The 62,824-nt window shown below is 45.2% G+C and overlaps 2 protein-coding genes across 2 annotated transcripts; both read right to left on the bottom strand.

Moving 5' to 3' along the window:
- Positions 1 to 10,608: 10,608 nt before the first annotated feature.
- Positions 10,609 to 43,416, bottom strand: ENDOU (endonuclease, poly(U) specific). The gene is made up of 9 exons (XM_033136850.1): positions 43,161 to 43,416; positions 32,486 to 32,620; positions 31,579 to 31,617; positions 30,985 to 31,150; positions 17,211 to 17,413; positions 16,049 to 16,162; positions 14,733 to 14,839; positions 12,945 to 13,087; positions 10,609 to 11,790 (listed from the first exon to the last, which is right to left on the bottom strand). The coding sequence occupies exons 1-9, from the start codon at positions 43,216 to 43,218 to the stop codon at positions 11,676 to 11,678; spliced, it is 1,080 nt and encodes a 359-aa protein (XP_032992741.1). The 5' UTR covers positions 43,219 to 43,416; the 3' UTR covers positions 10,609 to 11,675.
- A 5,092-nt stretch (positions 43,417 to 48,508) lies between these two features.
- On the bottom strand, positions 48,509 to 61,629 carry LOC117039656 (E3 ubiquitin-protein ligase TRIM58-like). The gene is given in 7 exon segments (XM_033136839.1): positions 48,509 to 48,831; positions 48,833 to 49,353; positions 52,750 to 52,850; positions 53,414 to 53,436; positions 53,578 to 53,808; positions 57,306 to 57,401; positions 61,171 to 61,629. Coding segments are annotated over 7 exon segments (1,461 nt in total). The 5' UTR covers positions 61,603 to 61,629; the 3' UTR covers positions 48,509 to 48,774.
- Positions 61,630 to 62,824: the final 1,195 nt, after the last annotated feature.

Below are 62,824 nucleotides of genomic sequence, written 5' to 3'. Positions count from 1 at the left end.
AGGGGGGATCTTGGACCACCCTCCTTATCAAACTCATTGAAAACAAACTCTCCCTCCCCTCTGTTGGCTTGCTTATTTGGAACTTCCTGTCAATTGGTCAAGAGAATCAGACCACATAATATGGGACATGAAATAGGGTACCTTCAGACAGTTAGTATTTTGTGGGTGAGATTCACGTGCATACCATAACTTTATATTTTTGCATTTAAAGGATATTAAAGGGGTCTGTCACCTGAGTCCAACAAATCCACTTTTAAAATAGCCACACTGAGGCTTTTTGCAGTTTGAAAAGTGATGGGTAAATGCCCTGAAAAGTGTAGGAGGAGTGAATGACTAACATGAAATCGTATAAACATGCTACAGGCAAATAAGAAAAATGCAAGATGAATGCTCACTGCTATCTAACCTCTCTGTAAACAAGTTAGAACAAATGTTCAATAAAGACCAGATATAATCTAACTTCTGCATAAGCTTTTGTGCAAAAAGATCAGGATGAACGCACAGTAAATAGATTGTCTGCAGGGACCCATAGGAATATCCTTTGCACAAGCTTTCTCTTGAATGGAATTACAGCTTTGTGTGTGCTCTGCAAGGTCCTTTCCCAATATCTTTAGGTTAAGCATCTTCTCCTCCTGTGTTTGGTTCATGCCATGTCCTGGGGGAGATTTTCATCCATTCACCCAATGGGTGGTGAATCTGGTATTTTAATACTACACACACACCCCAGTCTCTTTCCTAGGAGAGAGCTTCCTGAGTCCATATGGGATAACTGCCCCACATTCTTCTGTTCAAAAAGAGCACAGTTTCCTCATTAACCTTTGCTCCAAGTTGCTTTGTTTAATGCCCAGCTTTCACCAAGCTGCCAGCCACGCTCCGGAGACCCGCTGCCTGCCCCCACCCCTTGCTCTCGGCACAAACAGCAGGAAAGGGAAATGCACATTGTGCGTGCACTGCACCAAATGGCCTGGACTGAACACTGGGAGAGCTCAGCTGCCTCCCCTTGTCCCTTGTGGTTGGCAAGCTCTGTGGATAGAGTTGCCATCTTGTAGCAGCGCTTTGCGCACGCACGCACGCACGCACACATTTATTTATATTTTTAAAATGAGGGTAAGGTAACCCTGGACTTAACCCTGAATGGTTAAGTCCAGTCAAAGGTGACTCTGGGGCTATGGAGCTCATCTTGCTTTCAGGCTAAGGGAGCCAGCATTTGTCCACAGACAGCTTTCCAGGTCATGTGGCCAGCATGATTAAACTGCTTCTGGTGCACAGAGGACCGTGACTCCACATTCTGTACTAGGAAACCCCAAAACTCTGGGACTTGAATTATTATTGTAAATGATTGTGGTGGTTTATCTGCAAAGTTCAAAGGAGCTATCTTAGATGCACTAGTTTACAGGGGCAAGGCAAGTAGACTTGGAAGTGTCATCTCCTGGCCTCCAGGATGACTAAGGGAGAGCTGGAACTATGGGATCAATGCTTTCTTCTGCATCCTTCCTCAACTTGCACTGGTGTAAATAAGCTCTTCATACCACTGAGTGGGGCTTTCCCCACCTCCCTCTTCCCTCTGAAAATCTGGAGACATGTAAGAAAGGTGGAGGACATGGTGGGAAGGCAGAAATTCCATCGGCCTCAGCCAGCATGGCCGACATTAACAGATGATGGGAAATGAAGTACAACTACTTCTGGGGGGCCATAAGTTCCCAAGCCTAGCTACAAGCAAAACAAGAGCTGCTTCACATCATACCAAGGATCCATCTAGTCCATCCCTCTTTCCAAAAACAGTCAACCAGATCATTCCGGGAAGCCCATAGCACAGAATGAAGGTGGCAGCTTCCCCCATGTTTTTCCCCAAGGCTGATTCACCAGCACCACGTTTCCCTTCTTTTCCAGTCTTCTTCTTAAGTCAGGGTGGACACCAACTCCCATCCATCCCGGACAGAACTGCCAATGGTTAGGAATGATGGGAGATGGAGTCCAGCAACATCTGGGAAGCCACAGCTTCCCTATCCCTGTCTTAGGCGTGTCAAAGGCTTTGGCCCTGGTCTCTGGCCCTGCCAAAAACTGATAGGTTGTGCCCATGAAACCACCAGAAACCACCAACCTCTGCACTCTGGATCCACACTCTCAGACCAGCCTTGGGCTCTGCCCCCTTTACCTAGGGGAGGGAATTCTGGTCTGCAAATTTCCTCTTCAGTGCATCTCTATACAAAATCACAGAAGCCTCCTTTCCCGTGGCCTCTGATCACCTTGTTTTCCAATCATTTCAACTGACCACCACCACTACTTTCACCTTCAGCCACATACTGCAATGTTATGACCAACACATGGTCTTCTCATCCTGTTGGGTAAAACAAATGTAACTGGGCTTTCTTCTCCATGTATTCTGCAACCAGATGTGGCCAGAGTCCCATCAGGGTAGTTAGAGCCATATCGCTTACTGGAAGGGATTAGCGAGCATCCCAAAGGCCTTGGAGATTAGTGTCTAATGCAGTCAGCTTTACTGAAATCAGGCTCAGAGGAGGCTCTAACCCTCTTCATCCTCACTTTGGGGAAGCTGTAATAGTTGGGATTCTCTTTGGACTCAGCATCTACACACCCAGAGCTCTGGTTCTCAAACAACAGGCTTGCTGTTCTGGCACCCTGACAGATCTGCGTGAGCATCATTCAGAGATGCAAGCAAACAGTGTGTAAACAATTCCAATGGAAATATGATGAGACCAGATTCCACACCCGATGGAATTTGGGTGCTGATTAGGGCAATGCCAGGGGCCAACCCAGCCCAAAATATTTTGCTGCCTGAGAAGAAGGACAAGGTGGTGTCTCTTCCCAACCCATGCTCCCCAAAATCTGTGCCTAATTTGGGCTGGGGGACTTCCAGCCTAGTGGCCAAAGGGCCTCTCCATGTGACCCTTAGGATTCTCCCCTTCCCCAGGAACTTCCTCTTACCAGCCTTGCTTCACACCCTCCCTGAGTGTTTTTGCCTGGCTGGAATGTGTCCTTGAACTCTGATCACGACTCTTGATTGCCTGGGGGAAGGATAGAGAGCAGTGTGTGAGTATGTGTGTAGAAACTAGCCTACTGTACAAAGGTAAAATTTTTATTCATTGCTCCATCCACTTTCATCTATGTCCTGCGCCCCCCCCCCGGGCATGTGACACCCCACCCTGGAAGTTGCCCAGAAGGAAGTGCTTCCTTTTCCTATATTCATTACGTAGCAGCCAGACACTGTCTTATCTTCCTGGCAGCTGCTGAAGATATTCCGTTTCCAGGAAGACTTTTACATGAAGAAATTCTTCCTAGTCTCTATCCTCATTGGACTAGAAGTTGTATTTACATGTTCTTAGTACTGATTATTCTATTGTTAATCACTTTGCTGGGTGCCCGCAAATTTCATGCACTTTGTCCAAAACAGGAGCAAGTTACAGCCATTTTCAGTTTCCCTATTACAATGAGTTGGGGAACAGAGAACTTTATACAAAGTGGCTTAGAACCTAAAATGCAGATTATTATTTTTATTTATAACAGATATTATTTTTTAATTCACAGATATACATGCAAGGTAACTCCTCACCCAGACAAGCACAATCTCATATGCTCTGTTTTAGTGCTTATGTTCTTTGCTTCTAATATTAGGAAATAAAAGGTTCTTGGCTCAAATCATCGAATGAGGCTGTTACTTAGGCTGGCTGCTATTAGCATCGTTGCTGGAACTCTTCACTAATCTGGGTTTTGCTTCAATGCACAGGGAAAAATCAAGTCCCTCACACTTATCTGTCAGGGGTCATTCATTCTGGGAAAGCTGCGGTTCCTGAGCTCAGAGTTCCTGTCGGGGTTTTCTGCTTCACATCCAGCTCTTTGGGTGACTCGAATCACATGCCAAGGCCAAACAGCTCTTTCTCCTTTTAAAGGCCTGCTCTTTGGAGATGCAGGGGCTCAGGCTTTGGCCCAGTGAGGGCTCTTGTTCTGGGATCCATTCTCAGCGCCTCAGGAGTGTAATTGGCTGTAACTAACAAAATCATTTTAAAGCACAACTTAATTAAGTTGCAGATGTTGGGCTTTCCCTGCAAAAGCTCTCAGGTTCAGCCCCCGACATTTCCAGGTAATGCTGGGAATGTCTGAAACCCTGGAGAGATGCTGCCAGTCAGTGCAGACAGTACTGAGCTAGATCTCCCAATGGTTTCACGCAGGTTAAAGCAACTTCCTGAAAAGAGCACTTATTTTGAAAGAGAAAATATTACAAACAAGAGATTTTCCTTAATTCAAATCCTCCCTTTAAAAAAATTAAAAAGAGAGAGAATCACACATATTTTTCTGGAACATTTCCATTTTCCTGGACCTTCACATTTGTAGCTCTGCTACTTTACCATCAGGCTACATCCTTGGGTCCTGCCCAGTTAAAGAGCAGGCTAGGGCTAGGCTACATTCTATGACCTGTCCACCAGTTCCCATGCTATGGCTCACGAGTCTCCATCTTTGGGATGCTGAATACCTGACAAACATAGCAGATGCATGAAGATACGGAGAAGCCAAAAGTCAGACTGGTCCCATACTGTTGTGGGAGTGCGAATCTCCTGATTTGCAGCAGCTCAGATCAAACAGTTATAAAAGAATGCACCGTGCCTCAGCGCAGCAACCCACAGAAGAGAGAGACTTTTGGGTCGCCCCAAGCTTTTCTGTGGCCAGAGGCAATCAAAATGGGGGCCTCTTGCAGTAGCCAAGCAGGTGCCGTGCAGATGCTATTGGACTCCATCTCCCATCAGCCCCAGAGGTGATGGGAATTGTAGGCTAACCATATCTAGAAGGCACTGTAATGACTACCCCTGTGCTACACTGTGAACATATAATAGCAGAAAACTGACAGTCCATCATCCTTTAATGGCATGCAGAATCCATAGCTTCAAGCAGCCGCTTTGTAGAAATGCCTCATGGGGATGCCCTAAGCTACACTTAAGGGATTTTAATGGTTTTTCTTTTTTTATAAAAAAATATATTGATTTAGAGAGGCTCCCTGGAACAAATTAGGAGACTGTCTGCCTTAAGGCACCTTTCAGCAATGACAACTCCCTCTCCTGGGGAAGGCACCAGCATCAGGAGGGCCACTTAAGGAAACGCAAAGGTGGTGAAGGTGCCTCTCAGATGAAATAACTTGAGGAGAATTGCTTCTCTTGCGCTGAGCCATTGTCTCATTAGCAGCCCCTTCTGCTGTTTTGGAGCTTGAGCGGGGAGGAGCCCACGGGGACCACTGGCCAACCGTCACCCAGATGCTCCCTTGCACAGTCATCAACCGAACAAAACGAAAAGGGGACCCCACGGGGCCCTCGTGGGAGGGGCTGGCATCACCATCTTAAATTCCCTGACTTTGCTGTGCTCAGGTGGGGCATGAGGCTCTGGCAGCCCCTCTGAGATATAATGCTCCCCCTGTCAGATGCAGGCCTGCGGGAGCCCCACGTCATCTCTCCATTTCTCCTTTGGCAACAGATGTCTGACAATCGGCTCGCCGGCCTCTGCACCCCCCTTTCTTCCCAGGCCGTTGCACAGGCCTTTGTTACACTGAAGTTTTGTTTTGTATTCCAACACCCACCGCTGAATTGGATTTCCCCAAGGCCTTCTCTCTCTCTGTCTCTCTCTCTCTCTCTGTCTGTCTTTCAGCTCAGAATATGTTAACACCTAGTAGATGAATGGAAAATCAGAGTGAATGATAAGACAGAGCTGAGATTTTTCTCTCCTGCTCTCAGGGAACACTGTAAAACAGAGCTTTCCAAACTGTGTTTTGTGACACATTACTGTGTCGGCTGCAGTGTGTAGGTGTGTCACGTGAACACTCCCCACACTGGAAAGGGGTTAGTTTAACCTCCAGTTTGCTAGTAAAACCGAATTATTGTGTCGTGAGATGATGCATGTCTAAAAAGTGTGTCACCAACATGAAAAGTTTGGAAAGCTCTGGTGTAAAGGATCTGTATAATACTATAATCTTCAGGCCCAGGCCCAAAGAAATTGGCAAAGGAAAAAACACCTGAAACAACCATAATATCTCCCAACATTTGTCAGGGGAAAATAAGGATGTTTGCCATAGAGATTGCTGGGTGATTTAGGGGGGGGGGCCTGACTGTTGAGCTTATCTGCTGGTGTGGAACATAGAAAACTCTCTTACCCTGAACCAGACCACTGCCCCACTGGCTCACTCTTGTCTAAACTGACCAGCAGCATCTCTCCAGGGTTTTGCACAGGGGTTATTTCTAGCCCTACCTGAAGATGCTGGTGATTTAACAGGGGGCCTTCTGCATGCAAAGCAGGTGCTCTGCCCCTGAGCTACACAGCCCTTCCCAATGGGCTTATGGACTGCAAGCCCAACTGGAGGCTGCAGCACGCCAGGCTCTCTTATTCAGCCCAGATGCTAGGATGATCCAATGAAGCTCTGCTCCAAGGCCGACAACAACTTGAGGGATGGCAGGTGACAACTCCAAGCAGGGCTTTGATGGCTGCGGGATTCCTTCCCGGCAGAAACTCCCTGCCAAAGGAAGGCTCACAGCAACTTTTCTTTGGTGGCTTTCAGATAGCCGGTAAATACAGATCTGTTCAGAAGAGCCTTTTCCCGCTGCCTATTCATCACTGGATCACATTCATTCAGTGTTCTACCAGCTACACTGGCTCCTGGTGGAGTACAGGGCCAGGTTTAAGGTGCTGGTTTTAACCTTTAAAACCCTATACGGTCTAGGAGCCTCGTACTTACGGGACCGCCTCTCCTGATATGCCCTGTGGAGGACCTTACGGTCCGCAAATAATAACACCTTGGAGGTCCCGGGCCTCAGGGAGGTTAGACTGGCCTCGACCAGGGCCAGGGCCTTTTCGGCACTGGCCCCAGCCTGGTGGAACACCCTGTCGCAAGAGACCAGGGCCCTGCGGGATTTGACATCTTTCCGCAGGGCCTGTAAGACGGAGCTGTTCCTTCCATGCCTTTGGTTGGGGCCCAGTCTGACCCCCCTCTCCTTTTATAAGATCCTTTCATAAAACCCTGCATGTAAGTGGCCTCCCAAACGCTTCCCACCAGCCCATACAGGGCCAGCACAAATAGTTGGGCCTGGTGAGCACTTAATGTTCCCAAACCTTATACAGTGGTACCTCTGGTTACGTACTTAATTCGTTCCGGAGGTCCGTTCTTAACCTGAAACTGTTCTTAACCTGAAGCACCACTTTAGCTAATGGGGCCTCCCGCTGCCGCTGCGCCGCCAGAGCACGATTTCTGTTCTTTTCCTGAAGCAAAGTTCTTAACCTGAAGCGTTATTTCTGGGTTAGCGGAGTATGTAACCTGAAGCATCTGTAACCTGAAGCGTATGTAACCCGAGGTACCACTGTAGTTATAATTTGTCGGTTGCCATCTGATTTTATTCTGACCTTAATTGGATTTTAAGCTGTATTTTAATTGATTGTTTGATCCCGTGTTTTTAATGTATTATATATTCTGATGTTAGCCGCCCTGAGCCCAGTCCTGGCCGGGGAGGGAGGGGTATAAATAAAATTTATTATTATTTATTATTATTCAATTAGTGGAAGTTCAGTTCAGTTTATATATAACTGTGATAAATCAGCACTGAATACCCAGGATGAAGGAGTTTACGTGAATTAATAAATCCTCAAGACCCAAAGAATAATTCTATTGAATCCAGCCATGTTCCCATCATTTGCTTATTTCTCAAATGTAGCATTACTGCAACTGCTTCCTATGAACTCAGTCCTTAGATATTGCCACTAAATGGCTCAAGTGTGCCTCTGAATTCCTGATGCTGGAAATTGTAAGCGTCGAGACCTCTGTTGCGCTCAGGTCATGCTTTCAGGATTCCCATTGCCATCTTGTTGGCCACTGTGAGATCAAGAACCTGAACTAGATGGGTAACTGGCCTGATCCTGCAGGCTCTTCTCATCTTATGTTCTACACATACATTTTGGCTCATGGGCACATTGCACCATAGATTATATGAACAACTTTTTTAGCCAGTGTCACACTTAATTGGGAATGGTAACCTTAAACTTGTGCAAATGCAAAGTCATTTCCAAGTACACCTATATGACCTTGGTGCAAAAAGGAGGTATTTCAGAAACTGATGAGATTATGGGATAGGGTTAAGCACATAAAGGATTATAACATCATAAGAAAGCAGCTGTTACATAGATAGAGATAGAGATAGAGATAGAGATAGAGATAGAGATAGAGATAGAGATAGAGATAGATTATATAGATGAAGATAGATATAGATATAGGGACATATATAGATATATATGAGATTGCTTGAGACAACACTGAAAATTCCCTAGTCTGCAACTAATGTTCAGTGGATTTACCGAAAGCATGGTAGGTTTCAATAAAATGGCCAGGTTTCTTTGATCATGTCTTTTTATTATCTGGAACTACATTAGATTTTGATTTTAAAATAAATAACATTTAAAAACAGTTCTTTAAAATGAATTTTGGCAGCAGGAGGTCCTTTCTGAAGCCACCCAGTCAGCTTCTAAGAGGTACAACGGAACAAACGAGCTGTCCTTGGTCCTTTCACTGCGCTGGGAAGCCCCCAACCTTGAATAAATTGAGGTTCCTATTAGATGGAGATGTTCAGCAGAGGCCAAATCCCACAGCGGTGGGGAGCATTCCAAATAAAAACTGGCCAACTGTGCTATGTGTGGTGTGCTGTGTCCCTTTTGGCTGTGTCCCTTTTCACCCCCCCCCCTTCATGGCAGCTCAAGTGCTGTTGGCCAGGGGTGTCCATGGCCCTCCCCTTCTCACTCCACTAGGGAAGCCTATGCAGGCCACAGCTGTAAACTGGCTGCAGAGTCACTTGGAATAAACAAACTCTCCTGCCGAAGCCCATAGGCTTCAATAAGCAAATGCATTTCTATAAATCAAGCCCTGGCATCTCTCTCGCTCTCTTTTTTTGTCTGCAACTTCTCTCCTCCATCCCCCCCCCCCGCCCACCACAATGTTTGGGTGTCACCTGTGACCCCCTGGCAGATGGTGGAGGGAGGCCCGCCCCTTTGCTCAGAAACTGTTGCAGCTGAGCCATCTGTCAGGCCACGGATGTCCCAGCTCCCAGCGGCTCCCGCGTGAATGAAGCTCAGCATTCACTAGGCCCCTGTTCAAGCTGTATCTCCACCCTGGGACCTGGGGTTGCTGCTGCTGCCGCCGCTCCTGAAGCTACTGCTCCTTCTCCCACTGGCGGAGGATGGGGCAACGGGCAAAAGAGCTGATGCTGAGCTGGCAACACTTTGGACTGGTCTCAAATGAGCAACAGGTCTCAAGAATCCTGTTGCAGATCCCTGGGTCTGCACCAATCCTCTGGCATGGTTAGCGTGTATTAACGTGGAGGAAAGAGTTTCATAACTTAACAGCACCTAGAGGTTCAGTGTGGTGGCTAGCCTCCAGCTACAATGGGTTCTGCCATTCAAGGGATCATACAGACTGTTGTGCATTTATTTGGAGGTAAGCTCCCATTGAATGCAATGATCAAGTTCAGTTGTAATGCTAAGCCATGCGGGGTGAGCTGCAATGAACCCTGGATTGGTGCACCCCCACTTTCTCCCCTCTGTATGTGATGGGAGGACACTGAAATCTTTGAACGAACTACCATTTCCTTTTACATCTGAACTCGGGGAATCTGTGGTTTAAAGTAACAGCTTAGTGCAGACAAGTTAGGTTCAAGCCAATTTCATGTGAAGACTGGTGGCCTTGAATGTGGAGTCCTTCAGCCAAGGTCCATAGCAGGAGACAGTGTGCCTCAAGCGCCCCCAAGTGGCTGCACGTCAGCCTGCTTTCATTAAGGCTATCTCCAGAGAACAGCTTGCTGACGGATTTGCAATGCTGTTGACGGACTGCGCTCACAAGTTTGGATATTTTCAACTTGAGGATGTGTAATGGGAGTATTTGATATTATATCTGACTTCTTCATTTAAGATGTGACAGCTTTTTGTTAGTTAACATGTTGTGACATTTAATACTGGACCATTGGGAGAGTTTGAGATCTCAGATTTGATGCCTACCAAAGTCAAATCAAAAAGGCAATGACTGCATCTCTAAAGTGCTCACATTTTGATTTGCCAGTGATGGCTTGAAAGGGATGCCTTTCTGATGGAATACTGCTGGGCAGGCAAGATGGAGCAGAAGGTACTTGACTCCTTAGGCCAGAGGTGACTAACCCCCAGTATGACCTTGCCAATTTATCAAAGGGGAAAGAGGTCCAAACCCGTCAATTTTGGTGGCAATGGAAAAATAAAAATAAAATAAATTAGATACAGTGTTTGGGGGCAGGGTGTGGCGCTGGTTGCCAGGGCTTGCTCAGTTCAAAGTGTGACACTTTGGAAGCAAAACCCCTTTGGCCCAGCTGCATCTTTAACTGCCTCACACCTGATGTCTAGGGCAGGAGGATGTGGCTTGGCCAAAATATCCTAATGGGCCTAAGGGGGAGGCCTGATGGGCCTAATTCAGCCTGTGTGTTTGGGGGTTCCCCACTCTCCTCTGGAGCACTGTGGAAAATTTAATACATGATTACACCCAGCAACCCTAAGGGGGTAATTTATGCATCACCAGGAAAGAAAGACCAAAGGGGACGCAGATTTCCACGATATTTGCAGGCACTTGTTTATATGTAAAGTTGCAATTTTGGAAAGAACTACTAACAAAAATACAATACATCACACCATAATAGGAAAGGCTGTGACCAGGAGACCTATGTATCTGCTGTTTGGTTCACTCTCCAGGTTGTAACTATTGATCGTCACCTACTCACCCTTTTTAGGGTTATTGGACCAGACAACCTCCTTCAAATAGTGGAATGTCTTCTGTCAGCCTTTCAAATATTGTCTTTAAAGGAGGACACTTAACCACCCTAAGCTGCTCAGTGTTGCTTGGAGTGTTGCCATGACAGCTAGGTCAGCCTTTGAGGACCGAGTGACAGATCAGGGGGCTCACTAGAGTACAATTTGCCTGGAGGACATCATCAACCCTGGACCCACCCTCGCTGAGAAATGTTGCTAGCATTCTTGACTCTAGTTTGGCTGCCTGTGAAATTTCTTGGAGGCAGGAACCTCCATTTTATACCAAATTTTGCCTTAGATATAAGGATACGACTAACAGTGGTTCCTAGAGATGGTGGTAGTGTACTGGCTTCAGTGTCGCAAGTGGCATGCCTATGAATACCAGTTGCTAGTTGCTAGGGATCAAAAACGTGGAGGGTGCACCAGTGCATGTCCTCCTTGTGGGCTTTCCATTGGCATCTGGTTGGCAACTGCGAGAACAGGAGGCTCGATGAGATGGACCTCCAGTAAGGCTGTTCTTACATTGGTGGGATAGAAAAGTTTGTTTTCCCCTAGTTGTTGTTTTTAATGGTTTCATTTTTCCATTGACATTCTCCAGGTGTTTTTTCATGAATCCACCTTGAACTGTGCTTTAGGCAAAATGTGGCGTCACCTCTGGCAGAGTATTACTGGAGCATGAATGGTGCTCACTGTCACAGATGAGTTCCAGTCACAAGACCTGTTGCACACTCCATATGACTTAGGCAAACAAACAGACAAAAATGTACAATCGAAAGATGAAAGGCTATGTAGAGCAGCTCCCATACAAACACGGTTGCATCATGCGGACTGCATCTGGCCATTCAGGATGTTTTCATGTTCAGGATCTTGTAGCATCATGGGGAGACCACATAAGCTGTGGCTATGTACTTTTTGCCATTTCCATAGGTGGATTTATCCCAGGTATAAGTCTGGATCCCCAGGTCGTGGCCCCCAATTTTCAGTTGACACCTGAAGAACAGAAGATTGACATTTAATAATCTTGCTACTTGAACCTTCATCTCTTTCCTCTGAACCAGACCACAGTTCCAATCAGAAGTTCCACACTGGGAGAAAACTAGTTCTTATTCAAGTCAGCTTTGCATTGCCACCAACACACTTTCCCTTTCCCTTTTTTATCTAAAAGAACTCTACTAGTGTGTTTTAGGTTTCACTAAGACAAGCTTATATTGTTTGTCTGTTGATGCTAGGTTTATATGCTAAGATCTGTGATAGTAGGTGCTGTATTGTTTTATAAGTGTGTGTGAATAAATCACTGAAGATATACTCTTTCTTGGGTGAACTATCATATTGGCCCCAATATAAGCCGCACCCGAATATAAACTGCATCTTTAAAATTGATGGGGGGGGGGGAGAGAAAAATATACCTGAATATAAGCTGCTCCCTTCCTCGCTGTTCTTGGCTGCATACTGGGGGGGGGGGGACCCTGTGCTATGTTGCCAGCGGCCTTTCCCCTTCCTTCCTCACTCTCTCCCTTCCAGTCTTGGGGGAGAACGGGGACTAACTTTTCATGGTTCGAATTTGGGGAAAAAAGTGAGGCTTATATTCAGGCCAATATGGTAAGAAGTCTTTATAGTCTCTTGGGCTGTCTAAAAGAACCACAGAAGTGGCATAAACTGTGCTCACTAACAATGTATAGAGGAGAGGTTCAGTGCTTTTTTCTGGTGGTACTTAATAGTATGCAGTACCGGCACTTTAAAAAAAAAAAAAAACTTGCGCTCTATCTACCTTTCTATATTGTTAAAACCAAAGAAACAGAGCTGAAATTGGAAAGCGACATCCACTGAGCCTTAAAACAAATCTCCCCTTCTCACTTTTCAAAAAATCATATATTGCTGATTTGGGAACTGGATCTTTAAGAACTTATTTTGCATTTATATTAATGAATTAGGAACTGCAGCTTTAAGAGCTTGAGTTTACTCTCCCCTCCTCCCCCCCTTTCCCTTTCCCTTGCATATCATGGCGGGTTGGGGGGCCACTTATTGTACTTCATGTTGAGTAGCAGCCCCCTTTTATCTAAAAAGCCCACAACACACTGAAGAGGTCTATAGGCACAATAGTCGTGAAGGTCCTGCAAATGCCCTGAAAATGTCATTATACTCACACTTTTCCAGGCCTAGCAATGAAACACAGGGAATAGAGTCCGAATTCTAATTCAGGGCTGCTTCCAATAAAGGCTGTTCCAACCTCCTTGTAAAATCCATCCCAGTTGAACTGCATCCCCAACACATCTGGGTATGACGTCCACTAAACCAGAAAACGAAAGCACCAGAAATTATTAGGGAGGATATTTAAAGACATTGGGGGAGGGAGAAGAATTTTGCAATGTTCAGCTGTGAAAACTCCCCAATTCTGAAGATGTGAGTATTAGTGTTGATGATGGTACACAGGTGGTCTAGCATGCCGCACCTCCAATGTTTGACAGAAGAATACAGGTATGCTTGTTTTGTGAGAGCTGAGGGGTTCATTTTATGGGTAAATGAGGCTAGATGGTTGCAATGTACTCTGCATGAGGTACATGTAAAGTGGGGGGGGGCAGGCTGCTTTTAAAGGTATTTTGGAAATCACTTGGATGCTTGTGGGGGCACGCGGTCCGAGCAGATAACATCTGTAATGTGCCAGCTGCATTGGTTACCTGTTTGTTTCCAGCCTAAAAAGCCCTAAACAATTTGAAACCAGGTTATTTGAAGGACCTGGCACTGCCAAATAGGGCTGGGATTTGTTGTGAAATCTCCATTCCACCTTAAGTTGCAGACGTGTGAGATTGTTACATGTCACATGTCTGTTTACATACCAGCACAGATTGCTGGGAACTTCCAGTTGTGTACAGCTTTTGCTTTTGAGACTCTCTCTCGGAGCAGACAGAGAGACATGTTTTCTTTGTCCTGATTTATGAGTAATAAATTCATAACTTTTTAGTATGCTTCCACAAGTCTCATGCCTATTCTGTTCTCGCCATTGACTCTGCAAATATAGTGTGCTCAGGCTTTGAAGTCTTGAGCCGCTGATTTACATCACACCAGCGATCGGGGGATCATCATGGCTGGAAGGGAATGATCCAGCTGGGGGCTAGCCAGCTGGCTTCCCGACCCCCGAAGGATGCCAACAACGAGGTTATGGGCCCAGATCAATGGCATTTACACCGGAGTAAAGCTGCTGTCGGCTGCTGCAGTGTTCCGGGACTGAGAGAGGTATGTGGGGCATACTTCGAACGCATTGGCAGGAAGGCTTTGAAGGCCGTGCCAGGTAAACGGCTGTCTACTGCCAGGCTATGCTGAGGAGGGCTGAAGTGTGGCACACTGTGACAGATGCTCCACCAGCTCTTGTAACAGCCACGTTGGTCTGCTGCTGATTCTAAGGCCATGGGCCTCCTGTCTGTGTCTCCAGAGGAACTGATAACACTGGCTGGCAAGACGACCGCATGTCAGATGTCATTATGTATCCTGACCCCAGGTGGCAGTGTAAGGCAGTATTTTGTGGAAAGGCACCTCCATATGTAGCACTTTGTTGTGTATTGCTATATATCAGGCACATAGCTGTTAGAACAGGGAGACTAGGAATAGGCAGCAGAGGCTGGTATATTAGGGCAAATGGGCACTGCCCCACCAATATTTGTTTCCGTGGCACTAAAATAAATTTTCTAAAATGCTTGAGCTATGCGTGGTTCTGCTATGTGTTTACATGGCTATGTGTTAATTTGTACATAACATGACAAAGTAATAAAAATGAGTAAAAAAAAATGTTTGTAGTCATTGAGGTAGGAGTGTGTGTCTCATTTTAGCTGTTATGCAAAATTTCTGGATTTTTTTAAAAAAACGGAACTTTCATTCTCCAAGATGCCTGGAAGATGCCTAAAGTCTGGAAGACTGTAGCCATTCCCAATGATACTCACCGGACCATCATAGTTGTAGCTGAAATAGTTAATTATACCCTGTTTCTCCAGCAGATAGAAACGAATCCAGTTGTGGAATCCAGATACTTTTCCTTTCTTAACTTCCCCTAAAAAGTAAAGAACATTTTCCATGAATGGCTAGTAAATCCTGCTACCACTAAATATGGGCATTGTAAGTTTACTTCCAAGTGATGAGAACAACAAAAGGAAAATATCTATCTATCTATCTATCTATCTGCAGCAATGGATGTTGTGGTTGGGCTGCACCGTTCAGCCAACCTGGTTGCCAGTGTGGTGTAGTGGTTAAAAGCGGTAGACTCGTTATCTGGGGAACCGGGTTCGCGTCTCCACTCTTCCACATGCAGCTGCTGGGTGACCTTGGGCTAGTCACACTTCTCTGAAGTCTCTCAGCCCCACTCACCTCACAGTGGGAAAGGAGAATGTTAGCCGCTTTGAGACTCCTTCGGGTAGTGAAAAGCGGGATATCAAATCCAAAATCATCTTCTTCTCTTCTTCAGAGGTGTGAAGTGGCAATGAAGTCACTGCAGTGCAAATGTGCACATTGACATTGCCACTGCCTTGCCCCTCTCCATCCCAGTAAGCAGCAGCAGTGCAGCTGGAGGGAACCCAGAGGAGTGGTGCAAGCTGCCCTGTGGTCTAGTACTGTATATATTAATGTCAGTTTGAGTCTTCCTGTGCAAATGTTCATGTAGCCAAAACCACAGAGAAGGCTGGTAGATTCAAGCTAATGGTGCCACCCTGTTTCTAGACCTGACTACTACATGTTGTTGTGACATCATCATGTGCTTCTTAATTGTTTAAAGGTAAAGGTACCCCTGACCATTAGGTCCAGTCACTCATCTTGCTCTATAGGCTGAGGGAGCCGGTGTTTGTCCACAGACAGCTTCCAGGTCATGTGGCCAGCATGACTAAGCCACTTCTGGCGAACCAGAGCAGCGCATGAAAATGCCATTTACCTTCCCGCTGGAGCGGTACCTATTTATCTACTTGCACTTGATGTGCTTTTGAACTGCTAGGTGGGCAGGAGATGGGACCAAACAACGGGAGCTCACCCCGTTGCGGGGATTTGAACCGCTGACCTTCTGACTGGCAAGCCCTAGGCTCTGTGGGTTAGACCACAGCACCACCTGTGTCCCTTTAATTCTTTAGAGTAATTCAAAATAGAAACTTTATCAAGTTTAAAAAATGGTGTCAAAACATCAGCAGATGGGGCAAACAACAGCTGCAAATAATTGGAGGTGAGGAATTGCATGAAACTGTGGAAGGTAGAGGTTTGTTGGTTTTTATGGGTGTACCTATAAACACATGTTCAAAACCACTGGAGTCATGCTCATCTTTGCCCCTGGAATAAAGGCCAAACCATATCTCCTTAAGGTCAGCAACAAACTCTGCCTCTGTGCCATAACGATCTAGGAAAGAGATGGGGAGTGAAAGACAAAAGGCATTAATTTCTCACTCAAATGAACCAAAATAAAATATCCCAAAGAAATCCTATATCTTCCCTTTAATGTTCTGCATAGCTTGGGGGAAGCAATGGCTACCAACTGTGTTTTCTAATGATGTGACACTCTGCAGAAAAAGTCGTGTTTGAATGAAAGCCAGACTTTGCACTAAAATGCTTAAACTGTCAGAACTTCTACCCCAAGAATCTTGTACAATATCAAGGAAAGAGAGGAATATACAATTGAGAGAATAGGTACAGGAGGGTTTTGTGCAATGATGTTGCACTTATCATCCAACAGGCACTGCCACTACCCACCCCAGCACACAAACATACGGTACCTTAGATAAAAACAACAGCCACATAAAATAGCAGGGAAAAGCTCTCCAAAATATATTAAGAATTATTTATTTATTCCTTTTTTATATCACCCTTTATCCATAGACCTTGGGGCAGTTCACAACATAGAAATACAAGATAGAAACACAAACTACGTAATAAAAGCAATTGCAACCAACAGATCTCCCTCCCCTCCCACCTCCTCCCACAAACGCATTTAAAAGGATGTCAATCAGCCAAAGGCCTGGTTGAAGAGGAACATTTGTGGCTGATGCCTAAAGGTGTATAACAAGGAGCCAGGTGAGCCTCCCTGGGGAGAACATTCCACAAATTGAAAAGGCCTTGGGGGGAATGTCTTTACCTGGAAAGGGTTTCTCCGGGGCAGCCCTGTTTAGGGAAGCTTTTAATGTTTAACGGATTATTGTATTTTAATATTTTGTTGGAAACTGCCCAGAGTGGCTGGGGAAACCCATAATTAATTAACCCCATAACGGGTGCTACTATCAAAAAGGCCCTTAAATTCAGTTGTATAGGTCAAGAGTAACCAACTCCAGAAGTTTGGACTATAATACCCATAAGCCCCAGGTAGTCTGGGCTGATGGGAGTGGTAGTCAACAACACCTGGAGGGACCACAGGGGCTATGCTGGCAGGGACCTTATTCTGAAGAAAGACTTACGTTTGTTGTGCAGGAATTTGTAAAGCAGTTTCATCACCTCTGTCTTCATGACCTCATTCAGGAAGTTATCCTGCTCCTTCAGTTGCTCAGCAGTGAATTCTTCCCCTGTCCCTACACTTTTATGATAATTATCCAGCAGCTTAATGAAACTGGCATAAGTAGGCTTGGAGAAGAGCTTTTCCTGGTTGACGTAGCTGAAGAGCCTGCAAACACACACAAAAATACCTGCTATGAAGACGACCTTTTTTGTTCTTACGGGGTCCCCAGCTAAACACTCTGCTGAGGTTAGGAGCCGAAGCACACAGAAATGGAATGTTTCCTATTAAAATGCCCTCTGCCTGGACTGTACCACTTCAGGGACCCCACAACTGAACACTGCCTTGTATTAAAAAGAAACACAGAAACAACTTTCTAGAAATACAAATCTAGCATGTGGGGACTAGTGTCATGGACTGGCTGGATGCAAAGGAACCAGCTGGGTAATCCCCAAGAGAAGAAGGCTCAGAGCCCAAGTGGTGGTGGGACAACGATGAGTGGGCAGCACTGGCGGAGGAAGAGGAGTGCGGGGGGAGCGCACCGCCCCCGGCAGCGCGGTCCCGGTGGGGTGCCATCGCAGCTGCCCCCTCTGCCCGCGCTGAACACCACGTCCCTGCAGGCAGCTTGCCCCACCCCCAGGATGCATGTCACGCCGCTGCGGGTGGCGCTCCCCGCCCTGGGACACGCGCCAGCCCTGCCCCCGCCTGCTCTCCACCCTCCGGTGCCAGAGCATGAAGTTCCGCCACTGTTGGGCAGATGGAGAAGAGAGAGAAGACTGGGAAGAGGACTAGCACCATGTACTGCTTCTATTCATTTGAAGGAATCATAGAACAGAAATGAAAATTTAGCATGGGTGTGCCTTTGAGGCATCTGTCTAATTTAAAACTGTACTTCCAGTACAGTTCAGCAAAAACATTGGAAGTAACTTAATGTCTCCAATCACTGAGGTCTGTCACTCAAATCATTAGGAAATGAAATGGAAGATGAAATTTCAGATAGATGTGAACTTTGGTGAAATATTAAAATCTAAATGCCTGGTGTGCTCTGGTCCATGGGGTCACGAAGAGTCGGACACGACTGAACGACTAAAGAACAACAACAATTTTTATTACAGGAAGTAAATCTTAAAGTCTTGTTGTTTTAACTGTGTATTTTGCACAGTACTTTTGTGCCCCTTAAGACTTTCTCCCAGGAAAGTGAGCATAGGATTGCAGCCTAAGGGTTCCATCCTCTGCTTGAGATCCACCATCTGATGCGATGCAGATTCAGTGGGAACTCCATTGATACAGGTGGAACTTTAGATATGCCACCAGAATGAAATTTCACTGGTAGAACAGCCTGTGAAACACTCCGCTGACTGAGCTGTTCTACTGTCAAAGATACCTTAGCAGAATGGCCACGATTGGGTGGAATTTTTGACGAGACCCATGTGGCACAGGGGAAGAGCTATTTCAGCAACATAGATGCAGTGTATTCCCCTTTCCAGGACAGCTGGTGTTTAGGATTGCTTTGTCATTCTGCAATCCTATGCATGCTGATCCGGGATAATGCCTCAACGAACACTGTGACACTTCCAAGTAAAAATGGACAGGATTAAGCTGCATGCTAGGAAAAATTGCTTGAGATTTCCCACCTTTGTTTCAGTAATCAGTATTACTCATGTGCATGTTGTAGCATTAAAGAAAATAGGAAGGCTGATACCCGGCATTCTAAAAAGTATCATTGTTTTTTGGCTGTAACTCAAGTCTTGCTTCCAAAGTAGTAATGTACAAAAGCCCAGTAAAAGGAAATTGTTGTTGTTTGGTCGTTTAGTCATGTCCGACTCTTCGTGACCCCATGGACCAGAGCATGCCAGGCACTCCTGTCTTCCACTGCCTCCTGCAGTTTGGTCAGACTTGTGTTGGTAGCTTCAAGAACACTTTGAGTAAAAGGTTCAGTTACAGGTGGGTAGCCGTGTTGGTCTGCCATAGTCAAAACAAAATCGAAAATTCTTTCTAGTAGCACCTTTGAGACCAACTGAGTTTGTTCCTGGTATGAGCTTTCGTGTGCATGCACACTTGTGCATGCACACGAAAGCTCATACCAGGAACAAACTCAGTTGGTCTCTAAGGTGCTACTAGAAAGAATTTTCGATTTTGTTTTGAGTAAAAGGAATAGTCTCCCCTTAAAAATTGTAAATTGAATATCCACTTGCAATTAATGACTGATTTTTTTAGATTTTGGATGTCCACATGCAATGAGAATTCTCATTGAGAATTCCCACCTTTGCTTTAAACACTAAAATGCTAAATAGATTCCACCCTCCTCCTCCTTTGAAACCTGTTTCCTGTAGCTGAGACGCAACCAGTTGAGCATCATCTACATTTACATTGTTGTGTTTCAGCTTGGCAGTGCAGGAGGCCATTCAGGGCACTCAGGTGAAAACCGAGAGCGAGCGAGCAATCAAGAGACAGAGAGAGCTGCAGCTGTGGGTTGCAACTGTTTAAAAGTGCAACTCAAGAGCTCGGTATCTTTCCACTTCCTGCTAACCCGGAGGCACGCCGTGCAGGTAGGAGACGTGGGTCCAATAGGATGGGATGGGAGTTGGGAATTTGCAGAGAGGGAGGTGGTTGAAATAAACATTTTAATGGGCTACTTTGATGCGGGGATTTTTGTTTTGTTTTGTTTTTTGCTGGTTTTAGCAAAAAGGCTTTATTTATTAAGTTACTTAAAAAGACAGAATTTAATAATCTTGCTAATTGTTAAACTGTAAGGCTCTTTAATATAAAGTACATTTCAAAGTAGGGTCGTTGGAATTGCAGACTGGGGGTTTCGGACGCGCAAAGGGATTCTTCCGCCGTGGTGTGTGGCGGGGAGGGGAAGGCTGCTCTGGTTATCCAAACTGAACGTAGTAGTAATTTGGTTGCATTTTACAAAGCACTTCAGGGCGGTTCAGACGCTTCCTTCGAGAAAGCTCCCCTGCCCGTTAAATCTTCCTAATAGCCTTGTGAGGTGGGCTCGTTCCTATGTTTGTAGCAAATGGTCTTGAAAGCAGGGTTTTGGAATAATCTTGCTAATTGTTAAACTGTAAGGCTCTTTAGAAAAAAAAGAGTACATTGTAAACTAGGGTTGTTGGAATTGCAGACTGGGGGTTTCGGACGTGCAAAGGGATTCTTCCGGCATGGTGTGTGGCAGGGATGGAAGGCTGCTCTGGTTATCCAAACTGAACGTAGTAGTAAGCTAGCCACCCGTCGGGAGAACACACCCACATGTTGGAGGGATTCTGAATAACCTTCCCCAACATTGTGAGGATGGACTTTCGCGTCTGATAGACATTTGCTATACCATCTTCATCATTATATTGAACATTTATGGCACTTTGTATTTATGCACTTTCTATTAGCACTTTGATGATTCAAAGCATATATAGGTTTGCCTTTGATGGAATATTTATAAACGCCCTTTGCATTATGATATTGTCAGATTAGCTTTCATATTTATGCAATTCCTCCAGTGATTTACACGGTTTTGTATATTTTTTGAGAGACATAGTAGTAATTTGGCTGCATTTTACAAAGCACTTCAGGGTGGTTCAGACACTTCCTTTGAGAAAGCTTCCCTGCCTGTGAAATCTTCATTAATAGCCTTGTGAGGTGGGCTCGTTCCTATGTTTGTAGCAAATGGTCTTGAAAGCAGGGTTTTGGAAGCAAGTGGCAGTTTACTAAGATGCTGAGATGTTGGATAATTTGCATTTTGCTGCCTATAAAACTTTATTGGTCTGCGTTAATTTTCTTGCCCTTACTGGCAATGGCGGCGGGGGAGGGGGAGGGGATTTATGTATTTCTATGGGGAAAAGATAAATGTCAAATTCATTTAGTGACGATGACAAAGCAGGCTTGAAAATAAATATTAGCTTGGCGGGTTCGAACTTTTTAGCTTTGTTTACCGGTACTTACTGAGTGAAAGAAAAAAGCAGGCTAACTTGGATAGCTCATTGCTCCAGGGATGGAGAATCTTTCGTCAGCCCTCGCAGGCGTGGCAATGGCTAGGAATGGCTGGAGTCCAGCAACATTCAGAGGTATTCCATCCCCACACCTGCTCTTGGTCATTAGAATGTTTGCCCCACTCAGAATTTTACCCCGTGGTTAGCATTAATTGCAGTTGTTGTTGGGGTTTTTTTACTGGAAGTGAAAAAAGAAGTAAAATGCCTTTTCTTGGTGAAACCCCATTTTTTATGTCGTTCCCTTTAAACATTTCCCACGGACTTCCTCTCAGCCATGGAGTTAACAAGCAACAGCTGCAGTGGTAATTTGGGGCGGCGGGGCCAAACCTTCTAAGAAAGGAAGCCTCGTGAAATAGTGCATTGTTCCCTACTTTTTGGAAAAGATTTGCATGAGTGCTCCTGTACCATTTCCAGGGAAGTGCTTTCCTTGACAGAAATGAAGACATCAGAACTTTGAAAATGATCACATTCGCATGAATGGACTAGAGTGAGGCCGTGGCCCTTCACTAGCAGCAGCACCTAGTGTGACTTTGCAAAGTGAAAAGGGTTCAACTCCAATGCAAGCAGTGTGGTGTAGTGGTTAGAGTCTGTAGGACCAGGACTGGGGAGGCCCAGGTTCAAATCCCCACTCAGCCATGATGTTCATTGGGTTTTACTGTCCTATACATGCCTAAACTTAAGTCCCACTTTGCTCTCTATACAACATGTTTTGCTGTGGCTGGTTACAACCTTCCAAATGCCACAAATTGCAAAAATAGCCAAAAAAATTCTCTACAAAAAAATTATAATAGAAAGTGCTGCTGCGTACGGGGTGAGGAGTGGGGAATAGCCATTCTGGTTTTGCGCCTGTAACCCCAGGTTCCAGGAGCCATGTGGAAAATAGCTTTTCTATCCTACAGTGGACCCACTGTCAGTCATGGGGCCCTTGCAACTTGCCTCGTGAAATGTGGTAGATTATTATTATTATTATAAATACCTTGGTGGTGTGGATCTGAAATGCCCCTGGAAAGAAAAGTCACAGGTGGCCTTCTTGATAAGGAGAGGGTCTCTTTAGCTTTTTGAATGCTGTGAGATCACATCTCTTGCTCTGGATTAATTTCATAGAATCATAGGTGCAGTTAACTGTTGCAGCTTGTCTCCACTGCCCTGCTCATAATTTTGAAGAATATTCTTATGTTATGAATGGCTCTGCAGCTCTAGGATTCTATATCAACAGGACAATAGCAGTTGCAATCAAGGGTTCTTTTCTAGGGCGGGAGAGGCAAGGAAACTCTGGGCTTAATGACTGTGCTACTCCATGTAAAGGTATGCATCTAAAGCAGGGGTCAGCAAACTTTTTCAGCAGGGGGCCGATCCACTGTCCCTCAGACCTTGTGGGGGGCCAGACTGTATTTTGGAAAAATAAATAAAAATGAATGGATTCCTATGCCCCACAAATAACCCAGAGATGCATTTTAAATAAAATGACACATTCTACTCATGTAAAAACACGCTGATTCCCAGACTGTTGCATGCCGGATTGGGAAGGCGATTGGGCTGGATTTTGGCCTTAGTTTGCCGACCCATGATCTAAACTAGTCCAGTGTTTTTCAACCTTTTTTGGGCAAAGGCACACTTGTTTCATGAAAAAAATCACGAGGCACACCACCATTAGAAAATGTTAAAAAATTTAACTCTGTGCCTATATTGACTATATATAAAGTAATTCTCTTGAATTTTTCAATTTTTCCCACGGCACACCAGGCAACATCTCGCGGCACACTAGTGTGCCGCGGAACAGTGGTTGAAAAACACTGATCTAAAGGATGGGGCTAGCCTTCCACTTGCCACTGTATCACTCCTTCCCAAGACAGGAATGTCATGTCATGAGCTGCTAGTCTCTTGACTTCTGAGTGGATTGGCCCCAGTTCCATCCTGCCCTAGCAAGCTGAGAGGAAAGCCTGTCTCCTTAACCTCTGACAGCCTTGCAAAAAGTTCCCTCTAATGACTAGCCCTGAAAGGCTTACAGCTGGCCCAGGGGCCACCACAAGTCATTGGCAGCTCATTTGCAACCTGGCAAGGGTAGTCATCCAGTCTTTATCTTAGGTGAGTAGTCAGAGTTGGTAATTACAAGGCTGGAGTTGTCTGAAATGGCAACAGCTTGGTCTAGGTCTCTTAACTCTGTGTGTGCCCAAACAGAAACACAACTGGTACAGCTTCCATTTCTCTTAACTGCACCTGGTGACTTTCTGTCTGGTGCACCCAGAGTTTCCCCTTCAAATACACTATACTCATGGCAATTTACTCCCAAAGGTTTAAAACTGGCTTAATCATGTCCTACCTCAGGCATGTCCAACAGGTAGATCGTGATCTACTGGTAAATCACTGGACGTCTATGGTAGATCACTGGTAGATCAGTGACTCCCCCCAAAAAGCTGAACAACTTTGGCTCCCCTAAAAAAAGCTCAACATTTTGGCCCTTCAACCCCCCCCAAACGGCCTTCCCTGCTTCCTAAAAGAAGCTCAAAAACATTGACCTGAACCCCCAAAAAAGGGGTAGATCACTGCCAGTCTTTAACTCTGTGAGTAGATCGCAGTCTCTTGGGAGTTGGCCACCCCTGTCCTACCTTTTTGACAGGTTAAAGAAGGCAAGTTCCCTTTACAGTCTGCGACCAAGGTCACAGCACCCCTTTCACACAGCTCTTTTAGGATGCTGCTTTTTCAAAAGCAGGAGTAGGGAATCTTATGCCTGGGACAGTGGGGGTACAGATCTGGCCCTTGAGGCCTCTCTGTGTGGCCCTTGGGACTTCCTCCAGACCACACCTTCCTTGAATGATTGTGCCTGGCTGCAATTTATCCTTGAAATGCGATAATACCTCTTGTTTCCTAGATGGGTGTGTGGGTGTAAGTTTAAAATAACAGTGCATATATAAAGCACCTTAAGGGCTGTGTGGATATAAACCAAAAGCTGTGATCCAGATACACACTGACCGCATACGCATATCCCTTATGCCTCACCCTCCATGCTCTGGATGGGCTAAAGCTACCATTGCTTCCCTCAGGCAGGGCTCCAGGAGGCTGGGCAAGTGTTCCATGAGACCCAGGTTACCTGAAGGACTGTATTCTTACATACGAACCTACCTTGGCTCAGACCTTCAGGGGAGGCCCTTCTCTTGGTCCTGCCACCCTCAGACAGGCTTGGTGGGGGTGAAAGAGGGGGCCTTCTCAGGGCCAGCCCCCAGACTTTGGAACTCCCTCCCTGGAGAAGCCAGACTGGCTCCCTCCTCACTTCCCGCCAGTGGGTGAAGACCTTCCAACAGGACTTTGGGAACTGATTGGGTTTTGTTTGTTTAGGAAAAGGCCTTTTAAATAGTGCTGTGCTGTTTTTTACTATATCTGTTTCTGTATTTCAATAGATAAATTCTCATATTGTTTAAGTTCTATTGCAGATTTAATTAAACTATTATTTTTAAATACGTTTTAGCTTTCTGTATTTGATCTGTGTTTTAATTTGTGTAGGTCACCTTTGGTCACAATATGGGGGAATGTCAGGATACTGTTGTTGTTGTTGTTGTTGTTGTTGTTGTTGTTGTTGTTGTTGTTGTTGTTGTTTTGTTACCAATAGCAGCAGCAGAAGCAAGAGAAGGGTTGAAACATTGTTATCCTACATAAATGGTTAACCTGTACTGTGGGGTTTGGGAGGGGTGTGTTAACAAGCCCTGTAGGATACACATGGTCGTGAATGACAGTGATGATGATGAAGAATTTTTTTTTTTTGGTAGGCCGAGAAAGAAGCTCAGACCATTTCCTGAATGAATTGATGCAGGGGGTTGAGCAGAATGTCTTTTCTCCATGGCTTCTGCTGGATCATCTTTGAGTACCAGCCGTTAGTTGATGAGATCCTGGAATGCATGGATCCTCTGGTGCAGGAAATGATGGAAAGGTAACTGGGAAGCTGCTTCCCTGTCAATGTAGACAATACAGAGCTGGGTTCTTCTTCAATTCAGCCCATTCTTCAGAACTATGAGGACTAGGATCTTTGAGGGTTTTCTACATCAAGCGGTGTATAAATACCATGAAATGCACAAACGGAATCCTACCTTTCATGGTTAAGGGTAGAGCACCTTATGTACATACAGAAGGCCCCAGGTATAATATCCCCTGCCTGAAACCCTGCAGAGCTGTTGCTGCTGTCAGTCAGTGCATACAGTACTGAGCTAGATGGACCCAGCGGTCTAATATTGTTGTTTTTTTAATCACATTAGTTCCCCCTGCCCACCACTGGCATGTGGCCCCCAGAATGTGTCCCAGAAGGACATGTCTTCTCATTGGCACACCGCTTTTCCCTCTGAGTTGCCTACTGATCGGCTCTTAATCATTACCAAACCAACACCACCGGCACCACTGCGGAACTTTGCTCTCCTCCTATGATCATGGTGTTTTATTTGTCTTGTTTTCTTGTGAAGCTCCAGCGCCGTGGTAGAAGATGACAGACGGATTGCGGTCCTTCATGAGCTGCTGGAGAGGAACGCCAACTCCGTGTACTACCGAGAGGATGCGAACTATGCATTGCTGATGGCGGAGTATGGGATGGTCCGAGCCGCAGAAGCCCTCCTGCGTGGTGGGACATTCGTCTACTGCAGGGCAAAAGGCCAGTCCATGTGTGTGGATGAGTGTGGTGCAGTAACACCCTGCGCAACAATCCCGCGAATGTCATCCCGTGTGTGACCAACATCCGTGTCCACAATTTACTGGTGCGTGTGGAGTGAAGGCCTCAGAGACTTGAAAACCCCCTTGGTAGATCAGCAGTCTTCTTGGTCCACCCTTGATGTCAGACGGCCGCCTCCACAGAGCTGCTCAGGTCTATGAGGAGGAGTTTTTTCAACATGTTGGGAAGCAGGAGGGCCTTGACTTTTCCATCGATCAGCCAGGCTGTGAGATGCTGCCACAGGAAAACCCGGCACATGTGCTGCAAGGTAGGAGGGGAGTGCTTCAGGCTGGTGAAGAAGTCCGAGATCCTCTTCCCATGGAACTGGCAGTTGCTGAGGTTGATATCAAAGTTGCTGGGGAGCTTGATGATCTGGGAGCTTGAGTCCATGAGCTCCAGCACCGTCTCGGCCTTCTGAAAGAGGTCGGCAGAGAAGGTGTCGTCCTCTGACCCGCTCAGATCCAGAAACCCAAGAAAACTTTTATTTATTTACCACATTTCACGAAGCAAGTTGCAAGGGTCTCATGGCTCATATGAATGATTTATTATTTCTGTAAGTTTAGCCAGTTTAAGATACTCATTTAGTTTTACTCATTTAGTTTTAAGAGCCATTCTTCTTTTGTTGGCAACACATTACTTTTCCAATATTTTGCATTCACAATCCTGGCGGCCGTGATTGCATATAGAAAGACTTTTTTGTCCTTTGGAATGTCTGGTTTTTTGTTTTTTTGTTTTGTTTTTGGAAATGTGAGTCTCATCATTCTTTTTTTAATTCTTCGTATATCATGTCCCAGAATATTTTTATTCTGGGGCACGTCCACCACATGTGGAATAGATTTCCCTCCTTATGGTTGCACCTCCAACATTTACTACTGATTTTTTTTATTTATTTTAGCCCATTTTGCTGGGGTCAGGTACCACCAATACATCATCTTTAGGAAATTTTCTTTGATTGTATAGCAAGCCGTAAATCTAATATCATTTTTCCAAAGATTTTCCCACTTGTCTAATTCTATATTATAGCTGAAATCTTGGGCCCATTTTATCATTATGTCCTTTACCTCTTCATCTTTCAGGTGCCAATTGTCATGGTCCGGTTCATGGGCGGTTGATGTCCCAGCTGAGGACGGGGGGACGGGGGGCAAGACGGCGGGGTGGGAGCAGGAACAGGAGTCAGGAAGCCAAGGGCCTGAGGATCAGGAACCAGGAGTCAAGGAGCCAAACGCAGCAAGGCAGGAAACGTGTTGCTGTGGCAAAAAGCCAAAGGGAAATGCTGACCTTATATCCCTTCCTGGCTCTTGCCACCAGGTGCTATGCGTTGCCAATCGGCCTCACCTGTGCGACCACGCCTTGCCTCTTCAGAACAAACTTAGGAAAGCCCCAGTCCTGCGAAGCCCAACTGGTCACAGGGCCTGGCTCCTGCACGGACTCCTGACACCAATTTAGTAGTAATTTAAACATTTTGGACAAATTCTTTTTATCGTTTGAAAGAAGTTCTTTATCTAGATCAGATTATCTTGTTGAATCCATTCAAAAACTCCATTAAGTTTGTGGTACTGCAACCAGCTTATACCAAATTGTTTTAATTTATCGTATTTCTTCAGTTTTAGTTGGTTGTTTTCTACTTCTAGTAAATCTTTATATGTCTGCCAATTGGTATCCATATTTTTTCGTTTTTACAGCCATTGCCTCTATTGGTGATAACCACCACGAGGTTTTTAGCTCCAACCATTTTTTATTTCATTCCCATACTTCAAATATTGCTTTTCTGATTATGTGGTTGTGAAATCCCTCGTGTATTTTCATAACCCAGATATCCATGCCATCCTACTATATTGCTCCATCCCTCTAAATCTACCGGTAATAAGTTGACATTCTTTAAGGTCATCCATTCCTTCAGCCAAACAAAACATGCTGCTTCATAATACAACCTGAAATCTGGCAATGCAAAGCCACCTCTTTCCTTTACGTCCGTTAACAATTTAAATTTTATCCTAGGTTTTTCACCTTGCCAAATATATCTGGCCAAATACCTGTGCCATTCTTTGAAGCAGTTATGTCCATTAATAACCAGGATGGTTTGAAAAAGGAACATCATTTTCGGAAGAATTACCATTTTAATTGTTGAGATTCTTCCCCATAATGACAGTTTTAGTCTATTGCAACTTTCTAACTCCTTTTTTATTATTTCATTCCAGGCCTTTATATAATTATCCTTATAGAGATTGATGTTTTTCATAGTGATCCAAATTCCCAGGTATCTGGCTTAGTTAAGTCACTTTTAATCCTGACTCTTTTTCAGCTCTGCTTTTTCTTGTGCATCCAAATTTTTCACCATAAGTTTTGTTTTTTCTTTGTTAATTTTAAACCCAGATAGTTGGCCGAATTTTCTCCATTGTTATTAAAATACTAATGGGTTTTCTGTTGTGCTTATCAAGGCGTCTGCAAAAGCCTTAACCTCCTAGGCTCTTTTCCCCAGTTTTATCCATTCTATTTTTGGATCATCCCTAATCACTTTTAGGTGTATTTCTAACACTGTTATGAAGAGAAGGGATGACAGTGGGCATCCCTGCCTTGTTCCCTTAGAGATGTCGAAGGAATCTGACAATTCATTATTTATAATCAGTCTTGCCCTTTGGGATTTATATATTGCTTGCATTCCACTACATATTTTCACTCCTAATCTCATTGTTTCAATGGTTTTTAGCATGTACTTCCAAGATACATTGTCAAAAGCTTTTTCAGCACCGACCAGCATCAGGGCTGCCTTTTAGTCCAGCCTCATTTATAAATATTCTATTATATCTATTAACATTCTAATATTGTCTTTAATTTGTCTCCCCAGTAAAAAAAAATCAACAGATTGGTCCTCATTAATTATTCTTCTCCAAAAAATTTTTATTCTATTAGCCAAAATTTTTGCAAATATTTTATAATCCGTATTTAATAGAGAGATTGGTCTATAATTCCTAGTTTCAGACAGATTTGAACCTTGTTTTGGTATTAATGTTAATAATGCCTCCTGCCATGGTTTTGGGACCTTCCCTTCTAATATTTTGTTCCTCATACCTTCCAGTACCGGTAGTAATATCTCTTCCATTTTTTTATAATACATTATAGAGATTCTGTCTGGCCCTGGAGATTTTCTGACTTTAGATTTTGTAATCGCGTCCTTTATTTCACTAATGTTTATGGGGGCATTTAAATATTTTTGTTCTTCTGTTATCAATGGTAATCTATTCTTGGTCAGGAATTCTTCTATTTTATTTTCATCCTTCTCTTCTGATCTATATAAATTTTTAAAGTAATTTCTGAAGCACTAATTTTTTCTGGATTGTTTAACGTTTCTAATATTTATTTTCAAGTGGCATCTGCTTTGTCAGTGTCACTAAATGAATTTATGACATTTAACTTTCCCCCATAGAAATATGTAAATCCCCTGCCCCCCTCCCCCGCCAGTATGGGCAAGAAAATTAACGCAGACCAAGAAAGTTTTATAGGCAGCAAAATACAAATTATGAAACAAAAGTGAGCCTCTTAGTAAACTGCCACTTGCTTCCGAAACCCTGCTTTCAAGACCATTTGCTACAAACATAAGAACGAGCCCACCTCACAAGGCTATTAGGAAGATTTCACGGGCAGGGGATCTTTCTCGAAGGAAGTGTCTGAACCACCCTGAAGTGCTTTGTAAAATGCAGCCAAATTACTACTATGTCTCTCAAAAAATATACAAAACCGTGTAAATCACTGGAGGAATTGCATAAATATGAAAGCTAATCTGACAATATCATAATGCAAAGGGCGTTTATAAATATTCCATCAAAGGCAAACCTATATATGCTTTGAATCATCAAAGTGCTAATACAAAGTGCATAAATACAAAGTGCCATAAATGTTCAATATAATGATGAAGATGGTATAGCAAATGTCTATCAGACGCGAAAGTCCATCCTCACAATGTTGGGGAAGGTTATTCAGAATCCCTCCAACATGTGGGTGTGTTCTCCCGACGGGTGGCTAGCTTACTACTACGTTCAGTTTGGATAACCAGAGCAGCCTTCCATCCCTGCCACACACCATGCCGGAAGAATCCCTTTGCACGTCCGAAACCCCCAGTCTGCAATTCCAACAACCCTAGTTTGCAATGTACTCTTTTTTTTCTAAAGAGCCTTACAGTTTAACAATTAGCAAGATTATTAAATTCTGTCTTTTTAAGTAACTTAATAAATAAAGCGTTTTTGCTAAAACCAGCAAAAAACAAAAACAAAACCCCCTTTATCAAAGTAGCCCATAAAAACTTTTATTTCAACCACCTTCCTCTCTGCAAATTCCCAACTCCCATCCCATCCTATTGGACCCACGTCTCCTACCTTTCCAGGAAGTGGAAAGATACCGAGCTCTTGAGTTGCACTTTTAAACAGCTGAAGCCCACACCTGCAGCTCTCTCTCTTGATTGCTCGCTCGCTCTCTCCCCACAGTTACACATATCTTTTCATCTAAGTGCCCAGCCCTCTGCAGGCTGGAGGTTTTGGTTTAAACCGCTGCAGGATCAAGTAGCCACCAGGGGGCAGACTTCCCTAGTGGAAGACAATATACATCTATCCAATCAGTTGAACTGGAATAATTATTTTTAATCTGCTCTTTACAAACATTAAATGCATGCAGGCTTCAGCTCCATCGTTGGAGTTGCAGCTGCTTAAGTCTTGCTTAATAGGGTTTTATCAGAGCTCCCGCCACAAGTTATTTCAGTGCCAGCCTTGCAAATGTGTAACACTAACGCTGAATGGTCTTGGGGCACCTGCAGAGTGCTTTTTGTGGTCTGGGGAAGGGTAATGCTTCAGCTGCATGAACATGGCAGACAAGAACAGTCTAGCTTTGAATACCAAATAATGAGCTGCAACTGGAGAATACAGTTGTGCTCAGGTCCTGCTTGGGGTTTTCACTTTGGGGGGCATCTGGTTGAACACTGTGAGAACAGTAGAGGCCGGCCACCGGCCTGATCCAGTAACCAGAGTCTTAATGCTCTTAAAAAAAGGCACCTTCATGCATCAAGTCTGTGTGGAACTCACGGTTCTGGGGATTGGTCCTTGTTCTCCTGGTTCTTTGAAGCTAAGTGTTGCTTGTTAAGGGTGATATCAGCCTCCCCGGCTCTGTTAATGTCGCTTTGGTAAAGCTGCTCAGATGTTTGTTGCAATTCTTCATTGGTGATTGCATCATCACTACTGGAAAATTCCCCTGTGGGAGAGAGACGTTTGAGTGTAAGGACAACCAATGACCCATCTGCTCCAGAACCCTGTTCTCACTGTGGCCCACCAGGTGCCTGTGGGAAGCCTGCATGCAGGACCTGAGCACAACAGCACTTTCCCCTCCTGTGGTTCCCAGCAACTGGTACTCAGAAGCATCTCCCACATCAGTTTCTCCACAGTAGCAACCAACAACTCTCACCAGTGAACCAACTGACCACCTGCTCCTAGTTTCAGTTATTCTACGTGTCACATACAACTTATCTAAAAAGCAATGCAAGTTGTTGTTGTTCAGTCGTTCAGTTGTGCCCGACTCTTTGTGACCCTGTGGACCAGAGCACGCCAGGCACGCCTATCTTTCACTGCCTCCCGCAGTTTGCCCAAACTCATGCCAGTCGCTTCAGCAATGCAAGTACTCACCATCAAATACTGTGCCTGTTTCTTTGCCATCTGCATTAGCTGATAAAAGAAAGGAGAATTGATTGTACAAAACTGTATCAAGGCCCCTTGGACAGTGCAAAATGAAAATCTGTTTTTGAGAAGTGTCTTAACAGCATCTTGGTGATAGTGGTATATTTTTAAAAGAAAGTATTGTGTTTTAATTGTTGCAACACACCACAGGACCTTAGAGTGAAGGGTGGATAATCAATTGTAAGGGTGGTGGTGGTGATGATAGGCTAGCATCAAGAACCAAAACCCATTAGTCAAGTGGTGGTGTTGTTGTTGTTTTATACCCCATCTTTTCCCCATACCAGACAGACATAAACCCTTACCATTTATTTATATGGATGTTTCTGTCATACCAAACTGTTGCATCACATATTGGGAGCACTTGACAGAAAAAAGGTAGATGGTTTTCACAATGGGAAAGATTGCCACACCTTTCCATTCCCCCCCCTTGCATCCTTGTTGTGCTTACCTGGGCTGCAGGTGTTTCACAGGGAGAAGATATGCACAACTTACAAAGTCACACAGCTTTGTTTCTCAGCAGATATACTGCTTCCAGTCATTATCAGTTCTCAAGATCAGATCCCGACATTGTACTTCAGTGTGTGGGTGTACACACACACACACACACACAGAGAGAGAGAGAGAGAGAGAGAGAGAGAGAGAGAGAGAGAGAGAGAGGGGGAGAGGGAGAGGGAGAGGGAGAGGGAGAGGGGGAGAAGAACACATAAGAGCCCTGCTGGACCAGACCCAAGGCCTACCTAGTTCACCATCTGTTTCCCGCAGAGGAGGCCAACCAGATGCCTTTAGGAAGACAACTTAAGCAGGGAATGACCACAGGAGAACTTTAGTAACATTGGCATCCAGAGTTTTCACTCACCTTGCTGGCAATGGCTATGGTAGTCCTCACAACAGTTCTGGTATCGTTCACATTTACTGTTGCAGTGGCAAACATCTTTTGGATTGTATTTCTCATTACATCGCCCTTTGCAGGAATCAGGGGGGCCATACAAAGCTGAAATTAAGTTTGGAGGGGGTGGAATCTGGATTAGCAGACTGCAGTAAAAGTGAAAATGCGCAGATGCAGAAAGGGGTGTTGTACCACTATAGGTTAGAAGGGCTAGTGGAGTACAACCTTAAAATGTTTCAGAAACATTTGTGGTTTGTGTTATAAGAATGCTGCAAGAAGTGATGGGTCCCTTAGAATATACAGGGGATGCTACTAGCTAGCCTAATCCATGCAAAAAGGAAGCTGCCAGATTAAATAATTTGTCTATTGTCTACTCTGGCTGCTCTCCAGTATCTCAGGTGTGGGTACATTTCAAATTACCTGCAGCCTCACATTTTTAACCTGGAGATGTCAGAGATTGAACCCAGAGCATTCAAAATACAACAAACATATGCTGCAGCCTTGAGTTATCATGCCTTCTCAGCTCCTTAATTATTCTGGGACTGACTACAGTTCTGACTATGAAGGAAGGGCACTCTGTACTTAGAGACACTTTTACCCATGGGTAGGCAAACTAAGGCTTGGGGGCCAGATTTGGCCCAATCACCACCTAAATCCGGCCTGTGGATGTTCCGGGAATCAGTGTGTTTTTACATGAGTAGAATGTGTCCTTTTATTTAAAATGCATCTCTGGGTTATTTGTGGGGCATAGGAATTTGTTTTTTTTTTCTTTTCCAAAATATAGTCCGGCCCCCCACAAGGTCTGAGGGACAGTGGCCCCCTGCTGAAAAGTTTGCTGACCCCTGCTCTTACCAATAACATAATAGCATTGTATTACTGTTTCCTTCAAGAAGTTGGGAGAAGCAAGGTCACCAAATAGATACATTTTTGAGTGAGTGCCGTGAAACTCCACTCATTATGGTCCCTCCCACCTCCCTTGGGGGGTGCGGGTGAAGGTGCTTGGTTTGTTCTTGTTTTTATTATTATTAATCTTGCATTTTTATGCTGTGAACCACCCTGAGAGCTATGGATAAAAGGTGGTATACAAATGTAATAAATGATGATACATAATTAAGATGTCTCTGAATGCTGTGCTGCTGGGAAAGGACACACACCTCTTGTATCTGAAGAAGTGTGCATGCACACGAAAGCTCATACCAAGAACAAACTTAGTTGGTCTCTAAGGTGCTACTGGAAGGAATTTTTTATTTTTTATTTTGTTTTGACCTCTTGAGATGTAAATACTGTGAACTCTTTCTCCATAAAACTCAGGTGTAACTATGTATGAATAAACACTATTTCATAAAAAACACTATAGCCTCCATTGTGCCATGATTTTTCCAAGGAAACACAAAACCTGGTTATGTGCCAAGACCCCTGGAATCTCTTGCTACTTCTCGGCAGAGATTGGTGAGGTCAGTGGCAATACTTTAGCAGCATCTTTGAATTGAGTCAACCTCACTTCACCTGTTTCCCTTCTACAAGCTGACTCACCTCTGTTTTATCCTATGCCATGCCCCAGTTGTTACTAGGGTTACCTCCTTTTCTTCACCAGCTCTGCTCTTGCGCCTTAACAGCATGCAGATCCCCCCACCCCAGGAGATAAAAGCAGAGCACCAAGGGGAGCTAGATAAGAAAAGTTAACAAGATGGCAGCCCCCCTCCCCTCCTTTGTTCCCCGTTCCCTGTCCATCTAAAGTAGATTATAACTATTATATGCAAAGAACCACAATACCACCTTTAATAGCACAGAGGTAGGGAACATGGCTAGCTGTTTTGGACCACAACTTGCACCAGCCCTGGCCAGCATGACCAATGGTCACGGGAGATGGGAGATGGAGTCCAGAATTTCTGGAGGGCACCACACTGACTATCCACCTTGAGGCTTTTAAAAAAAATTACCGTATGTTTTTTTTTTTTTATTTACAATTGAGCAGCATTTTTTTTAATGAAATCAGCATCCCTTAGTGCAACAAAATAAAAAATGGAATCTTAGGACAAGGCTTGATGGCAAGTGATGCAGAAACTCTGATGAAGCTAATATATAACATGGTGTGTGTGTGTGTTATGCTTTGCCTCTTAATGTGCAGTTACCTAATTTTCATGAACTGAAACATGAGTATCCTTCAAAACATGCACTTGTCCAGATTTTTTGATGCACTTCTCCAAACCCAAAGAATGTATTAAAAATGTGCATGTTAGGGGAGTGTCCATGAACACATATATAAATAACAAATAAATGCATTTATATGGGGAAATTGCTTGCAAAAATGTGCATATTAGGGGAAATTAAATTCGAAATGTTTATATTGATGCACAATAAAATGTTGATTTTTGTGATTACAAAAGTGATCCAAAGTGGCAAAGTGAAATTATGATCAGAAAAATGTGAAGCAGAGAGAATCCAAAATTGACAGATCCACGCATCCCTAGAAGCTATGCAAACTCTTTGGATGTGACCCTGAGTTCCATCACTGTGTAGAATATAAATCAAATGATTTCACATGCAGCACCACAAACTAAATGTGTGCAAGTGTTCTCTTGTTCTCAGGAGAACAAGAGTTCCGCAATGCATGTTATTTGCCAAAGGCAAATGACTGTAATCGTGGTTGTTTGTATAATGAAGCTTGTAAGCTTGAGCAGAGTAGACAGTGAGACTTTTAGCCATCTCCTGATCGTGGTAAATCCCCGGAATCTGCTGTTAATGACGGGGGAAATAAAAGGCACGTTTTGATTGCCAGTGGAAACCTCGGTGATTTTCAAAGTGCAGATCTGCTTCAGAACATCAGTGGAAATTGGAAGTGGACATTTCGGCATACTATATTGCATCACGGTTTTTAAAGTTCAAAGTAGTTTGAGAAAGGGTCTGTTTCCATGGAACACACCACTTTTTAAAACTCACTCTTGCTTCTAATAAAATTGGTTTTGTAAATTTTTGAAATAATTCATAAACCTGCAAAACATGTTTACCAGAGATGAAAGTATGATGCAGTGACCCCTCTTTTAACTGCCTTCAGTTTTGGGGGTGGGGAGCAGGATTATCTCCACATGAAGATCACCACTTGTAGTCAGTGAATGAATGAATAAATGAGACTTTATTTGCATCAGCCAACAGCCATAGCAACAAAAGAACATTGCTGTATACACAGAAAAAAATAAAAAGTCAATTATAAAAAACACAGCAGTCAAATAGTGGACCTTATTCTGATTGCTTGTACTCAGTACATTTGAGGGTCTCTGACACAGAGCTTGAAAGTTAAAGGTTCAAATTTGTTTGTTTGTTTATACATACCCTGCCTTTTTCCCTGGCAGAGACTCAAGGCAGCTTACAGATGAAAATAAGAATAGCTAAAAACCATTCAAAAACAATTAAACATAGAATTAAAACTATATCTACACACACACACACACACACACACACACACACACACACACACCCCCTATCAAAACCATAAAAATAATGACAGTAAAAACCATACGGCACTAGCCGTTTTGTTAAAAGCAGTCAGTTTCCCTAAATTTGTTGGAACAAGAAGGTCTCCACCTGCCGGCGGAAGGACAACAAGGGAGCCAGTCTAGCTTCTCTTGGGAGGGAGTTCCAAAGTCTGGGAGCAGCCATGACTGAGAAGGCCCTGTACTGCTTCCCTACCAAGCATGCCGGTGTGGCTGTGAGGGTGGTGGAACTGAGAGAAGAGCTTCCTCTCATGATAATCTCAGAACCCAGACAGGTTTGTATGAGTGAATAGGGTCTTTCAGATGAGCCATATATTAGCTCCCCTTTTCAATTTTCAACACAAAAGTTAAAAACTCAAAAACAGATTTTATTTAGAGATGAATAAATGTGATTCGTGGTGTAACATTTCATATTTCCTCCCCTGGGTTGCTTGCTCTCTTTATTATTCATCATCACCTTGGTAGTTGCTTTTTGTTACTTCATTCAGGTTACTGGTAATTAATCACCAGTTCATCATAATGTGTGGCAAATGGAGATGCTTGCTAAATGGGGCAACTCTTACCATCCATTAAGTAACTGTTCCAAGCAACTGTGCAATAGAGCAAGCATGAAGAAAGAGCGGTTAAACCAGAACATATTTATTAATTGCATAAAATATGCATTTTAAAATTACGTCAACCCTGCCTGTAGATTTGCCGCTACAAAGTTCATTAAACTAATGGGATTTTTTGCACAGGATTGCTGGCATTTCAAGAAATATATGATGATGATTCAGCTCTTTGTTCTACTCACTATGTGCAACCCAACATTACAACAGGAAGACCTTTCCATTCCTCTTCTGTGTCCAGGGTGGCTGTCTACCAGCTCCATCTAGTATGCTGGCTGAGACTCTACCTGCCTGCACACCATCCCACCAGAGTTGAACATGCTCTGGTTATCTCCCATTTGGACTACTGCAATGCACTCTGCTTGGGGCTACCTTTGAAGGTGGCTCGGAAACTTCAACTAATCCAGAATGAAGCAGCTAGACTGGTGACTGGGAGTGGCCGCCAGGACCATATAACACTGGTCCTAAATTATCTTCACCGGCTCCCAGTACGTTTCCAAACACAATTGAGAGTGTTGGTGCTGACTTTTAAAGCACCAATCAGTCTTGGCCCTGGATACCTGAAGGAGCATCTCCACCCCCATCGTTCAGCCCGGAAACTGAGATCCTCCTCTGAGGGTCTTCTGGCAGTTCCCTCACTGTGAGAAGTGATGTTACAGGCAACCAGGCAGAGGGCCTTCTTGGTAGTGGTGCCCTCCCTGTAGAACACCCTCCTTTCAGATGTCAAGGAGATGATGAACTACACAACTTCTAGAAAACATCTGAAGGGAGCCCTGTATTGGGAAGTTTTTAATGTCTGACGTTTTATTATGTTTTTATACATGTTGGAAGCTGCCCAGAGTGGCTGGGGCAACCCATCCAGATGGATAGGGTATAAATAATAAAGTTGTTGTTGTTGTTGTTGTTGTAGTACCCTCTCCCTCCCTCACCACCCCAAAGATGAGGATTTTTCCAACACTAGGTCAACACCTCCAACCTAGGAATAAGAGAACTGAGTCTCCTCAGTGGAGTCTCCTTCTTTGGAGGTCTTTAAGCAGAGGCTTGACAGCCATCTGTTAGGAATGCTTTGATGGTCTTTCCTGCTTGGCAGGGGGTTGGACTGGATGGCCCTTGTGGTCTCCTCCAACTCTATGATTCTATGATTGAGAGGGGGACATGAATGATAGCCCTCTTCAGATACCTTAAGGTTGCCATTTAGATGTGGACGGAGCCTTGCTCTCTGCAGGGCGTTTAGTGGGTTTGAGTTATGGGATGGTAGATATTGGCTGAACACCAGGAGAGGAGAACATCTTGCCCATCATGTAGAAAACGCCCTTAGAATGAGTCATACCATTGGTCCATGTAGCTCAATATTGTCACACGCAACATGCAGAGACAGCGGCTCTGAGGACGGAACAGCTATTTATCCAGAAAAGTAACAGTACAGGCTCAGCAACAGACACGGTGATCAGAAGTCTTGAGATCGGGAGTTCAGGAGTTCAGGAGCAGGACAGGAAGTTCACTGGTCAGAAGTGACAAAGATGTCCCAACAAGTTTCCCAGCCCCTCCCACTGGGCTTCTAAAGATTAAGTATGGGGCACTCACTTCAGGGCAGGCGGATCTGAAGGCAGTGATTCCAAGTGACAGGACTGCATCCTCCTGCTCAGGCTCCTGTTGAACCATTGCCACCTCCTGTCAGGGAAGGACTCTGGTAATATGGTGCACTGAATGAAAGTTGGCACCCCCTCCTAAATATTTGTTCCATTCTGCACCCTGTGCAGGGAAACTCCCCCCCCCCCAATGAATCCAGCATTGTTCCTGCTCAACCTTCCCTCTCCCTTAGCTGATCCACAGGAAGGTCAGAGAGGAGGGCCCTTGAGGCAAAACAGGAGATGCCACCTCCTCCACCTTTTCCACCACCACCTGAGGTGGCCCAGGAAAGTCCTGGCGTGCTGAAGGTTGTGGTGGTGGGGGGGGGGGAGAAAATGGAGGCTGGAAAGGAGCAGGTGGGGGTGCAGAGGAGGAGCAGGAGACAAGGAGCGGCATGCTCCTGGGGGGGGCCAGATCTGCCACCCCTCCCAGCTGTTCTCACCAAGCCTCACAGACTGGCTGGCATCCCTGCTGCACCTCCCAGAGCAACTGAAGACAGGGGGGAGGGGGGTCCTCCAACCCAGGTTCAGGATTCCACTTGTAGAATGGACATGCACACATTGTGGAGGCTGGCAGACTCCCCCGCTCCCATTGAGCATTCAGAAGCACATTTGCCATGCGCCTCTTGCAAGTCCGTATCATGCAGCTCTCTAATGATCAGTAACACCCCCCCCTTTTTTTTCATTGTTCACTAGGAGGTCTAAACCTAGTTTCTGAATAGGGCTATGATCTTATGCAGCAACTGGGCAACCATTTCTCTGCCCAGCACTGGATGTTCAAAAGAGACTGTTTCGATCCTGCTTTTCTTCCAAGAGGAAGATATATGCCCACTTCCGAGTCTGAAAGATACCAATTAACCAAAAGACACCCTGTGAGCTTTATGGCTGAACAGGGATTTGAGCCCAAGTGTCTTGGGTCTAAGTCTGCCAGCATAGGTGTCAACTCCCTGGGGCCCTGAGTGCCTGAGCACCCACAAAATTCCCCATGAAGGAGTCGGGCACCCACAAATTTCATGACTGCATGGCGCCCCCAGTCACAGGGCCAAGCTGGCATTAAAGGGTAGGTGCCATAACTTAATGAACAGCTCACGTGGCTTGCATGCCTGCAGAAGGCCCCAGGCGGGAAGAAGATGGTGCAAAACAGCTGCAGGAAAAGCAAGGTGTCAGGCAACAGCCCAGAATCATCTTAGTTATAAAGTCTGTATGTGATTTATGTCCTATGGCTGATCTTGTTGGGCCTGTACCACTTCTTAATTCAGGTAGAAAAAAATCTCATGTTTGAATGCTCCGGTGCATGAAAAGAACTTCAATGAAAGTAGAAAACTAGTAAAACTGTGTTTCTATTATTTTTAAAAAACAGCATTCACAAACAATCCCTCCCAGCAGCATTCTGAAGTGTTACAGACTTAGGAGGACATCTTCTCAAGAAATCGATCAGCTCTAATAAGCTGTAGATATTGGATGTTCCTCGCAGCCCATAAGTTCTGTGCAGGTATAGTCTTTGGCAAAAACCACCTATCTGCTTCTCCTGGTTCTGGATTTAAAGACACAACACACGAGTAGTCAGCCTTGATATTGAGAGCGTACTATAGTGCACCACCAGAAGCATGAACAGTGTTTTAGAGGAAGGTTAGTGAGCCCTTGCAATCAGTGAAGCATTTAGTATATGCAAATCTGATTCTGTTTTAGTACTGTTTGCTTTGAGCAGCATTTCAAAGGGGGTGGGGCAGAAAATTCACCTTGGTGAAAAAAATTAGGTCATTTTGGGCTGTGCTGTTCTTGGTCAATTTCTTAGAAGACGGAAGAGGAATACAAGTCTGACCCTTGGTCTATTTCTCTCCTTATTGTCCACTCTGCTCTGACTGGCAGTAGCTCTCCTGACATCCAGGGTTTCCCAACTCTACCAGGAGATGCCAGAGATTAAGTCTGGAACAATTTGCATGCAAAGCATGTGCTCTCCTGCTGAGCCACAGCCCTTCCCCGAAGGTATGGACCTTCCCCATAGTGCCACAGTGTTTTTTTTCTATTGCAAGATGATGCAATTTAAACATGACAGATTTTTGGAAAGGCCCAATGAATTTGGGAAGTGGCTCTACTTCATTCATTCCATTTCCCCCTAATTGTGGTAGCAACTCTGCGACAATAATAACCCATATTGCACACATGCACCAGCCTTTCCTAGCTATGTGGAACGACAAGCAGTGGTGCAGGCTGAATAACTCTTTGGGGCTGGACTGCAGGGATTAGAAGCAGTGAAATCTTTTTGTGTTCCCCTCAGTGAGAGAAACGTGGAAATGCACTACTGAAACCATGATCAAGGATAGTCTTTTCACAATAAAAGGGTAAAGGGACCCCTGACCGTTAGGTCCAGTCGCGGACGACTCTGGGGTTGCAGCGCTCATCTCGCTTTATTGGCCGAGGGAGCCGGAATACAACTTCCGGGTCATGTGGCCAGCATGACTAAGCCGCTTCTGGCGAACCAGAGCAGAGCACAGAAATGCTGTTTACCTTCCTGCCAGAGCGGTACCAATTTATCTACTTGCACTTCGTGCTTTCAAACTGCTAGGTTGGCAGGAGCACAGACCAAGCAACAGGAGCTCAACCCGTCGCGGGGATTCGAACCACCAACCTTCTGATCGGCAAGCCCTATGCTCTGTGGTTTAACCCACAGCGCCACCTACGTCCCTTTTCACAGTACTCTTTCTCTAATATCAACAGGGCCTGCACACAATAACAGCCATATTTACCAAATCATAGAAATGCACAACCTTTTAAAATATTCTTTCTTGTATTTACCTCATAGTGTTTAAGACAGCATCTTTTCCAGTGGCAGACTTGACCACTGGTAAATCATCTCTCCCAAACAGTAATGCTATAGCTGTGTGCTACTACCAGAACTGTCACTATGCTCCCTTTTATCCTGGTTGGCTCCTGAGTACTACAATTGAGCAGGTATTTGTCAATGCTCATAAATATAATTATTTTTCAACACTGTCTGGAGAATGAATTTGGCATGAATCCAGCTTATACTAAAGCTACAATCCAATTTAGCTCTGTGTCCAGATGAGAAAGAGATGGGCACACCATAAAATGTGTTGCAGATGTTTTTTTCAGAAGCCCGGAGGTGGGAAACCTTTTTCAATGAGCCACTTCATGCACAACCTTCTGGGGGAAACATGCTGTGCAGTGGTTAGAGCCAAAGGCAAAATAGGCAGTGCAACGGATGTGACTCTTAGCTCTGTACAGTAGGCTGCATCTCAGTCATGCACAAGTCAAATGTTTCTGTGCACACATAGACATCTCTCCATCCAGGCAAGCAAACAAGGGGCATTCTCACAGATCAGGAAGAGCCCATTGCTGCCAGGAAAAAGCACTCAAGAGCAGGGTTCAGCAAACTTTTTCAGCAGGGGGCCAGTCCACTGTCCCTCAGACCTTGTGGGGGCCCGGACTATATTTTGGAAAAAAATAAATGAACGAATTCCTATGCCCCATAAATAACCCAGAGATGCATTTTAAATAAAAGGACACATTCTACTCATGTAAAAACATGCTGAATACTGGACCATCCATGGGCCGGATTGAGAAGGTGATTGGGCCAGATCCGGCCCCCGGGCCTTAGTTTGCCTACTCGTGCTCAAGAGGGAGAAGGCAAATGAAAGGGCAGCAGGGACCAAAGGAAGGAGATGAACCCACTCAAGGAAGGGAGCCCACTAAGGACATCTGGCCCAATAAACTCCCCAGTACCACCCAAAACCCCACTAGAATCAGCAATGTTTATTGTGTGTGTGTGTGTGTGTGTGTGTGTGTGTGTGTGTGTGTGTGCATGCGCTCATTTCAAGTAGCATACATTCAATGGCCACTTTTCAGTGGAGTGCTACCCAGTGCTTTTTTCTGTGGGGACACAGGGGTATGCATACTCCTAAACATTTTGTGAATCTTTGTACCGGTACTTTTGTCCATTTACTGTGTTTCTTTCCCCCAAATTGAACTATAAAATGGTGATTTTCTTGAGTCAAAATGAGTACCTAAACATTTTTTTAAAAAAGAAAAAAAGCACTGGTGCTACCTCTAGGCATTTAACCTGCTGGAAATGACTTAAAAATGAAACACTCAAAGGTGTGTCTTTCAGTGGGGAATAAGAGCCCTGGGAATAGCAAAAACAGCAGACTTGGATGTATGACAGGTATTTGTGGAACAGCTCTAGTTCACACATTCCCTTGATGACTGCAATACTGTATAGAGTGATGAGTTGCTTGCATGTGCCGCTCACCCAACCTCACAGATGGAACATTCCTGTCATCTGCTGTCACCTTAAGTGCAATGCCTAGCAAAAGAATCAGCTTGTGACCCACCTGTGAGTTACTGAGCTTATAGAAATCAAATGCAGAGTAATCAACCATCTCTTTTCATTGCAACCTTAGGCATATTTACTTGGAAGTAAGTCCTGCTCTCTTGGAGTTGTTTGCTAATAAATGTGTTTGGGATTGGAGCCTCTCAGTTTAGGACTTACGTAGAGATGGCTCTGCAGTTGTAAGGGGAAGGGCCATAACTCAGTGCCACTGGCAGGACACATGTTTGGCATGTGGAATGTCCCAGGTTCAATCCCCAGCATTTCAAGGTAAAGCTTGGAAATAGCCCTGTGTGAAACCACTGGTAGTCAGTGGTTGGTCATGCGGGGAGGAACAGGTGGCCTGCTGGATTCCACCTCCTATACTTCCTGACCGTTGGCCATGGTGGTTGGGGCTGATGGGAGCTGAAGTCCAACAGCACCTGGAGGTGGACAATGCAATAGTTCCTTAAGCAGTTCTTCCTCAGCACCGTGCAGCATCAAACCGTAAAGCATCTCTTTCTCTGGGTACAGATAATCTAAACACTCAATCTGTTTTTTAAACCTACTACTACTACTGGTACTACTTACATCCAGATGCCAGGCTGCAGAAAGCTCCTGCCAGGAGAAGACATGCCCAAGTTTCCATGGTCCAAGTGGCACAGATGGTGATGAGGGTGAAGTTTCAAAGAGGCACAGGAAAGAGAATCAAGCAACTGAAGCTGTCTTTCATCGCAGCATGATTATATATATATAGCTATGGGTGGTTCACGCAAAGCAAATGAGGAGGAGCTTTGAGGGTTGGAGAGAGATAGCATGGCATCACACAGGGTGGGAAGAGGTGCATGTGAGTGTCAGCCAACGATGCTTCTGTGCATCACCTTGTGTGATATCAATCAAATTAGCACAGCCATCAGGCAGGAAAATCCTGTTTGTAGCTTCTGTGGCAATATGTATCCAGCTCTACAACAGAGGTGTTTCAAAATACAGTGGTACCTCGGGTTAAGAACTTAATTCGTTCTGGAGCTCTGTTCTTAACCTGAAACTGTTCTTAACCTAAAGCACCACTTTAGCTAATGGGGCCTCCAGAGGTACCACTGTATAGTTACTAGCAGTGGATTTATTTGGGGGAACTTTATAAGCCTAGAGCCCCAACTGAAACTGTAGCAGTTAAGAAGTGGAGTCATGGTCCAGAAAGCCCTTGGTTAAAATCTGATTGTTCAGCCTCAAATTCTGTAAGTGGCCTTGGACAAGTTATCTTCAGCATCACCCACAATCTGCAATATGGGGAAGAGAATAATAGTGACCTGCCTTACAGGATTGTTGTAAGGACACAAATGTCAAATAAAATGCCAGCTCTACATCCTTCTGATGCAGATGTATACCTCAAGTAGGGATGGGGTGAAATTAGAAGTAACTCGCATTTAAAGGCAAACTTATTTAATTTGCATTTTTTGAACTTTTTCTGAACTTTGCAACTGCACAAGCAAACATTAAAAATTTCTATGCAGATATTGCAGAGGAATGTTAATCTGAAAAGTGTGTGTTGAGAATTTACAGGTGCTTTCATTTCTTTTCCAGCTCTAACTGGAGGAGCATGGATAGATGGATAGATAGATGTTGCTGTTGTTGGCATCCATCTGCCTTGAGAAACAATGGAGTGCACCTTCAGGGGTGAAGTCAAACTGTTGTGTTAGAAACCACCTTCTTGGCCACTGGACCCAATTTATTCGTCTCGTCAACTCAATCTGCTAGAGCTTGTATTCGCATAAAGGGGAAGTCTCTAACTCACTGACAGGTTTGAACCCCATCAGCTCCCCTCACTTGGTTTAGCTGACTAGTCAAAACCGTTCCTTGGGTATGCCCACTGTCACATGCTGACAGCTTGTAGGAGCCACAAGTGAATGCTGCTGAGTACAGAGTGGGGAACTACCCCAGAAGAAGCTTGATGTGTCCCCCACGAGAGGAACTATCCCTCCCCTAACATCCTCTGTGTGTGTGTGTGAGAGAGAGAGAGAGAGAGAGAGAGTGCTGATCCCTCAGATTTGAACCAAAGAAAAAACTGCACCAGCTAGCCAAGTTAAAGAAAATTGTGTGCTGAGAATTTACAATTGCCTGACTGTGTGCTTCTGCGCATTTCCTAAAAGCAACTCTCTGCATTTATGTCCTGTCTGTACTTAATTGTCTTAATCTAATCAACAAATTAGAAGCCAGGAACAAACACAAAAGAGAATGCCTGCTCCTATGACTGGGCAAAACCAAAGTTGCTTCTCAAATACAAATTCACATAAATGCGGGTGTGGAGTGCTTTGGTCCAATTCAAAAGAGGGGTGGAATGGATTAACAGCTAAATCATGCTCATATGTAGACAAGCCTGTTTCCAGCAAAAAAAAAAAAAAAAAAGGTTGACAGGCAGTGAGTGAAGACATCCTGAAGAGACAGCTGTGGAGTCCCCTGGTTATTCTAGTTTGCAACTAATATTAATGGCCTGGACTGTGCCATCTTCGCAATCAAGTCGGCTATTAGCAATTACATTTGGTTATCATCATGATTTGTAAGTCTGAACCATTCAAGAAGCTATGAGGACAGTCCTCATCTTTGCACAGGACAATCAGAAAACCCAAATGTAAGCATAAAAGGGGATATGTGTATAAGTTCTGTGAAGATCCATTTAATATGCCAAACCCTTCACAATCCAACCTGGGACCCAGGTGGAGCTGTGGGTTAAACCACAGAGTCTAGGGCTTGCCGATCAGAAGGTCGGTGTTTTGAATCCCCGCGACAGGGTAAGCTCCTGTTGCTCGGTCCCTTCTCCTGCCCACCTAGAAGGTCAGCGGTTCGAATCCCAGCAACGGGGTGAGCTCCCATAGCTCGGTCCCTTCTCCTGCCCACCTAGCAGTTCGAAAGCACGTCAAAGTGCAAGTAGATAAATAGGGACCGCTCCGGCGGGAAGGTAAACGGCGTTTCCGTGCGCTGCTCTGGTTCACCAAAAGCAGCTTTGTCGTGCTGGCCACATGACCCGGAAGCTGTCTGCGGACAAATGCCAGCTCCGTCGGCCTATAGAGCGAGATGAGTGCCGCAACCCCAGAGTTGGACATGACTGGACCTAATGGTCCGGGGTCCCTTTACCTTTACCCTTTACCCTTCACAATCCAACATGAAAAGAGATACAATGGCAAAATGTCAGCCACTGGAAAAAGCACATGGTATCTCCCTTTGTCTAAATTAAAACTGCAAGCTTCTCAAGGATAGGAAATGTCTTTTGTTGTGCACTGATGGCACTATTTAATTAAAAGCCGTCATCACTGATGAAAGGGCAGGAAAAAGGTCACAGAATGAACACATAGCATAACAAGGGAACACACAATAAAAACCATCTGCTGCGGGAGATCCTGGCTTCCCCCCTGCTTCACAACTGGAATTGTGGATGTATGTACCAAATAACAAATGATTGCTAATGCAGCTTTCCGTCTGCCCCTTTGCCAATGCTTCAGGTAGGTGCTAATCTTTTATGCTATTTCTTAAAGCACAGATTTATCCATTTCTCCTCTAACTGGTCATTAGCTTTGTCTGCCTTTCCCCCCTTAATTGACACTTTTCCTAAAAGTGCAAACTGCTCTGGGAATTTGGGGGAGAGTGTTCTTTGGTGACAAGTACCATACAGCACAGCATCCTCCAAATTTGGCAAATATCAGAAACAGAATGAATTTTGATACCTTTTGAGCCCGTGACTGCAGTTTCCTGGACCAAAGTTTAATCATATTCACTTTCTAATAAATGTTGTCAAACCCACACCATCTACTGGGATAATAATGCATTACTCTAGGCTATGAGTATCATTTTCATCACTGGTTGATTGTGCTGTACATCTGTACAGCTCTGTGCCAAAACTATGCTCCTTACAAATGTTGAAGTAGATTTGATTCAAAATGCCTCCTCCTCATATAAACCCCTAGGCAGCTTACAAGCTCGTTTCTTTTTGCTGTTAAGGCAAAAACTCCTACAGAGAATCCTCATTGATACAGGATGGTTTGAACCCACTGTGTCTTAGGGACTTATGATGCCAACATCGCATTATGACGTCAACAGTGAGGTCACCAGCAGTTTCCTAGCAACAGGTGAAAGCTAACAATCAGTCGGGAGGGACAGGCTGCCACTGGTGGCGAGGCGGAAAATAAAACGCAGCCCCAGAGGAAGTGAGAGATGCGAAGCGACTGCAAGGGAACAAAAGTACTGTGTCCGAAGTTTTCAGGGGTGCAGATGTTCTAGAAGTGAAGGGGCGCACAGGAGGGAGGTTCCGAAGTCACTGTTTGTGTCCCAGAGCGAGAGACACACTCCCACTTGCGGCATGCCGAGAAAGCATGGGTCCGAGCGCTTTTCCCCTTGCCCTTCCCCTTCCAAGGGGAACCCCCCCCCCCGTTCTTTAGTAATCGATCAGAACCAACAGCAATCTTTTGGAGCGCGAAAGAGCAGTTTTCCTGCAGAGGCGTGGGAGCGGAAGTGTGGATAAGCCCTGGGAAATGTTACCTCGTTTCTGCGCAGGATTGGGCGTGTTGTCAGGAAGTAGCTGCGAAGAATGATAAGAAATGCTTGGCAGTGAGTCTCTCCTCTCTTTAAAGGAGGGTTGGCTACACTTTTGAGACCTGAAACTAATGGCTAGGCTGAGTTTAGCAGTCTGAATTTGTGGGTCATGTTGGTGAGAAATGACCAAGAGAAAAATGATATTTGCCCGCCTGATGGTGTTTTTAAGAATTCAATTAAGCTCTGTCCCCCCAGCCCCAAGAAATGAATAACCGAGTTGCCTTCATCATTTTGCGGCAAGTGGGGCTATAAAACTGAGGTTTGCAGCAGATTTTTGCCTAGACTTTAGCTGAAAAAGAGATACTGGTAGTTTTGTAAACCGTTTCATTCTTACAACCAAAAATATTCCTTTTTAGGGTATGTCACATGGTTTTAATGTATGGTTGATGTAATGTGATCTGACTGCATTTTAATATTGTTTTGTGAAACACCCAGAGGACTTTGCTATTTAAACAGCCAAAGGAAAGAAATGAATGGCTCACATTACTGAATTTATATCCTACCTTTTCTCCAAGGAGCTCAAGGTGGTGTCCACTGCGTAATTTAACCCCCCCCCAACCCTGCAAGGTAGGTTACTAGGCTGTGAGGCAGCAAGTGGCCCAAGAGCACCCAGGGAGTTTCATGGCTGTGTGAGGATCAGGCCCTCTTAAAGTATTCGTTCAAAGTCCATTGTAATGAGATGGCTAACAGATTGATTTATCTGTAAGACACCAGTTTTTCCTTGGGTTAGATTTATTTTGAGACGCTATCCACAGTTGCCCTTTCAGCTCCTCCGTACACGGCATACGGTTGCCAACCTCCAGTGATGTCACCAAAGTTCATAATTACTGGGGTTCATAATTTGCCTCATCATGCACAAATGTATTCAGACTAGGTGCTCCCTTGGCATTGAATTCTTACTCCTTTTTTGGGGGGGGGGAAGCCTGCAGAAGCTGTGTTTGCACTTTACTGAAATGGGGGGGGGGGCTTTTGCACAAATTTGAAATTCAGTATCATTTACTTTATTTTTATTTATATAAAACATCTGTATACCACTTGATTATTAACATTTCTAAGCAGTGTACAGAGAGGCAATCCACAGAAAATGGGGCAATATAAACAATAAATTTTAGCACCAAGTGAGCCTGAAAATGCTTGCTGGAATAAGAAAGTCTTAGTTGTGCATTTGAAGTTCAGCAAGGAACCCTGTTTAATCTCAGGTCTGGGGCTTTTTTCTTGAGCAATGAATCTGACTGTGGGGAATGGGAGTGAACTCTGCTGGATCAGACTAGAGAACTGTCTACCCAACTACTTACCATGAACCTCAACCCTATATCCACCAGACCTACACATAGCAGATCACATTGTGCTGCATCTGCATTTTGATTCCACATGTGAAGAGATGTGGAGCAGAAAGGCGCTTAATACAGCAAACAACATCAAAGGACTCAAGAAAGTGAGCCAAGCCACCTGCTTCAGGAAAGGCAACATCTAATTCTGGAAGAAAATTATTTCTGGGACTCGTGGATTAGGTGGCTCTTTCCCAGACAAAAACTGCAGCTTCCAAATCTTCCTTGCTGGGCTGTATATCTAATCCTTTGGCACATATAACTTTGTCTCCATCTCCTGGCAGTGAGTTCCACAGTTAGCACTCATTGGAGGGAAGAGCAAGATTTTCTTCATGTCTTGCTGGATGCTGGTCGGATGATGAGGGGAGCATCGTTGAGCCCCCCTGCCTGGACCCCAGGGTAGAAGTACGGCCGGAGGGGTCCAGAGAAGGAGTCTGCAAAGGTAAAGATGTGCGACCCATTATCAGCATTATAGAAGGAAACCTCCCCTGCATCGTAGTCCAGGAAGACGCCTATTGCCCCAGGCCTCGCTCTCAGAGCTAGTTCCGTGAGAGGTGAGGTGAGGGCTGCGTACTCATTGCCATTCCTCAGCCACACAGTCCAGAAGCCAGTTGCTGGGGAGGGAGTGAAGATTCCTTGGCGGCTCACAGATTCTCTGCACACCCCCAGGGTCCAGCTGGTCTTGCTCTCCACACACACTTCCCAGTAGTGTCTCCCAGTTGTGAACCGCTGACAACCGAGCAAGCAAGTGCATGTCTCAAAGCGGGACAAGCTCTTGGGCAGGTCTTGCTTTTGATCCCCTACTTGCACACAGAGCAGGTTGTCAGAGAGGAGCAGGTAGGGATTCGCTGTGTCAGGGTCGAAGGTCACCGGTACTGCAGGCAGAAACAGACATGTTCAGTCAGTCCTGATGTGATGTTACTGCACCAATACAGAACATGTGACATTATAGTAGGGTGCTGAATTATATCTACCCTGCCAGGGATTCCCTGCTTGTTGTTCTGTCTGGGCTGACAGCAAAGTATACAAGGGCCTTCTCAGTGGTGGCCTCCCTGGTTACAGAACTCCCTTCCAAATGGCATTATGATATCCCCCACATTAGCCACATTCAGGTAAGCTTTTTCATTTGCCCAGGCCTTTGGGATGTAAGTGGTATTTTTGGATGATTTTACAATCTTTGCTCTCTAATGTTGTTTTTATTCTGCTTTCATATCTGGTTCTGATGCAACTGATTACAAGTGTACTGCTGCGTATGTGATTTTGTACTGTTAGCTGCTTTGTGCTCCCATTGGGAGCAAGGGCAGGATAGAAGGACAAGGTAGACCAGGTCAGACTATTGGACACCTAATCGGAGATTGTCTCCACTGGTGTTGGCTCTTTAGGGGAATGCACAGCCTAAAGAGATGCTACTAGACCACAGCTCCCATCAGCCCCAGCCAGCACCAGAGTGATGGCAGTTCTAGTCCAAGAGCGGCTGGAGGGCACTGCACTGGCTTGTCCTCCTCTAGGTTGTCAATCAGGCACGGGTCTTTCTTTCCCCTGCTGAGAATCCATTTAACTCCAGATGTCAGGGACTGAACCCAAGATCTTCTGCATGCAAAACCTGTGCTCTACAACCAAGTCATATATGATTCTCTCCCAAGTTTTGTGCATGTGTTTGTGCTTGGGGCTCCAACTTGAAGTGAAGAAGGTGCTCAGGCAAGTGAGTACAAGAGCAGCCGCGCTCCCTCCAGCTGCCGTTGCTTCCATATTGCCGTGCTGACTTGCCATAGCTAAATTCACCTAACTCGGAGCTTTCCAAACTTTTCATGTTGGTGACACACTTTTTAGACATGCATCATCTCGTGACACAGTAATTCAGTTTTACTAGCAAACTGGAGGTCAAACAAACCCCTTTCCAGTCCCAGGAGGAGTGTAGGGAGCATTCGCACGACACGCATACACACTGCAACAGACACACGAACGTGTCGCAACACACAATTGAGTTAGCTCTGACCTACTGTAACTCAATAGAGCTGGTGGAGGGGCTGTCAATGAAGGATGGATGCTCATTGTCATATAACCAGTCCAAAAGCAAATTAGAACAAATAAATAAATAAATAGTCTTTATTACAGTCCAGAGACCCAACAATTCATTAAAAACAGTTCACAGTTTTGGCTGCCCGCCTTCAGGTTATATAAGCATTATGTACAGACTTAGGAAGAGAGATCATTTGTTCTTGCCACCACCGATAAAAACTTCGCCACTGCTAATGTTCTATCATTTATCCGGTCTTCCAGTAGGAACCTGACATAGTAAGCCTCTGATTTCCCCGGGAAAAGTCTTAACAGGGGTAATATCAGTTCATCCCTGGCTTGCTCGAATTTCACACAGTGCAGCAAAATATGCTTTACAGAGTCAATGTCTTGGGCACACGAACACAGTCTGTCCTGATAAGGAACTCCTCTCAATCTGCCATCCAACACTGCAGAAGGGAAGACATTAAGTCTGGCTTTTGTAAATAGCCTTCGGTAATTAGGGACTGTCAAATTTTTGATATAAGCTGCCATCCTAAAGGCGTGCCCATACTGCAGTCCCATTGCCAGCGGACTACAGACTGTGTGTGAGCGACACTGCAGTTCACCGTGTGCAATATCCCAGAGTCTTTGCTTTAGGGTCTTTAGGGCACCTTCATATCCCAGGCAATAGAGTTGGGGGGGGGGTGCCAGGCCAATGGAGGTGGCTTTCCTAGCCATGGTTTTCTTCCAGTTGCTGACATACTCCTCATTGATTAGAACAAATGATTAAAGCGGGATATAGGCTGACCACTTGGTATGTTTTCATGGGCGTACCCAGGGGGGCAGGGGGGGGCAGCTGCCTCCCCGAAACAAAAAAAAATATTAAATGGTTATCGGCAGCCTAAAAGGAAAAAAAGCTCAAGACTGGTCTTTCTCCCCCCTCCCAAAATCTCAATAACAATTGAGCTCTTCCGCTCTTGCCGAAGCAGTTGGCCACTGTGTGTGTGTGTGTGTTGCACCGGCTGTTTCCCCCTCCCTCATGCCGACAAAGAGCTGGCGTGCCTAACAGAGACCGGATCCTAGCCTGCACCCTGCTTGGTCAAATGGGGATGCAGGCTGAGACTTGGGCAGTGCCAGGGGGCAAATTCATCGTTGCCGGGATTCATCGTTGCAAGGGAGCTTGGCATACTGAGTTCCCTTGCATGGTGAGTAGTTTGTTTGCGAAGACTGAGGATCCTGGGAAACTGAGTTTTTCAGCCATTTGGGGCTTTCTGTTTTTTTGGGGGGGGGAGCTTTTCTGTTTTTTGAAGCTGTTTTTGTTTTTTGAAGCTGTTTTAGTTTTTGAACCTGAACGACCATGGCTGCCCCCCCCCAGTTTTGATCCTGGGTATGCCCCTGTATGTTTTGTGTAAGCAAATCAGGATGAATGTTCAGTAAACAGGTTACCTGGAGAAGCCCAAATAAAGTCAGCATCTCTGTCTATTGATAGACCATCCTCTGGTCTTTTATTGCTTAAGAAGGCTACTTGCCATATCTGTCAATACATCACTCAAATCTGGAAGTAGCTTTTGGCCGCACAGTGCCCTACCTAGAAGTAACCTAGGTCACTTTAACCATGATGGTAACAAGCCTTAGCCTGCCAGGTGTGTTAAGGAAATTTATTCACCTCTACCCAAGACGATTATGACAAGGGGCTTACGAATGGTAGATGGCAGGAGCACTGCTCATGGAACCACACCTTTACCCTGATACCAGTTTTGGTGTGACGCAGTTGGGTGAGCAGCTGACTGACTCCTGTTATTCCGGCAAGTGCTGAGCTGATGCATAGGCGCATCAGGTTTAAAAGATGTGTTGCTGGCACTCAAAGTTGCAGTTGCTTGTGGTTCTTTATGGTTAGAAAGATCAAAGCAACTGGTGAGTCATTCTGAAAGGGGAAACAAGCTTCGGCTGCAGGCTTGAATGAAAATCATATTTTATAGGTCTGTTTCAATAAACCCAGATGCCAGGAGGGAAGGGCCAGTACAGCTGAAGTAACAGTCATTCAAGAGTCCATAAGTCTTTAGCTGTCACCAGTCTCTTCAGTTAATAGATTGGAGAAGCTCATTTTAATTTGTGATTAAACCTTGAGTTGATTAATCCCACCCAGTTGAAGTTCAGAGGCCCCCAAACTAAAAGCTACAAATTGTGTATGACAACCACACGCTGAGAAGAAACCTTTCTCTTTGCTGCCAAGCTCACATGGCTAATGCAGCTCTGCACCATTGCTCGCTTACCTGAGTATCTCTGGAGTGACTCCATCAGCCGAGGAACATCATATAAGTCCTGTAGATCCATTGAGATGGGCTGGGGTTCCTGCAGTGATACATCCTCACTCCTAAGGAGAACATACCAGTAATTATCCCCCAAATCCAAAGGCACCATTTTATGACCCCACAGTGCCATGAACGGAGACCAAGTCAGAATCCAATGCTCATATTCTTGGGAGTAAGCCCCAATTAACACAACAAGCGAGTAAGTGATCATAGGATTGGGCTGCAATATAAGTTATAGTTATAACAAGAAGAGAAGACTCCCTAGAAAAGACCCTGATGTTGGGAAAGATGGAGGGCACAAGGAGAAGGGGACAACAGAGGACGAGATGGTTGGACAGTGTTCTCGAAGCTACCAACATGAGTCTGACCAAACTGCGGGAGGCAGTGGAGGATAGGGGTGCCTGGCGTGCTCTGGTCCATGGGGTCACGAAGAGTCGGACATGACTGAACGACTGAACAACAACAACTATCCTATTTTTAAAAGACACCTGAAGGCAGCCCTGTTTAGGGAAGTTTTTAATATTTCATACTGTATTGTTTTAAACACTTGATTGGGAGCCGCCCAGAGTGGCTGGGGAAATCAGCCAGATGGGTGGGGTACAAATTATTATTATTAGGTACTGACCTGGTCAAGGTGACCTTTACATCCTAGAGGAGAGAAAAGAGAAGCTTGTAAATGTCCTGGGACTAAAACTGACTTATGAACATTGCTTAAGGAATCCATAAGTGCCAGAACTGTGTCTGCTTTATCAAGGTCATGTTAGGAGATGCCATTCTGGAGAGTCTCACCTTGAGCAGGGAGGCAGCTGGCTGCTGGCATTTCTGCTCCATCTCTGAGATCAGATCCTGTATTCTTGTGCACTGCCCAAGCAGGAAGGCCCAGTTCACCTGCAGCTTCTTCAGTGTCTCCTGTGCCTCATCCTGAAGCTGCCTCAAAAGCAGCTGCTCCTCTTCGGCCATTGCCTGGTGGCGTCTTTCGTACCCTGACACAATGAGCGCTCTGCGTTCCTCCACTTTCTCCTGCCAGGGACATACACAGAAAGCAGAACTGGCCATTGGATCAGACCAGAGAGAGATCCATCCAGTTCTGCATTCTCTTCCCACATGGTCAACCAGATACCTGTGGGAAGCCTATGCAAGAGCAATAGCATTCTCCCACTCCTGTTCCCTAGTGACTGCAGGCAGACAAATCTGACAGTTTCAATTTCTCTGTCTCTTTCTCATTTTTCCAGTCCTAAACTCAGTTCTCCACATTTATGTATTAGTCTGTGATTATAAATGCTTTTTAAGGAAATTCATCAGTATTTTAGTGTACATTTCTACAAATGCATTTTTATCTGTTAGTTCTATGAATACACACATTTTTAATGCACATTTCCCCCCTAACATTTGTGCAGATTATTTAATTGGAGAACTGAGTCACAAAATTAGGAGAACTATGAATTTCACAGGTTAGCTGCATTGCCGTTTCCATATACTTTCAAGAAGTGCAGAATTTCTTCCCCTGTTTCTAGCAGAGACTGGTATGCTTCCTCTGATACTGGAGCTAATATGTACCGGTAGCCTGCGCTGACTTCTGTTTCAGTGTATCTGAAGAAGTGTGCATGCACACGAAAGCTCATACCAAGAACAAACTCAGTTGGTCTCTAAGGTGCTACTGGAAATAATTTTCTATTTTGTTTCGACTATGGCAGACCAACACGGCTACCCACCTGTAACTGAATATTATTCTTTAGCTAACTGTTTAAAAATAAGTCACCTGTCCCACCTAAAAGGGAAACAATCCATTAAAGAACACATATAAAATCCCATCCAAATTATTATTAAGGTCCACCAAACACCTAATAAAACTCCCCTGTCATATCTATGGCTTTGTTGCATGATCCCGGCTGATATTTAGGTTGGTAATAGTATTTCATGTCTTTTGTCTGTGCTATTTGGCTGGAAGATTATTGGTGTTTTGTAATTTTTGTGCATATTTATAGCTGGAGGAGAGAAAGTCTGCCAACTTTTTAATGAGGTTTTCTTATTCAAAACATCTCTCAAAATGATTCTTTATGAAGAAGCAATTCCCTATTTAGTTCCCATGGCAACATATCACCTGCATTTGTTTGACAAAGAGATGTTCCAGGCCAGCTTTCTCCAGCCCCCTAACCTCATAAAAACAATATTGTATCTTGTGGCACAAAGGGTCAGTGCACCAGGCTGTTAACCAGGGGGTTGGTGGTTTGAGCCTACCAAGGGGTGACTGTGGACAGGGTTCTTGCATTGCAGAGCATTCGACTAGAGAATCCTTGGAGTCCCATACAACTCCAATACGATTCTATGTACGCTTACATTCCAAGGCCTGAATATCAAACTGCTGTTAACAACACAACTACAGAGGTCTATTCAAAAGCTGGAATTTCTAAGCTTGCCCATACAAGTCCCTTAGACCTTTCCTGTCCTGCATGGCTAAGGCATTTCCTACCTCTAATCCATTTGGTTATAGCAATGCAGTTGCCGGTGTGTGTGTGTGTGTGTGTGTGTGTGTGTGTGTGTTGTGTTTTTGTTTTTCAACATAAACAGTATTCTCGGAGCTGACTTCTCAAGCACCTTCTTTCTCCATGCAGTTGCACGACCACATTCCTCAGGGACTGAGAAAGCAAAGGGTGGATCTGAGCAGGGCCTTTGTAAAAGTCACCTGAGCTGCCTAGAAGCTGCCCTCACCTTACACCGCCAACCCCCCCCCCCCAATGCTGGTTCCTTGGGTTACATATACTTGACCCAATGACATGCACGAGGGTCAAGTGCCTCTGAGGAAGTGCAGAGTACCTTCTCATTCCCTGTGAAGTAACCACAACCAGCTCCTCCTCACGCACGCAGGATCAAAGGTGAAGAATCTCAGGGAGACTTTCAGCTCATTGTATTCTATTTTAGAGAGAGAACTTAAGCAACAGATTGGGCAATTGTGGGTCTTTCCCAGCCCCAGGAACAGAAGAGCGTCCCGCTGATTCACATTCCGGGTTGTGAAAGGCACTGGGGGCAGGGAGAGAGAATGGGCAAACTCGTGCACAGAAAAGGATGCTTGTGCCCTTTACATCGTTCAGAAGCAGGAAACAATCGTGGCACATACACCCATCACAGCTTTGTCACCTATAGTTAAAGTAGCAGCAAAACGCAGAGAAAATTAAATAGTGGAGCTTTCCCCAGTACTTCTCTCCACATGCATGCCAGGGCCAGTAAAAGAAAAACCAGCTCACAGACCTATTTTAAAAAGTTGTTGAGCAGGCAGTGGTTTAACCTAGCCACAGGATGATATTATAGTAGAAGCCAAGGAGCTGCCACAAAGTCCTTCACACCTGGTGCTCGAGGAATGCAGACTGTTTCTTTGGTGCAGCCTGCCTAGCACTGACTGGCAGTGTCTCCCTAGGGCGAGCCTGTCCTATGTGATGCTCTCCATCCATATGTTGTTGGACAACAACTCTATGATCACCCAGCCTGGGGCTGATGGGATTTGTAGCCCAACAACATCGTATCACATTAGCTACTACTGCTCTAGCGTTTCAGATGGGCCATTTCCCCAGCTGTGCTTGGAGATGCCAGGAGGCTTCTGTGTGTCAGATATTTGTTCTGCCACTGGGCTAAGTTTCCTTGAGGGAAAATCCCATGTTGTCCCTTATTTTCATGATACAGGTGTCTGTAGCAGCACCAGTCTATCCGTTCTCCTGCATCCCACTTTGAGCCACAAAGCAAAACATCCCTGAAGAGCACTTCTAAGATCTCTGTAATTCCAGGCTACTGAAAAATGCACTATGGATGCCTGGCCCACGTCATGCCCATCACAAGTGGAAGGAACTGGAATGCAGTTGGCACAAATGTACCAGCTGCTTTTTGAAGGTGCCACAAACCCAAGTTTCGCCATTCATGAATGTTGGGCCATGTGGCATATTGACCCCACCAGCCACCCTGCCAAAATTGGCATGATTTGAGGTATTTGATCTTTGCAAATTTCTGTTTAACAACCAACCCCTTTATCATTTGGACATGATTAACTACATCCTCCCCCCAGGCTTGTGCACAGCTGCAAGGAAAAAATCGAAAGCCTGCACTTCTGATGAGTATTCTTTCTGATCCCTCAACCATGGCTAGTCTTAACTATGGTTTGTTGGAACAAGGCTGCTCTATAAGCCATGGTTTGAAATTGGCTTGTCTCAAGCAAACCATACTTCAAGATCAGCTGCAGCTGGGCCATGTGGGGAAGGGGGATACATCAGCCGGAGACTCATTCACATTACAATAAGCAAGGCTGTACCGTGATGTGTGAATGCAACCATGGCACGCGAAGTAGCACAAATGCTTCAGCTGGGCAGGGAAGGTTGTATTTTAAAATATCTTTTTTGGGGGGAGAATTATGCTTTACTGTCCTGGATCGCCAGATGCTCACTGTTTTAAAGAGCCTTGCTATTTCAACACCCAACAGACTAGCTGCTATGACTCCATGGCATCGCTGAATGAAGCTTTGATTAGGGACTTACCTTCCACCGAGCTGTTTTCTCTGCCTCTTGGGCTTCCAGCTTTGATGCTTCCCCCAGAACCTTCCTGAGAGCATCCACAGCTTCCCTGAGCTTAATCTAGGGGAGGAAGCACAAACAACTATGGGGGCTCTCAGGAGTCTCCCTCCAGGACACTACACTTGGAAGGTAGCATTGTTCAGATAAGAGCAGGAGTAGCCTATGGGCAGGATGGAGCCTCCCCACCTGGACTACAGTATCCCCTAGGGAGGGGAGCCTTCAACTGCTGCTGCAGATAAAGCAAGAAGAATATACAGTCATACCTCATTTGCTTCGTGTTGTGTTTTTTTCAGGTTACGAACATGGCAAACCCGTAAGTGTTTACTTCCAGGTTCGCCGCTTCGCGCATGTGCAGGAGCAATCTGCACGCTTCGTGCATGCACAGGAGCGCTCTATCGTGTCACGTGCATGCGCAGAAGCAGCGCTCTACTTACGGACTTCTCAGGGTGCAAATGGCACCCTGGGACGGATCGCGCCCGTAAGTAGAGGTACCACTGTACAAGAGACAAAGAACTGAATGGGTGTGAAAGCCATTTTAATTAATTAGGCTTAATAGAGTTGCCACCTTTCTCCTCCCTGCAGCCCTTCTCTGCTGAATTTAACAGCAACTGACAGAAATTAAGCAACTGACTCTTTCCCTCTCTTGACTCTCCCTCCCAGTTTGGATTTGATATCCCACTTTATCACTACCTGAAGGAGTCTCAAAGCGGCTCACATTCTCCTTTCGCTTCCTCCCCCACAACAAACACTCTGTGAGGTGAGTGGGGCTGAGAGACTTCAGAGAAGTGTGACTAGCAGCCCAAGGTCACCCAGCAGCTGCATGTGGAGGAGTGGAGACACGAACCCAGTTCACCAGATTACGAGTCTACCGCTCTTAACCACTACACCACACTGGCTCCCCCCCCTTTTTTAAAAAGAATTTTTTTAATTTTTATTTTACATATTTATACATAAAATTTTCAGCGTAACTCTTTCAACTCAACTGCATATTAATTCTAAAAATGAATGTCAGGTAGTCAACATTCACAAAATGTTGAAAACTGATTAAAATATACATATTACTGAAAGCTACAACCTCACTACGAGGCAGGCATGTACGGTATGTTTTCTCTCTCACTTGTATAGCACCGTCAAAATTACAGTCTCATTTGTTTAAAACAGGGGTCCCCAAACTTACCTGCCCTCGGGTGGTTCCTCCGGCGCCAATCGTGTGGCGGGCCAGAGGGCGGGGGAGTGCGCGCCCATATGCGGGCACACTCACTCTCCCCGGCGTGGCACCGAAAGGTGGTGGACTCTCATCCCTTAGAGGTTTTTAACCAGGGCTTGGATGGCCATCTCCCATGTATGACCTAGTTGAGATTCCTGCATTGCATTGGGTTGGACTAGATCAGTGGTGGCGAACCTATGGCACGCGTGCCAGAGGGGGCACTCAGAGCCCTCTCTGTGGGCACGAACACCGTCGCCCCAGCATCAAGTTCGCCAGAGTTTGTTACTAGAAAGCCAGAGGAATCGAGGATCATCGTCGTGACGCAGACACAGGGATAGATTTGTATTGGGTGCTTCATTTTTTAAATTTTTGTGTGTGTGTGTGTGTGTGTGTGTTTGTTTTTGTAGACTCCAAGTCTGGAACACCCAAAAAGGAATACAGGAAAAAAAGCAAGGACAGAGAGTGGAAGATCATTCCAAGAGTCATTTGGAGTGATTGAACGCAATGGGAAAGTGCTACGTCTTCTGTGCAATGAAAGTGTCGCACATCAAGGGTCCAATGGCACTTTGACACCAACCACAAAAGTGTTGCCCAACTTGGCGAAACTGAAAGAAAAGAGTTTCTTGAAGGGAAACTGAGGAAATATCATTCCCAGTATCTTAGTTTTTGCAACTATCTCTCTAGAACAGATCATCCGGCAGCTTACAAAGTATGAGCCAAGGTTAGACAAATTATCAGCAGGCATATGACAGCAAAAAGCATGCCAAATGCAAACTTTTACCTCCCAATAAAAAGTGGTTTGTATCATTGAAAGCTCTGCCATTGCGTTTCTCTTTTAAGGCAAAAGAAGTTAATGTACAAGCTGTTTTTTTTCTTCTTAACTAAAACCTCAGTATTCAGGTTAAATTGCCGCGTTGGCACTTTGCAATAAATAAGTAGGTTTTGGGTTGCAGTTTGGGCACTCGGCCTCGAAAAGGTTCGCCATCACTGGACTAGATGAACCTTGGGGGTCCCTTCCAACTCCACAATTCTGTGATTCTATGAAAGGGAAAGGGAGCAGGGACAACTGGAAAAAGAGTGTGCTGGCAACTCTCATGCCCAAACGGACTCCCACCAGTCAAACTGAGTCAAACCACAAGGTTTGTGGGAAGTTGCTGAAGAGCAGCACACCCAAAAATGCTGCAGTCAATTGCAGTATTCAATTCATAAAGGAACCCTTGTCTGTGAGCTTGTTTAAAACAATGGTTTAAATTAAAACCACAGAAGCATTGGCTTGCTCATTCAGAGTATTATTTATTGTCCTACAGAACTTGCCTTCAAGCTGAATGTTAAGCAAAAGAAGAAATTGGTTTGAGGTAGGAAGAAAAGATATCAGATCTCCCTGGCTCCTGTGCTTAAATTCCGGGGGCTAGAGGGAGTCTTGTGTCTCAGTTGTTTTTAAAAGGTTATGGCAAGGCAGAGGCTTGGTTAAAATTGGAGAGAGCGGAGGTGGCTTTCCATTAGGGCCCCTGCTTCCAGGCACCCCATAAGTCAAGCACAGGCCATGCAAGATTTAAGAATAACTCCAGTCTATATTTTGTAATAGCCATAAGGTTGAGAGGAGGTGTTACGCAGACCCAAATTAGGCAAGTCCTTGCCCCTAACAAAAGAATCTCAGATTGAAGCATTGCAGCAAAGCCTATTATTGCTATTAATACCAATATTGGTGGGATCTTTGAGGTGGGGGTCAGAAAACCAAGTTTAGAGGGACACACCAAGCCCCCAAGTCTGTGTGTGTGCATTTATGTGTGTGTGTGTGTGTGTGTGTGTACACCTACACTGCAGGTATCTCAGGTGCTGAAGTTATTGTTTTTATGCCAAATAAAGACATTCCCATTTTACTCAGACTTTTTATGGTTTTGATGAACAACTGTTGTGGCCTCTTCCTTTGTTCAGCTGTTTGCAGTCGTATTTCAAAAATACATTTTGGTGTTGTTGTTTTTACTTATGCATTGGATATACATTATTTGTTCTCCATCAGCCTGTGGCTATGCACAAGCTATAATAATAATAATAATGATAATAATGATAATTTATTTATACCCCGCCCATCTGGCTGGGTCTCCCCGGCCACTCTGGGCGGCTTCCAACAAATATTAAAATACATTAAAATATCACAGGTTAAAAACTTCCCTAAACAGGGCTGCCTTCAGGTATTTTCTAAATGACAGGTAGTTGTTTATCTCTCTGACCCCTGGTGGGAGGGCGTTCCACAGGGCGGGCGCCACCACTGAGAAGGCCCTCTGCCTGGTTCCCTGTAGCTTTGCTTCTCGCAGTGAGGGAACTGCCAGAAGCTATACCTTTAAAACACATTAAGAGCACATCTTTTGCCTCAGAGAATTCTGGGCTAGCAACCCTTAACAAACTACAGTGCCCAGAGCACCCTGGGGGTGGGGGGAATGTGCTCCAAATGTGCTTTAAAGGCATAGCATGTGCACAGCCCAGCAAAGCTCAGAATAGACCCCCAATACTCCCCACTACATTCATGACTGGTGCAGCAGACGCATGGACACAACAGGAGGTCTGCTTGCCCCAACTCCTTTCTAGCTAAGCTCACGGTTCTAAATGGAGACACAGGCTCACCTTGTAGTCATGAGCAGCCTCCTCAATGGGCAGGACCGTGTGCGCCCGGTGCTCTCGGGATTTGTCACACACCAGGCAGATGGGCTCGCCGTCGTCTTGGCAGAAAAGCCGCAGCTTCTTGCCGTGCCTCTCGCACAAGGCCTCACCGGGGCCTCTGCTTGGCCGCAGAGCCAGCCGCTCGATGCCCTCCACAATGTTGGCCAGCTGCTTGTTGGGCCGCGATCTGCTCAGCAGGAAACCAGCCCGGCACTGTGGGCAGAGGGCCGCCTGGGTCACAGACCCAGCTCCCCGCTCACAGTAGTTGGAGATGCAAGCCTGGCAGAAGTTGTGGCCACACTCGATGGTCACTGGGTCCCTGAGGTACTCCAAGCAGATGGAGCATGACACCTCCTCCTGAAGCCTCTCCACGGGGTCTCCCACTGAGGAGGCCATGCCTGCCCCAGAAGGCTCCCTCGGTTCCTCCGATGCTCTCCTGAAACAAGGTCCAGAACCTTTGGCCGTGGTGGGTGTGGCCACCATAGGGAAGGAGATCTGGTTGACAATTTCCTCCTTGGAACCCCTCCATGGGTTTTTCTGCGGCTGGCAGTTTTCATTCCAGAGCTGCTCAAAAAAACAACAGCCTCCGAAGCAGAGAAAAAACTGGGAACCAAGCCAAGAGATGACGCCACCACTGTGGAGGATCTCACAAACAAGGCCAAGGAGCTCCTGTGACACAAGGCGAGCGGCGCTTGGCTTCAGAGGCTTCTCTAGAAGTTCATGTGGCCTTTGCTTGTCCTGCACTGTTATGGGCTGCAGGCATCTTTGAAAGAGATCCCACACAGTATTTCCACTGGGACATCTCCCTCTGTCTCTAGATTACTTGTAAGTTGTGCCAGCCAGTCTCCTCTATTCAAGGAGGAGGAGCCTTTTCATGCTTTCCCACCACATCTTTGCAACAGACGACACTGTAGACAGTTCTTGAGAAACACACCCAGATTCTTCTTGCTGGTTTAGATTGCATTCTCCCCCCCAAAATGCAGAGACCTCCCCCCCCCTCGGCCCTCTGCCACCCTCAAGCAGGGATTAGTTGTAGGTGGTGCCTGTCTATGTGTTATGTATTGGGTTTAATGCATGTTATGATTCTAACCAATTGTAGAAGCGTAGGTGGACGAAAGTTCCAATGGCAAGCACTGTCAACTGTCAACTGCCAACTGGCAGTTCTTGTTGGGGCTTTCAGAGTCTGTTCTTGTTTAATACGGGAGTGAGCTGTTGAATAAACGAAGTTGCATTGGGCTTCTGACTTTTCCTGAATATTTAATATTGGCGATGAGGATGGGATTCATGAGCTCCCGCTAGCTACCAGAGGCCTGAGACTGCAACGCAGCACAGCCGCCTGCCGCCTCACAGTAATCGCAACAACAACGCCACGCTGGACTCAGCAAGAAGCCCCGGAAACGAGACCACGCCTGCCGCGTCTTCGCAACCACCCATAATCGCACAAGCGACTACTTCAGGTCTGAGGATGGCCACCAGTCATAGTCGGCCGCCACCGGACTTCGAGATGAGCCATCCTGCAGAATGGCCACAGTGGCTCTGCCGAATAAGGAGCTACGTCCGACTACAAGGCTTCACTAGGGAGGCAGACAAGGTGGATGTGCTGTTGACGGTGCTGGGA

Source organism: Lacerta agilis, chromosome 2, assembly GCF_009819535.1.
Source record: "Lacerta agilis isolate rLacAgi1 chromosome 2, rLacAgi1.pri, whole genome shotgun sequence".
Classification (NCBI taxonomy): domain Eukaryota; kingdom Metazoa; phylum Chordata; class Lepidosauria; order Squamata; family Lacertidae; genus Lacerta; species Lacerta agilis.
This window is presented reverse-complemented; position numbering and strand designations above follow the sequence as displayed.

What these genes read in the sequence shown, in the direction of transcription:
- ENDOU (XM_033136850.1), bottom strand. Translation starts at nt 43,218, where the DNA reads ATGGAAACTTGGGCATGTCTTCTCCTGGCAGGAGCTTTCTGCAGCCTG. An exon ending in TTTTGAACATGTGTTTATAG is followed by an intron (nt 14,840 to 16,048) that starts GTACACCCATAA and finishes TTTACTTTTTAG; the next exon opens with GGGAAGTTAAGAAAGGAAAA. An exon ending in GCTACAACTATGATGGTCCG is followed by an intron (nt 13,088 to 14,732) that starts GTGAGTATCATT and finishes TTTCTGGTTTAG; the next exon opens with TGGACGTCATACCCAGATGT.